This window comes from Pezoporus occidentalis, unplaced genomic scaffold, assembly GCF_034315485.1.
Source record: "Pezoporus occidentalis ecotype Australia unplaced genomic scaffold, CSIRO_AGI_Poc_V1 ctg8, whole genome shotgun sequence".
Classification (NCBI taxonomy): Eukaryota; Metazoa; Chordata; class Aves; order Psittaciformes; family Psittacidae; genus Pezoporus; species Pezoporus occidentalis.
Window position 1 is genome coordinate 2583730 of NW_026916158.1, and position 56941 is coordinate 2640670.

Consider the following 56941-nt stretch of genomic DNA (forward strand, 5'->3'; position numbering starts at 1 on the left):
TCACTGCAGATGTCAGACAACAAGAGTTGTTGTAAAAATAACATCCCACCAATATGAGATACATCATTTTTAACTAAGCTATGAGTGCTGCAGATCAGCAAGACATTCTGTCTGGAAGGGAGGGATTGGATAGTGGCAACCCAGCTCTCCAAACAGGAGGCTGAGGCAGGGAGCCCTGCTGTAGTGCTGGAGCCTGGGTCAGAAGCCAGGCTGCATGCGCCTGCCCTGTCTCCAGGAGCAGTGTGACAGGCCTTGTATTCTGGGGTCTCCAGGCACCTATGTGTGCAAATCAGGTCCCCATGGTGCTGACCTGGAACCCTGTATTTGAGTAACACTGTGGATGAGCAAGAACTGATAAGGGACAGGCAATTTGTGACTTTGCAAATAGAACTCTAGTTTCATTCATTAAAATAAAAAAATAAGAAGTTGCCCTTCTGCTAAGCCTGACTAACACCTTACTCTAGTGCTTTAAGATGGACACAGATGAAACAGATGCCAGAGAGCTTTTTGCTTCCCCTGTAGAGTGACTGCAAACAAGTCAGTGCTGCTGCAGGAGCCTGGGGCCATGAGCTGGGGCAAGTTACTGAGGTCGGGCTGTTCCTATTGCACTGCAGGGGACAGGTCAGGGTCTAGTGCTGAAGGAGGAGTCCCCTCAGCAGGGCCATGAAGTGTCTATGGAGCTCATGCATCTCACAAGCAGTGCCAGCGCAGCGCAGAGCTCAGAACTCTTGGGGATAGCATGACTCAGAGGAGAGAGATTACACAAGGCTGAAAAAAAAACAGAAAGCACAGTATTAATAACTAAGAACTGTACTAAATGACTTGATAAGTGAATTATCCTCTCTACATTACCTGCTGACAGCAGAAGCATCCCTGCCTTCTCTGCAGAGAGTGGATGGATGGGTAAGAACATGGCTTTATTGACTCAGTCCTCCAGTGCTGCTGGTTGCTTGCTCCATGTGGAAACACTTATAAGCAGTGCTCACATAGGCAAGGACTCACTTGGTTCATTGATAAATAGTGGCTGCTTGGGAAATGCAGTGCAGCAGCCATTTGGCTTTGCACTGTGATCCTGCAGAGCAGGGGAAAGCATACATCTGGGCATGAGGAACTCAGCTGCAGGTTGCAATTCACGGTACTCTGTCCGGGGCCAAGCAGCGACCCTGCTTCTGGCAGGAGCCACGGCTTCTCCAGCAGCTGCCTGGTGCTGGGTGCAGGAGGACTCAGGAAGTTTGGGGGGCAGCCACCCCACAGCCAGCTCAGCAGAGTGGCAGCAGCAAATGGGGTGTGTGGAGGGCTGGGGATGGGGCTGGAGTGAACTTGGTCTCACTGCTGGAGCATCCCTGGCCCAGCAGAGTCCAGTGCAGTGTGCAGCCTAAGGCTGAGCAGGATTCTGTGCCACCGGGAGGGCACCAGCCAGCAGTACTGGGATGCTCCTGATGAGCACTGGCATTTTCCCAGCCTGAGCTTAGACCCCTCCCAGGGGCATGTCTCCAAAGAGAAAACGAAATGCTATCCTGGCAGCTCTGCGTGCTGGACTTGCTCCCGGAGGCACAGCCTCCAGGGAGGCCAATGCACCTGCAACATTTGCAGGATGAGAGATGCTTTTCCTCTGTCCCAGGAGAGGAGCTGCTTGCCTAGCCAGGTGACCAAAGCTCAGCGCTCATCAGACATGGGTGCTACAGGTCCTTGAGCCCAGGGGCAGTGTGGCCAGGTGGGATGCAACTGCTGGGCTGCTGCATAAAGTCAGCAACATCCATCAGCCCCTTAGGAGCATCATCTAGCACCAGGTTATTTCTAGGCTATGGTGGTTATTGGGAAGGCATATGGGGCTGTGAGGTGCAGCATGTCTCTCAGCTGGAGGTGCACTCACATTGGCTTGGTAGCAGCACACGCCAGTTGCTCTTTGGGGACTCACTTGCTTTTGACTTCACTTACTTCAAAGCCCGGGCTCCTGTGCGTTTTAGTGATGTTCACACACATCAGGTTTCTAGGCCAAGCAAGAGCTTTCATTCCATGCTGCACTCAGCAGCTCTGCATGAAGGTAGCTTGTGGTTAAGTAAGGTGAGAGGCTGAAAGTGGTTCAATTTTGCAACAATAGCTGAGAACAAAGTACAGATTTTACCATTTAAAACTGGGACAACACAGAGCTGGAAGGGTTCTGTGGGGTTATGTTGTTTTCATTTCCCTTTTAACACCCAGGAGCGTTTTTTGAGTTGAATTAAATATACATTATCCATGGCCTTTGCCTCACGCTGGAACATTCCTATTCACATCTGAATGGCAAAGCCAGGATGGGGCAGCAGCACCTGGGGAGAGAAGGATGCAGAAGGGGAGGAGAGGGACTCCTGTTAGGGTTTGCTTTCCTGGCCAGGGCTTGTCCTGTTCCCTGCTGCCAGCTCCTCTCAGCACTACTATTTTTTAACTCTTCTTTTTCATCCTTCACTTAGCACACCCAGCTCATGTCTGGGCCTCGTGTATGTAGGAGTGACACCAAAACAAACACTCCAAACTGAGCTGGCCTCGTGGCTTTTGTTCTCCTTCTGCCCTGAGCTGCAAGAGCATCTCTTCATCTTGACAGAAAGTATCTTTATGTTACACTGCTAAAAGTCATCATCACCATAATGGTTCTTATGGCAACACAGGAAACTGAGCTCTTAAAAGCTCCTCTTGCTTAATGCATGTCTCGTAGGTGGGCCCTTATGCTTACCTTACCCCTGGGAACACAGGCAAGCCCTGGGGCTGAGCCAACTCCTTTCTTAGCTGCCTCCTCCCCCCCGAACAGGAGAGGACGGCACCTGAGTGGCAAAGCAAGCGCAATCACTGCCATCTCAATCACCCACAGCTACGTTCCTTATACCATATGGTCCATAACAGTCTTGGAATCATTTTCCTCCTCACAGTCTGAGTTTTAAATAACCCCACAGCCTCTTCTTGAAAACCTGCCGAGCTGAAGCTGCTGCAGGTCACGTTGTGCAATTTGCTGTTGCAAGACAAAGAAAACAAGTTCTTTTTCACAATTACCAAACCACTTCATCGAGCAATTTCCCTGCCTCTGCGCTTTGGTTTCAGTTAACAGTATTCCTTGGGGAGGGAAAGTCTAACTGCACTTCCGAGTGACTTACTGCCGGTTCTGCCATTACAGATGATTGAGAAAAGTTGCTTAAGTGTTATAACTGCCAGAAGCAGCTTTTCCATGCCTTGTGCTAGATCCAAACCCTGGTGAAGACACTTTCCAGAGGGGCCCACATAGCCCTGCCTCGGGCACCAGCCCTCCAGCTTTAGGCTGCCTCTCCCTGGGGTTGAGCCCCATCTATTTGTCTCAGCGTGGCTCTTGCTGGGGGCTCTGCCCTTGTGTGTGAAAGCCCTGGTCCTGATGAAACAGCTCTTTCTGGGCGTCCCAGCACAGCCCCAGCTGCTTGGCAGGGGCTCAGCACCAGCCCAGGAGAGGGAATATCACCCCTGCTTTGAGATGGAGGGCAGGAGGGGACTGTCCCCATGGCATACAGCCCTTACAGGGAACCACAAGCCTTTGAATAAGAAGCATCTCCCTGCAGTGGCTACTTGCACCTTGGGGCATCCCCATCACCCAATGCATGGCACAGCAGGAGGAGCACAGCTCCCAACACCGAACAGGACGGACACTGGTGCCAGCAGCAAAGCTTGGCTGCACTGAACCAGGGACACCAGTTTATTCCCCATCACCCCACAGCAGGAGCTGGCACTGGTGCTATTCAGGACAGCGGTGCTCCATAGTGGGCTGCCACCAGCCTGCCACCACCAGCTTTTAGGACCAAGCCACACTGGGATGTGGGGTCTGTGTTTCTGCTGCCGCCTTTCCCGTGCTTCAGGGCTGCCCCACTGGTGCTTCCCCAGGGATGGGGGGCAGCATGGGGACCGAGGCCCAGGCCCCCATTTGAGCTCTTTTGCTGTGCAAAGGCAGCACCCTCATTTTGCAGAGGGCCTTGGCTCGCTGCATCTCAGCTGCCAGCCCCTTGAAGCCCCAGTGGCCCCAAGGAGCCCACTGGGGTGCCCCGGCTCCAGGCTGGCCACAGCTCTGCTCCAACCCCCCCAGACTTCCTGCATTTGTTTCACTCAAGCTATCTGGGGGGAAGTAGAGTGTTGTTATGTCTTCAGCTCAGTATCTATTTAGAGAAGGATAATGCCATTGTGGGGGAAGACAATGAGAATATGAAATGCCTAAAATTCTCTGTCTCTCACTATTTTGACTGATTTTTTTTTTTTAATCATTTTTTTCCCCAATGGGTATTTCCTTGAAAAACTACAGTGAGATGTGATGGACATCAGTGGGGGGGGGGAGGCTAAAGCTTGAGTCAAGCCCACCAAGATGAGGCCAGACTGGTCCCTGCTTTAGCTCTGCTGCAGGCAGGTGAATCCTGCCCACTGCCTGTTCGGGGCAGATCAGAGGAAGGCCAGGTTACAAAGAGAAGGGATGGCCTGTGCAGGAGCAGATCTCCCCAGGAGACCTCAGGGAAAAAGATAGCAGCCACCCCCTCCTGTCACTTTCCCAGCGCAATGTTTAGCTCCTGATTTGCTCGTGGAATCCAGATGAGCACCTGTGATGTCTTAATGTCGTTGTCCCACCAGGGCTGGCTTTAGGCAACTTTTTTTCCCTTGCAGGATGTAACTAATTGGACTTGACATCAGGGAGAGTCATGTTGGGTCCTGAAATAGCTTTCTGCTCAGTATTACTCACAAAGGTACCATGGGGAAGCAGAGGTGTAAGTGTCCAAGGAAATACTTTCACAGGCACCAGGGTGATGTGTGGCCATAGAGGCCACCTGAGCTCGGGTCATGTCTTGAGCCCTGGTAGCCCAAACTGGGGAGCAGAACTAACAGCCATCTATGGCCTGGCTGATGACCCCCAAGTCTGGGTTAGCCCAGAGGTGCAATAAGGATTTACAGACCTTCTGCTGCTGTGCAGCAGGTCCTGGCAATACCCTGTGTCTGCAGCAGTCCTTGCTCTTCTGCCTCGCTCACCCACTGGAGCTTGGAGGGTCTGGTTTCCTTGGTGTTTCTTCAGTAAGAGCAGTGAAAGCCAAGCAGAGGCAGCTGGGTTCAGCTCACTTCAAAGCAGCAGTAATTGAGAGGTCTCTGTGGGGCTGGGCTGGGAGTCCAAAAGGGGAGAAGGCAGATCTTTGGTGGCCTTTCCTAGCAATGGCTGTGTACCTCCTGGCTGCAGCTCCAGCATATCTTGGTGGACCTTAGGGTCTCTTGCACTGCTGTAGCACACTGTATGCTCTACTAGGTCTGCTGAGACCTCACTCCAGCCAGCACTGGAGCCACAGAGGCTTTTTGCAGCAGTCGTATGAGGATAACTGCTGTGCTGGTGCAGGGACTCCCCTCCTTGCCGTGCTGAGCCTTTGCGTTACAAGACAAGCCCGGACATTGCTTAAGAAAGTAAAATTAGATCAGAGCAGCACCAAAGATAAGCAGCTCAGATCTCATCCCACAACTTGCTGGAGGAGTGTGGCAGGCAGGAGGCAGGATGGGACAGTGTCACCTGCAGGGACAGTGGCAGATTGCCCCTGGGGTAGTCCGAGCACACAGACCTGCCCCAGCCCTGGACTGATCAGAGCTGGATGAGCAGAGGTATTGCGGATGCAGGACATGGACATGGGTGTTGCTGCTGCTGCTGAGCCAGGGCAGAGCAGGGCAGGTACCTGTATGTTCCTGCACTGGGGATCCCTCCAGGGAGGTCAGGCTACTTCCCAGCTGAAAGCAGATGGTGGGATGGAGAAGGACCTCCCATGGCCCTGGCTGCTCCTCTGGGTTCTGTGTGTGATGGAGATGCGGCATATACCCTGCCCTCTGCAACTGCATCTTCGACTGGCTCATTTGCCTCCTGGTCACAGTGCCTGTTGCTGCTGGGGCCCTGGCAAGCTGCCCTGGGTTTGGGCTTACCTAGGACCCCAGAGAAGGTGGTGGGCAGGGCATAGACCCCAGAACATGACCCTCCTGCTGGGAAGCCTCCATTTCCTCCTGTGTAGGCAAACGCAGAAGCAGGCTGCAGGGCAAACACAGCCCTGTCCATGTTCCTAAGTCAGCATCACTAGCGGTCAGCTATAATTAGCTATTGCCAATGAATGTTCCTGCCAGTAGCTGCCTTGGACCGACTGCCTTGCACCAGTCTCATCTCCTTGGCCATGGTGGACATGGATGGAGCTGCCCCTGCAGTCCACAATCACAATGTGCACGGGCAGAGAAAGCACAGGTCTCCCTGCTCAGAAACAAGTATTTCCAGACTGCACTCTGCTTTAAGGGGAAGAGGAAATGTCGCACCAAAGCAGGCTGCTCTCAGACGATCTCATTGCTCACCCTGGAGCTGAAGTTAAAATCCCTGCAACAGGCAGAGGGGAATGAGGTTTCCCAATGCCCAGAACGAGGCACTGGGGAAATACCACATCCCTACCTGTCATCCCTATTCTTTGCTGTCCCTGTGGACCTGTTTTAAGCAGCAGAATGAGAAGTCAGTGGTGGGGAAAGCAGGCAGATGCGTTCGCTTTTGGCTCTATTGTTTCATAATTATTAGCAGAGAGATTGAAAATGTAATTATGATAATGAAGCTAAATCACAATCTTCCTACAGGAGCTACCAAGTTATTTGTATCACCTTTTAATCCTAATTCCCTTAACTGTTCCTTGCCCAGAGGAGGAAGAGCCTTCACAGCTTTGGGCTGCCTGCACTGTGTGCCAGCGCAGACAGTTCTTGTTGGCACTTGCTGAAACAGCAGTGACTGGCAGCCCTTACTCAGCATGAAATTGGGATAGGAAAATCGCTGTGACAGACAGCAGTCCTGAGGGTTGGAGCAATCTGGGGACCACAGCAGGAGGGGAGAGCTGGAGGGGAGCATGCAGGGCTGGAAAAGGCAGTGCCCAGCTGCGGGCAGGGCTGGCTGGAAAGGGCAGAGCGATACTGGGCAGATGCTCAGCAGGAGGCAACTACCAGGGTTGGATTCAGGCACCACATCTCCTGTCCCTTGGGGCTGAGGGTGTACCTGCCACCATGATTTCTGGAGCTGGCATGAGCAAGAAGCTCAATGTAGCAGGACTTGAGGGCCATGGCATGCCCAGGCCAGCCTGCCGCAGAGCTCTGCTCTGCTCACAGACCGAGCAGCAATGGCTTCATGCTGTTGCTCTGTTGGTTCCCTCCAGGAACGCTGTCAGCTCTAATTAATGTCACAGTTTAACTTGCTCACGCATCCGAGCAGACTGTGTGCAACTTCACGGTGCCATGGGAAGAGCGATGAGTCCCATCCCAGAGCATCCACTTGCATCCCCTGGGGTCTTCAGAGTACCCACACCAAAGAGCAGGTATTTACAGATCTGGACATGATGACAAGCATATCACCCCTCTATGTGGGATGGCAACAGGATCAGGTGCAAGAGGCAGGCTGCCCAGCTGCCCTTCATTTTGCAGCAGGAGAACATGGGAGAAGCTCTATAAAAACAGCCCTTTTCTGGGGACAGTTTGTGAGGGGAGAGCTCATGTCCTTCCCATGGAGCTGAGGACATGTTCAGGGTGTGGGGACAAATGATGTGTCCCCATATGTACCACCACATCTGGGATGCCTGGGACAGAGATAAAGGACAGTAGCATGAAAGCCCAAACGCCTGCATCAAACAGTCCCTGCCCTTCAGCAGTTCTGTGCTATTTCACCCCAGACTTTGCCCAGCTCCTGCTATGGGACTTGTTTTAAGTACACAGATGGAAGCTGGGCTCTGGCTTACCAAGGCTGAGCACGCAGGGCATCTCCCAGCTTGGGAAAAAGGGGTTTGCAGCCATTCTGCTGCCCCCACCCTTCAGCAGCAGCATGGAGAGCAGTGATCCTGGACGGTCCTGGGCAGCTGCAGCCTGAAGCTCAGCTCCTTGCAGAGCTGCAGTGTTGAGCTGAGGGCAGGACTGGGCCCATGTCCTTCATTATATAACTGTTTCTCCATGTGTTTTTGTAGCTCTCCTGCCAGGCAGAGCCCCCACTGGCAAAGGGGAATGTCATGGTTCTTTGAATGCGTAGCTTTGATTTCACACTGGGCTGTAGCAGCAGCAAATTCCACCTACCCCACCCCCCCAGCAAGCACCCTGCAGGGCATTAACAAAGACGCAGCCCCCTGTTAGCCACTAGCCAGCAAGCTAGAGGTGTCACCTGGCCTGAGGTGGGTGATGGAGCTATGAGAGAAGCATAACCCCAGAGGCCAGGCCAGGTCAGCTCATCCATGGAGCTCTTTGAGCTCTGAGCGGTGCAGATGAACTGGCCTGGCTTGGCCTCCGGGACCCCATGCTGTCCATGCCCTGCCCTGGCTGCCTGCCTGCCCTAGCATTCCTGTCCCTGCACATCATCTCTCTCCAGCTGCTGGGGAAAACAGCCCCTGCTGCTACCAGCGGCTGGGGTGAGGAGGGGGAGCCGCCTTCATGGCACATGAGCTCTGCAGGAGCTGGGGCTGCTTCTGGCCTTGGAAATACAGGGATATTTTCCTCCCAGCTCCAGAAGTGGGAGGTGAGGCACAGCTGGCCGGCACTGCGCGTCGCTTGCAGAACCACAGGTCACCAATGGGATCCTGGTTACCTTCGCCCAAGAAAACCAGGGTCTGTGCAGTGCTGTCACCCACACCCCCTTGGGTGGTTTGAAGGTAGGAAGGAGGCCTGCCCTGTGCCTAATTTGCAGGCTGAAATTTATGGTGTTTCCCCACTAAGTAGTGGGGGATATGGTGTGATGACCAAGAACTAGGAAATGGGGCAGTTGTGGTGTCTTAGGGATGACTAACAGCAGTGGGACAGGTCAGGTGCTCTTCCCCAACACACCGCCAAGGAGGAAGTCCTGACGCCTTCCTGCATGAGTTGCAGCGTATGTGCTGAAGGTGACTTGGAACCGCCCTAGGGGCTGGAGCCATAAGTCAGTACTGGGTATTATTGCCTGTAGACCTCAAAAACAAGAGGGTTTCACCACTGACCTGGTGACATGTGACCAGACCTCACACCTGGAAGCCCAAAGCAGCCCTCAGCAGTTCCTGCAGCATTGCCCCTGGCCCAGCAAACTGGATGTGCCCCATGCAGGGCATGTCTCCAAACTGAACTGCAAATAATTCTGGATCTAAATCAGTCCTGCAGTCTGGGCTAAAAGTCACTCCGTGTCCTGGCTCATTCCACTTGATGACTGGCTAATTTTTCTGGTTGTCAATGATATTTTTTCCTGTTGTGGCTGAGGAATATGTGAGGACAGGAGAAGGGCATGCTAAGATCAAAACAAGAAGCTGCACGTGGGATCCTGCAAACACTTCCACATTTGTGTGTGCCGGCCCCCCTCGCCTCATTACCTATGTCCAAGAGCAAGTCTGTAGTACACCAGCAAATACACAAAGTGAACAAACAGTATTAGCAACAAGTGCTCTCTTCCCCTTAATCTCTTCATATTCTGGAAATCATCATTATTGCCTGGAATAATTACATACTCTGTTTAGCCATGACATGCTCAGTAAATCTCAGGCGCTTGGTGCAGTACCTAAGCTGCCCTGCCAAAGTATCAGTCCTATGTGCCAGATTGAGACCAGAAGCTGAAGCCTGTAGAGTAGGATCATTGCCTTTCCTGGTGTTATATCATTTGTTATGGGTATTTTCTAGACAATTCATCACATGCTGCCTGCTAGATCAGACCTGTGTGAAGCTCAGCATTCAACCATACCATGCTGTAAGGGCTGCCCAAGCCCAGGCAGGACTGTGGCCCACCAAGCCGTGACTGATGTGTCAGTGAGCAGGGCAGTGATTTGCAGCAGTGGCAGATAGCAATGCTTGACATGTAATTCTGCAAACATCTGCTCCCACATCTGACTTCCCCACACAGTCCAAACCTACCAGCAGAGCAATCAGGCTGCCTTTGCTCTCCCTTTGCTAGCCCATCCTTAGGAAGCAGCGGTGGGATGGGGCAGCTGGCTGTCACAGAGCAGTTCCAGGGGCTGCGCTGCTCTTTGTGCAGCCCACACGCCTCAGCTGTGTCAGGGACTGATTCACCATCGCCAGCTGTAAAGCTGACTTAGCACTGATGAATGGAGCCTGATGGATGGGGGACTGTGCATCTCTGCCTACAGCCTGAGCAGGGGACATGCCACGCCTAGGGGAACGCTGCACCTTGTCTGCAGGGAGCAGCTCCAGCACTGAGCAGAGACCACAGAACAGTCTGTCCTCTACCAATGGGAGCAGTGCCTGGGACAAGAATGGCATTGCAGCAGGCAGCAGAGCCTGTGTGTCCCACAAGAAGCCTTTTCCAAAGCCCTGTGCTTCTCCTGGGCTGCCTCCCCATCAGCCAGCAGTAGGCTTTTCAGCTCGGCAAGAAGCTACTTGTTTCAAAAGAAAATCATTAGCAGCTCAGCTCTTCACTCAAACCTATTGCAGAGAAGGTCTTGCTCTCTCCTCCTCTCTTTATTCTGGAAGATGCTCCTTAAACTTGCCATGCAGAAAATATGACCTTTTTTCTCCTCACATGCACATGCTGTCATTTGCAGGCCCATGCATCTTGCTACAGAGGGGCCACGGCAGTTAAGCACACATAATAACCTGGCACTACCACTGCAGGTATCTGTATGTGGTTTTTTTTCCAGTGGCTCTACTACCGAAATATCTCAGGCACAAAAGGATTTGGACCCTACATTTACAGCTAATGATCTGTACAGGAGTCTAAGGAAAATACATAGTAACCCTGCTAATGGCTTCAAGCAGGACTGCTTTAGGCCCTGGCTGTTTCTGGTGCTGCTCAGGAAATGCAGCTCCCGAATGCAACAAAAACCTCTCTTTACTGCTGCAGACACGATGGCTCTTCTGGACAGAGGAAAGGAATTGACTGAGCTAATGCCATTAACCACCTTTAAAGCACACATGGAGGATGTACAGCAAACACTTCCCAGTCATTCAGCAACTGAGGTTAGCTCAAGCCAGCCTGTGAATTCCCCTGGCGTGCCCTGCTCCAAGTACTACCTGCTCGCTCCGCCCCAGGAGACAGCAGGCAGCAGCAGAGCACTCTGGGCATAGACCTAGGGCACTTGTGATCCCCAGGGTCCCCCCTGTAAGCAAGTCAGCCTTGCAGCTCCCACCCTGGGGAAAGCACTGCAGGATAAGGCCTCTCTGGTGTTTCATTTTCCTCTCATCACCTGCCCCTTCTCTCCCCAGAAAAGGCAAAAGGAGCTTTGCCTGAGAAGGAGCAGCAAGATGCACTTTTGCGAGGCATGTCTCAACAGTGACAAATCCAGCAGTGGCCACAGTCACCTGCTGCATCCTGCTGCCCATGCCGAGCGTGACCTGGGCAGGAAGGTGCCTGTTTGGATGGGGAGTCCCCCTCTCACCATTACCCCTTCCCGTGCAAACCACCCCGGCGTGCCACCCTCCTCGGGCTGACTCATGCTGAGGCAATGGTAGAAGCTTCTCCCTGGTGTGGTGGCAGATTTTGCAATCTATTTTAATGGGGTATTTACAAGTTTGGAAGCTGGCTCCTTGCACAAGGAGTGTGGCCTGGCCCTGACAGCTGGTTGGGCTTTTCATTGACATTCCTGCAACTCACCCCATTGCAGCACAGTGGAAAACATTTAGACATCAGAAATGCCTGATTAATTACCCTTTAATTGATACCTCTACTCAGGAACAAATGAAACCGGAACATCCCTACTGCCCCGGGAGCCTGCCACTTACAAACAGATTTACAGCTAAAAATACCGCGGCAGTCCCGTGGCTAATCAACTTCACTGCTTACCCTGGGTGAGGTTATGAAATTGTCTCAGGCTGGCACTGCGAGCTGGGAGAGACCAGCTCCAGCAGCAGGGAACAAATGCAAACTCCGTGAGGGCTGCTCAAGCTGAGCCTACAATCCAGCCAGAGCCCCCGACACGAGGCTTCTCACACGTTCCTGCCCCTGTCATCAAAGGCTGCAGAAAGAAAACCTCATCCCTGTGTCTCATGAAACCTTAAGTCCCCGGTGCCGTTTCCCCAGGGTAAGATTTCCATTTGGCTCAGGAATCATGATCAGTGTTTTCAAGGGCCTTTCTGTGCAGTGAACTCCTGCAGCTACAACACATCCCACGGGATCTTCCTCCTTCCCTCCCTCCACCCTCCCGCATTTCCTTACAGGAATGCACACAGAGGCCAGATCACCACAGTGACCCCAGTTTCTTTTAAATTACTGTCATCTTTATTTTCTTCATGTATGTGCAAACAGAGGAGATCGCAATGGTGGTGTTCTTAAAAATAACAAAATGTATTTGCATACATTTCCCTATGTACAGGTGAACAGCCACAAGTAGAGTCTTCTTTTGCACAGCAAAAGATCTAGAGCACTGAGACCGGGGACAGGACTGGGGCCCCAAAAAAGGTCTAACTTAAGAAACAACAATAATTAAAAAACCAAAACCTTCACAACAGTGCAAACCTCTCGGACACGACAGCACAATGGAGTGACTTTAATGGAGAAAACGGCGGGGGCCCCTCTCGGATGTGAGATTTCTGACTGTAAACAAGGTGCAACACCTCCCTCCCGCCGCCCTCCCCCGGGAAAGCTATTCCAGGAATTTGGCAGATCTTCAAGGGCTGAGCCGGAGGTAAACAGCCCGCGGCAGCCTCCCCTCCTCGGGCCACGGCGGGCTGGGGCCCGGCTCCGGTGTCGCTGCCCGGGATGCGGCGGGACACGGGGGCGCCGCAGGGAGCCCGGAGGGACCGTCAGCGCCCGAGGCGGGGCCCGGCGGGGCCCGGCTATCTCGGCGGGGCCCGGAGGGGACCCAGCGCGCCCGTCGGGGCCGTGCACTGCCGGAAGGACCGGAGGGAACCCAATGCGCCCCGGCGGCGCCGCGCACTCCCGGAATGGCCCGGGGACCCCCGGCGCGGCCGTGCGCTCATCCGGTCTCGGGGTCGCCGGGGGGCGGCTGCTCGGCGCCGTTGCAGGGTGGGGCGGCGCCGTCCGGGCCGTTGCTCTCCAGGGAGGACTCGCTGCCCGTGCTTTCGCCGGAGAGCAGCCGGCGGACGCGGAGGTCGGCGCGCAGCGAGCGCAGGTCGTTCCCCAGGCTGAGCTCGCCCAGGTCGCGGAGGAGCTGGCCCAGCTCCTGGCCCTCTCCGCGGCCGGCGCCGGCGCGCAGCAGCTCGCCCTCGGGCTCGCCCAGCGCCTCCAGGATGTCCTCGCAGTCGCAGTGCATGGCCCGCTCCTCCTGCTCCTCGCCCAGCAGGTCCTCCGTGATGGAGCCCAGCTTGGGCGCGCTGCGGCTCCGCTCCACCGGCGGCTTGTAGCAGCACTGCCCGTTGAGCAGCTTGCGCAGCGGCACCAGCGGGATGCTCTGCTCGCCCACCAGCTGCTGCTGCTGGTGCCGCGCGTCGTCCCGCTTCTTCAGCCGGCGAAACTCGGCCAGCGCTGTGGCCGAGGTCTGGTAGAGCAGCAGGGCCATGGCCTTCGCCTTCTCGGGCTTAGAGACCAGCACGGCGTGGCACCGTAGCATCACCGCCTTGTGCTTCAGCTCGTGGCGGTAGATCCAGGCGAAGACGCGCGGCAGGCGCGGGTCGGCCACGCAATAGGTGACCCGGTGCAGCAGGTAGAGGTGGCCTGGCCGGCGCAGCCCCTTGTCCTCGGCGTGGGCCATGCGGATGCCCTGCGCGCTGATGGTCAGCTTCATCTTGGTGCCCTGCCGGCCCGCTTCGCTCTTGCTCCAGATTTTGCAGACGGCCAGGTCGGTGCAGCCCTCACCCTTGGACTGGATGGTGGTGGCGTTGCCCAGGTAGAGCACAGTGTACGTGGGGTCCTCGCTGGTCACGCGGAATTTCCGCCGCTTGGAGCGGAACATGCTGCCCACACGGTGCAGAGCGCTCTCGGGGCAGGCGCGGGCCAGCGAGGTGAGCGCCGAGTAGTGCACGCTCACCGCGTACCCCTTGGGCTTGCTCTGCCGCCGCGCCTCGCCCGCCACCAGCTCCACCTTGCTCCGCTTCCAGGGCAGCATCGCCCCGCGAAGCCGCGGCTAGGCGCCGCGACGACGGCTCCGGGCGCGGGGGGGCATGCCACGGCGACGGCGACGGCGGCGGCTGGGCTGCCCGCCCGCCTCACATCCTTGCGGGCTGCGGGCCGCCGCGGTCGTAGATATAGGGGGGCGCAGGCGCTCCGCGGGCGCGGAGAGGGGAGGCCCCGCGCACCGAGGGCGGAGCGCCCGCTGCCCGCGGCCCGCCGAGCCGGCGGCGCGCTGCTCGCCGCCCGCCCGCCACCGCCGGTCTGCGCCGCCCGCCGCGGCGCCCCGGTCCCGGCCCCGGCCCCGGCGTGCAGTGGGGCGGGCTGGGGGCGGGCACGGGGCGGTGCCAACCCGGCCCCCTCGTATTCCCTCTCGCAGCGGCCCGCGGAGCGCGGCCCCCAGCGGGAGCCGTGGCCGCTGCGCTGCGGACCTGAGAGGAGGGCCCCGCGGGGTTCTTGCCCGCGGTCAGCGCGATCCCCGCGCCTGCTGTCCGGCTCCGTCCCTACGGGAGCCGTACCCATGGCCAGGCTCCCGAGGCCGGAAGAATGAAAAGAGCTGCGGGGCCCGGGGGGAGGGTGTGTGTGTGTGTGTGTGTGTTGGAACCGGCAGCTCAAAACCTCCCAGAATGATAAAAATCTCAGAGCCACTGTGGGGCCTCACACTCCGGGAGAACCCGAACCCCGGCAGCTTTCCGGGCCAGGGCGTGCAGTGCAGGAGCCCCACTCTTGCAACATAATTTTCCCTTTGATTTGGTTAGTACGGCTCTGAGAGCTGAAGAGCCTGCAGCATTTAAAAGCTATTATGCATGAGTAATGCTTTGCTCTTTATTTACACGCAGCAGCAGCATAACAAGAAGCTGTCTTGCAATTTCTTGCTGGGGTTGTTCGAGTACAGGCACAGACATAATGAGAAAGTTGATCTCTGTGTCACTGCTAGAGCTTCTTATGTATCATGTCCTTTGCCAGAAAGAAGAGACATTCCAAGGTTGTGGAGAACAGCACTTTGTCAGTGTTTGAATAAAAGCTCAACAAAAAGGAAGTGGTACATACGTGTGCAGTGCGATATGTAAAGGCCTGCTTAAATTATTTGACAAATCATTTCTGGAGTTTGGATCAATTAAAATCAACCCGTGTATAGTTATCATTATGGTTATTATCATTGTTATTGTTATAGCATTATGCCATCTAGCAGATTACTTGAGAACTGCAAGTAACTACTTGAGACAGGCGTCAAATTGTTCAAAGCATCTCTCATTTGCTTACATTTCCAAAATTCCCCCTCCCTGGAGGGCAGCGTCATCAGCGCCATCCCCTGAGGCTGCTCGGCCACAGCCGGTACCAGGGGACGCCTGGCCGAATCCACGGTTTCCAGAGGCGGGTGGTGGGTGTGGATCTGCAACACACTGCATTTCCTGTCTTCAGCAGTGCAGCACTTTTGCAGTGTTAGGAAGGCTGTGGCTGGCCCTGAGAAGTGAGTGTGTTGATGCTCTGATTTTCCTATGGGAAAACTGCTGCGTGGGCTGGGCACACAGTAGTCAGTGCACAGGAGTTGTTGCATGGCGGAGGAAGCTGCCTTGGCCCCTCGGTGTAAAGCCTAGCACCCACTGAGATGCCTGCTTGGCCTCTGGAGCACAGTCCCATGGGACTCCACAGGAGTCCAGAGGGGCCGGTGAGGGGCTGAAGTCCACCCCAGCTGGTGGTGCCCAGCAGCAACCGCCCCAGCTGGGGGTCCCTGAGTTCAGCCCTGCCTGGCCTGACATGGGCTGGGGGCAGGGCACCCATCCGGAGACCCTGCGGCACCGCTAGTGTGGAGGGCAGGAAGGAATGTGTGCCATGCTGCAGTCCGTTGCAGGCAGCTCCTGACAGCCTGCAGGACAATCCTCCTGAATACCAGGAGATGGTTTGTACCGTTTATTCACTTCACCTCCAGAAGCATCTGAAGTGCTTTTCCTTTGTCTCCTTTGTCTTGCAAGGTGAAAACTCTGCTGTGCACAGAGAATAAATCCAGCGGGTTATGGTGACATGTGAAACTCACATGAGGCGTGGCACTCCTGCAGTGCCCCCAGAGCTGCCTTCTCCCCTCGGCCTGTCCTGCTGAACCAGTGTGGTGAGAGCCCGCAGTTCATGCCCGTGCTCAGCTCTGCCACCTCCCTGAACAGTGCCTGCGAGCCGCAAGGCCGAGACCATCCCTGGCTGCTGCTCTGAAATGCATGGGCCCGGCAGCCTCTCTGTGCGAGCAGGAATTGCTTTTTTTTCCTCCTTCCGGCTATGGGCAGAGGAGCCCTTCCTGGGTCCGGGGCTGGTGGCTCCACAGGCAGGGATGTGCAAGGGAGGATCCCGCCAGGCCTCCCTGCAGCCCTGCCTCCAGAGGGAGGTTAGTGCTGGGGGGGGCTGGTGCATGGACACTTGTGGTAATGACTCCCACAGAGCTGCTTGCAGAGCAGTGCTGAACTCTGCTGTCCTGATGGAAGTGACCTGGGTTCAGAAATGAAGACCTTCAATTTTCACAGTGTGGTTTGCACGGGCTGCCAATCCCTGTGTCCCTCCAACAGCACTTGGGCACACCTTTCTACAAGCTCCAGTGGTGTGTAAGCTGAGGAGAAACCCTGCCCCCCTTGCCCTCCTCACAACCTCCCCAGTCCCCAAGTCAGCAGTATTTCTGCTTTGCCTTCTTGGGGCAGAGGTTCCCTTATCAGCCCCTTAGAGACCCACTGGGGGCTTCATGTGTTGGTTTGGGAGCAGCAGCATCCTTGGCGTAGCTGCCTCTGGGCCAGCTGAAAGTGCAGCAGCAGGGAAGGTGTCTTAGGGTTACAGCCCTGCTCGAGGATGGAAACTGTCACAGCTCAGTTCCTTGCCATGCTTGCTCACCAGTTGGTGTGCCAGACCATTGCAGCCTTCCTTGCTTCATTAATGGGCCCAGTTATCTTCAGGACCATCTATTTCCTGCTGTGCAGTGGCTGCTTCAGTCCTGGGCATGGAGGATCGATGCATGCTTCAGCAGCAGAAGAGTACATTGCAAGTCGTGGTGGCCTGTGACGGCAATTCCCAAACAAAATGCTGACTCCTCCTCGCCCCACGCTGGCTGAGGGGTAGTGCCACAATGTTTGGATGAAGTCCAGCAGCAGGAAGCTTGGGGCACCTGCCCTAAGCGTAGCGCTGTTCCCGTGACATTGGATGTCTGTGTTTCACTATCAGGAGGAGAGACTGAGGCACAGTAAGAGGGGAGCCAGGGCATGCTGCCTGGTTCCTAGTGAGCACGAGGCTCACTCCTTACCTGCAAGGCCAGCAGCACCTGTGCTATGTAGGACGTTTATACCGGGGTATTATCTGCATGGCCCTGTAGCCCGGGGGAGTCCAGCAGCCTGCTCTCTTTATGCAATACCCCAGCAGCTCTTGAGCATCACCTGCCTGCATGCATGCACTGGGAGGGCTTGTGCAAGGTGTGGGAAAGTCTGTCAGATACCATCTCTCCCCACAGCCCCATGCGGGCAGTGCAGTGGGTGCTGCACTTGGCTCTTGGCAGAACCCCTGTCCCTGCCCTGCTTCATCCCCTCCTCTGCCCCTTGCTGCTCTGCTCAGTGCTGGAGACCATGGTTACACTCCAGAATGAGCCCATGGGCTCTGGGGAGCAAGCTGCCCTGCTGAGGCATAGGCAGGTGGGCAGTTCCCCACTGCCTCTGGTGGAGGAGGATGCTGGGCTGCCCATGCTGGCTGCCCAGGGACAGCATCTGCCCAATGGAAGAGAGTGCAACCTTACTGAGAGTAGCCATGCTTTGTGCCCAGCAGCCAGAACTGGAGCTGATGTGAGTCTCTGCTTGGGGAAGAGTAGAAGGAAAAGATGCTGAGAAAAGTTGATATGACAAGCCCAAAATAATTCATGGGAATGTATTGGTTTTGTCAGCTTATGTAAACCCCCCAGATAGCAATGGAGCTTGTGCAACAGCAGCTGGGGTGACACAGTCAAAGCGAAACATTTCAAACTGGCATTTCAGTATTTTCCAAAGCAAAGTATTTCAGAGACTGTAACTATGCTAAATGTCAACGTTTCGATTCTTTGTTCCGGTCTGGAACAAAGGAAATTCTGAACTGTCAGGATTTTCCATGAAATGGAAAGGTTGAACAGCACCTGGGCCCTGTGGGCCATCAGTGGGGGCAGGCAGGATGCTACATCCTCCAGCCCTGCTGGCCATCATCCAGGTCTCACCAGCACTGGCTGTAGATGGCTGCATGCTGCTGTGGTCTGGGGCAGCGGGAGATGAGCTGGTGGGGTAGGGAACAGGATATCCTGCTCAGGGAGAAGGGTCCTTAACAGCCAGTAATGGATGCCTCATGACACCCCTGCTACCCTCCTGCCCTTCCAAAGCGGATCAGCATCCTATTCTGCCAGCCACCGTGTGCTGGTGGGGTTTCTGGGGTGATGGTGCAGTGGCGTGAGGACTGTGGGGAGTCCATGTGGTGATGCCTTGGATCCCCCTGTGTGCACTGAGAGCGATGCCGGTGCAGCTTAGGGTGCCGCAGCCCAGCGGCAGCGCCAGGGTCGCCAGGGCCATGGCAGTGGTGGCACACCTCCACCACGGTTGTTTTTCAGCTGCTGCAGGCGGCACACCCGCTTCCTGCACAGGCGGCCCCGGCGCTTCCTGTGCCCACAGCTATAATTAGAAGGGCAGCCGGCAGCCAGGGGCACAGAGCCCTCCTCCCGCAGGGGTCACGGCACCTGCGGGGGTGCTTGCTGGGACGGTGGGGCTGTGCCTCTGCCCGTCCTCCCGCCATGCTGCCAGCCAGTGCGTGCAGAGGTGGTGTCAGGGCGGCATCTTTCGCTCGAAGCCCCATACTAGGGACTACCATCATGGGGCCATCCCTGCCTGTGTGGAGGGGAAGATAGAGCAGGCAGCGGTGGGCAGCAGGGTGAGCCTGCCCCGGCAAAGCCAACACAAAGGGAGCTGGAGAAATCCCCTGACAGATCCTGCCCATCACTTTGCACTGTCGAAGATGTAGGCAGCTCTTTCTAATTAATCTTCCCTCACCCTGTCAGGCAGGGAAGTGATTTTTATCTTTAGCAGAGTCTAAAACACTTGCTCGAGGGCTCTAGCAGGATTTGTGCTTTGTCAGGGCTCAGCCTGGGCCACACTTCAGAGCTTCCCCAGGGTGCTGCTCTTTCTAGAGGGGACCAAGGCCTTCACCAGCAGCTTGCAGAGCAGGTTCCCCCTTTTCTTACTGTGCTGGCATGCTTCTGATTAAGGCTGGAAAGAAGGGGGTTCAAGCAGCTGCAGTTGTGCACAGAGCAAACTTGTCTTTGTGTTCTTGCAGGGGTGATTGGGGGGGGTTCGTAATGGGTCTGCTTGTTAGGCTGAGGCTGGCAGTACCACTGAATCAAGCAAGCATTGTGAGCCTACATGAATAATGAATAGCCATCACATGAATATTTCAGAGACACAGCCCTGAGATCTCCCAGAGCTGCCTTAGAGGAAAATGGAGCAAAAGTTGTCCAGAAAGAACAATGTTTCCTTTAGGCAAGAATGCCCTGGTGTAGTTGGCTTTTAGAAAAGAGCTGCTGCTGCTAAATAATCCTCAGGATTTGCATCAAGAACTGGAACAGTGGTTTGGCTTGAAGGCAGAAGAGGTTGGGAGGGAAGCCAGGCCTTTTGACACAAGTCAGTGCTTATAGTGTGCGAGAAGGACAGCAGATTTTACTTCATTTACGCAATGGTTTTGTGAGAAGTCCTGAAGCTATGGCTACCCTCCAAACAGCCAGCAGCGTTGAGCACTCAGTTAACAGTCTTCAATGGAGAAGCAAGAGGTTCGGTGATGCACAGGTGGTGCTTGCTGTCCCAGGACAGCATTGCACTCCATCCTGAGCACTGCTGTCAAAGACCTGAGGCCCAAAGGTGAAAATAGTCTTCACTTTGCAGCTGCTTCATTATATGGAAGTGGGCTGCAAATTAACAGGTTTACTGGACTTCTCAGCAGCATGCCCCTCTCCTCTGTGTTCTCCTTGGCTGTCTGTGCTCTTGGCAGGTACGCACAGGTGCCAAGCTGCCTTTTAATTCTCTTGTGACAGCATTTATCTTGATGTGGCCCTTTTCACTGCGTGCAATTAATCCACACATAAATGTCTTCTAGAAGAAGCAGGTTGTCGTATTTAGGTAAAACCAGAAGAAGCCTGTCTTGCTGAGGTAGGCACAGCAGAGCATTAAGACTGGGATGAGAAACATGGCAGTTAGAAATAGACAGTTAAGACTAGCTGAGGCTCTGATGTCTCTGTCACTGGGATCACCCAGTCTGTACCTCCTTCATCACTTCTCTGCTCTAAGTGATCCTCACTGTGCTGCTGGTATCAGTGTACAGAAATAATTCCTTAGTGTTTATGGAGAGCTCAGAAATGTTTCTGTTGCAAGAATGAGGGAAATCTGGGCATTTCTTCATCAGCTCCCACAGAGGTGGCAGGAGATATCTGCAGTGACTGTCTCTGGAGCGCTTCAGTCTGGAAATGGGGAATGGTGTGGGAAAAAGGGCAACGTGTGGGAAAAATACTCCAATGAAAATGCACACATCTTTGCTCTTCAGGTTACCTTCAAACCTCACTGCCCCAGGATGCACAGAGGGTTGCAGGCCATGAAGCAAGCCTGAGCCTCCTTTTCTCACCACACCAGCACTTCTGCCTGCCTCTGTGTGTCTCTGTTTCCAGTTTATGCCACTGTCTGTGGCTGCCCATGTCCCATGGAGGTGCATCAAGCCCCGCAATCCATACCAGTGGCTGTGTCACCAGCCAAGAACCCTGGCGGTACTGAGGCTGTGCTGCCAGGGCTGTGCTGATGGGATTATTGAACCATTTTGCCCCTGGTTGGACAGCCTGGAAACAGCACTGCGTGTGCCTTGGCTGTGGAGTTAGAAGTGCTGCCAGACCCAAGGCATGGGGAAAGGCCGGACTGGCTGGCTGCTCTGGTTGATGATTATGCAGTGTAGAAGGAAGGTAACTTTTAACTGAAGTACAAAAGAAATACAATAATGAGCGCTTACGTTACTGCTTCAGTGCCCACATAAAGACCTGAAATGGTTTCATTAAAGATGACTTGATTAAAAATGAATTTACTAAATCACTGCATGCTGTCTGCAGCCCACCAGCCTTTCACTGAAGTACCTCATGTAAATGAAAAGGTGAATATTGAGTCCCCTTTCATCTGTCTCATTTGCCTTTAGGAAGCAAAGGAGGGACTGGGCCAGGCTGGCAGTGGTGGCAGAGCCAGGGATGAACATGGCAAGGGTTCAGATGTACGTGGGAAATTCATGCTGTATGGTTGCTGGCTTTGAAAATGAGAAGAAAGGAAGAACTTTGTCTTCTTACTGAGCATTTATCACAGGGAGGCATCACGTATTGCTGAGCATGAGAAAAGACCACTCCTGCCCATAGGGTGTTGCACACTGCCATGCTGCTGGTGGACAATACCTGAAGTTAAGCTTTGCCTGCCTGTGTAGGTAGTACCTGTGTTCCAAGTATTAGCCAGGTTATTCTCCAGTTACAACTGACACACAGTACTGAGTTAGTCAAAAATGTCTGGCCTTAACCCAGCACTGATAAAAGAGAAATGGTTCATAAATCAGTTCACTGTGCATGAAGAGGTCAAGTTGTTTATTAATTTAACCTTCTCTCTCATCTTGACCCAGACTGGCCGCAGTGGCTGCTGCCAAATCCCATTTGATGGTTCCCTGGCTGGGCAAGCAATGTTCTCCATCCTGCAGAAATGCCCAGACTCTGGCCAAATTTTGGCAGCTACCTCATGGCATCTGAGGTACATTGCTACATCTCGACATCCGAGATCCCTCTTTGTCACCACCATTCCTCATATGCAGTGTTTGGTGTGCTGGGGATGGAGATCCTGCGTGGGGCTAGGTGTATTACAAGGTACAGGGACAACCTCGGCCCTGGAGCTTGCCACTTTCCCTGGAGGGACACACAGAACCTCTGCCCCTATTGCCTGCTGCCGGGACAGGGTTTCACATGTCTCACTGCCAGCACTGTTTGCTTCCCAGGGATAGTATCTGTGCCAGGCCAAACTGGTGAATGAAACCGGCCCCTGTAGCCATCGGTGCTGCTGCGGGCTCTGCCAGGGCTCACATCCCTGTGTGTTGTCCCTCTGTCAGGGCTCCTTGCAGTAGTGCAGGGCTCGAGGTGTGGTGTTCAAATGTGCCCCGGGTTTTATTAGTGCTGTGTGTTAATGGTGGGGTGGTGGCTGCTAAGGGAGTGAGAGGGTTGGAGATGGGTGTCAGAGAGGCATGTCTCCGTGCTGAGCAACATGGGGATGGATGGATGGATGGATGGATGGATGGATGGATGGATGGATGGATGGATGGATGGATGGATAGATGGGGATGGGTGGGTTGGTGGGTGGATGGATGGAGAGGCAGGGCAGTGTGGGGATGGTCGGAGGGATGCGCAGGGGTGCTGGTGGAGGGGCGTGCTGCCGGGCAGCGCAGCGTGCGGCCGTGTGCCGGTGGTTGGGATGGACCGGCGCAGCGCCACGTTGAGCAAGGACACCCCGGGGGCCGGTCAGTGGGCGGTGGTGCCGGTGCCGTGGCGCCGCCCGGCGGCTGGCGCAGGGAGCACGGGGCCGTCCCGGAACGCGGCTGCCTGGAACGCTGTTCCGCGGGAGGCGGGGAGCGGCGGAGGAGCCCGGCGGGGACCGGAACTTCCGTCTACCGGCGGCGGCATGGGCAAGAAACGGAGCGTGGGTCTTGGCCGCTCCCTGCAGCGGCAGCGCGGGTTGGAACGCCGCGGCGCCTCCTCATGGGTAGGGCGGGGAGGATGGGGGTCGGGCGCGGCGGGGGACCAGGAGGCCCGGGGCTGACTTCGGCGTCTTGTCCCGGCAGCTACACGCCAGCGAGGTGTGCGGTGAGCGCGGCCCGGACCTGCGGTCGGCTCCCGAGCAGAGCCCGCTGGAGGAGTTCTTGGCCACGGCCGAGCTGGCCGGCACCCGCTTCGTGGCCGGTGAGGAGCCGGGCCGGGTCCTGGGCAGCGGGGGGGTACTTTGGGGCTGGGGCAAAGATCCAGGAGCTGGGAAGGGGAACCCGGGGATGGGGAGTGGGAGCATGGCTGGGGTTGGGGCTGGCAACGGCGTTGTCGGGGTGGGGGATGGGGTCCTGAGCCCGGGCTGAGGGGTGGCGGGCAGGGATGGGGACAGCTGCCTTTGGATAATTGTCTGTCCCTTCCTGCAGAGCGTCTGAACATCCAGATCGTGTCTGCCCAGAGCCGCAACGGCCTGCTCACGGCACAGGAGGCCCAGCACGTCCGGCAGCTGCATGAGGAGAACCAGCAGTTCCTGCGCATCCCGCGGAGGTGAGTCCCGTGGGGCTGGGCCTGGATCCCCTTCTGCTGAGTGGGTTCAGTCGCACAATGCCTGCGAGCATGTGGACAGTGCGCAGCTTTGCCAGTACCCTGTTTTTGGGGAAGCCACTGCCTAACCTGCATGAGCCTGCTGTAACCTGAAGCGCGGGTGCCTGCGTGCCCTGTGGGTGCTGCCAGCACTAGGCTGTCTGTCCTGATTGTGTGGGTTTTCTGTGCAGAGCCTGGCACTTTTGGAGCTGGTGCAACCAGGCCACCTAGTAAACCTTTCCAGAGCTCTGTGTATGCTAGGCAGAGACGTGCATCTTCCATCTTAAATGCTTTGAAAATCTTAGCTTGAAAAAGCAGCTTTTTGAGATCTGGTGTGCGTAGGGTAGTGTCTTAACAGCTAGTGATGTTTAGAAGGAACAAGTTTAAAAGGTGTACTTAAAGCTGCTAAAGCAAATGCACTGCATCTGAGCTCTAACCATCTCAGCATAGCTGAATGTGTGGTGCCTGCATTCTTTATAGATGTTTCCAGCAGTGAAACTGGTGTAACTGTTACTTCTGACCACTCCAAAATATGCTTGTTACAGGCCACGCTGGGATCAGACAACCAGTGCAGAGGCCTTGCAGCAAGCTGAGAGGGAGAGCTTTCTCGAATGGAGGCGACAGCTTGCCCAGTGAGTATGCTGCTTGTGTCTGCCTAAGTAGCTGGCATTTGGAGACACGGGAAGCAGTGGCTTGTACTTATCCTTGCTAGGCCAGTAGTTAATTCATCAGTAGTTCACTGTACTTCTTCAGAAAGGCTGGAAATCCTAGCCACAGTCCAGACATATATTTGTGGTGAGCTCTGCAAAGCTCTTGTGTGTGCATGTTCTTACACTGTTTACAGTTACAATTCTTCAGGGTGGAGTGTGATGTTCTGCTTCTGCCTGTGCAGTGGGGTAGTGGTGAATGTGTCCTCTAAGAGCAACAGTGCTGCCCTTAATAGGGTGCAGTGCTGCCAGCCCGTGCCAGCTTGTGCTGGTCCTGGAGAATTAGACGGTATCTGCTCACACCCTGTGAGCAAACCTACTCTTGTCCTGAGTAGAGTTGTTCAGCTGGTGGTAACAGCAGCTCAAGGGTTGCATAGAGCCATTTCAGGTACCATCCCCAGATTTTCCAGGTGATATTCGATTGAACTGCTGACATTTGGGATACCTTCTCTGTTTTATTATTGTGGCTCTGACATTCCATGGGCAAACTTTTGATGAGTTTTTGTTCTTTCCATAAATTACCACTTCTCCTTTGGCATGATGAGGAGCCATTGTGTTGCTGCTGAACCAGTGTCACTGACTGCAGTTTACCTAGGTGCTAATCTGTTTGCAAACTGGCAGAAATAGTACCTATATATGAGTCTGATTTGACTCCTGAAACTAAACTATGAACTATCCTTGAAACTAAAAGCTTCTGGATATAGGAAAGAACTGGTGGTGTGCTTATTGCCTGACATGGGCCAAATAGGATGTCTTTTCTCTGTTTTACCTTAGCCTTGAGGAAGAAAAAAAGTTAATTCTAACCCCATTTGAACGCAACTTGGAATTTTGGCGTCAGCTTTGGAGAGTCATTGAAAGAAGGTAAAGTATATCTCTCTCTGCTTTTTAAAAGTGATGTTTAATGTGTTTCCCTGAATTAAAGCTTCTGAGTCAAACTTCAGGTGTCTGAGCCCAGGAAGAGCAATTACAGTCAGTAACATTTTTCTATCAGCACTGAAGTGATTTTGTTTTAAAGTGATCACAAAGTGATGTGAAGAAGGGTGGCTGCTTAGTGGCTCATGCTTGCCCTCAGCACTGTGATACTGCAGGCGGTTCGCTGGAGTCTGTGATGGTTCTTCAGATGATGCTGCTCTTGGCCTCTTCTGAGAATGTGTCTTTGAGGTCTTCAGCCAAGTTAACCCTTTCCCCTCTTTGTCAGCCACACAGCTGCAGCCTAACGTCTAGGGACAGGTGGCAAAGGAGATCAACTAAAGTAATGTTAAGAAAGAAGGAGCCTTTTTGTCCTTGGCTTCTTGCCATACAGAAAAATTGCAGCAGTGCACAAAAGGCAAAAGCCTGTCATATCACAGAAGTAGCTTTGTTTGCTCTGCAGACCTATAATACAATAAGAGTGCTATCTGCTTTGTTAATCCAACTGGGGCATTTAATTTCGCTAGTAATTAAGTTTGAGATCATCTCATCTGATTTTCCTAAAATTGAAAAATACTTCACCAGTGAGGTCATGGTAAGCTGGTCCTTTCACAGAGGTGGCTTTGTACTGGGTGCTGCTGGGCCTTTGGCTGGTACAGAGCTGGGTCAGGAGCATCCACTATAGGGTATCGTTATGTGCAGTGTGTATATTGTGTGTTTAGAGGGAGCTGGAATATGTTATTAGTGCCTTTCTGCTCTTGTTGAAGCTTTTTATTTTGTGTAGAGTGAGAATGTTGTCTCAGAATCAAACAAAAGTTTTCCAGTCTTTCACCTTGCCAGATAATTTGATCTGTTGTCAGCCTTTTCTTGTGTTTGCTTCAGATGAGCTCCCAGGAGTGTGACTCAGTAACTTCTCAATATCTCATCTCACTACCATGGTGTCAGCTTTCTCTCATGTTCATCTTGGAATTTCTGTAACTGTTCAGTACCTCTTTGTACCAATGTGGCTTATTAAATTGCTCCCTTGGGAATGTATTGATTTTATGTTTATTTATTTTATTTTTTATATGTAATCAACTGCCTAGTGAGGCTTGAAATTCTTTCGTTCACCCCGTGATGTTCTGAAGCTGTCCTGAGTTAGCAGAAATCACTGTCAAAGAAAATAGAATGAGCATGTGGCAACCAAAATTATCTGCCTGGAGACTTCTAGTGGAAGTGCCTGTAGTTAAACTACTCTTTTTTTCAAAAGGAGGGGAAAAGTTTATATGGCTTTCTTTTATTTTTGCAGTGATATTGTAGTCCAGATAGTAGATGCCAGAAACCCCCTTCTGTTTAGATGCCAAGATCTGGTAAGTAAATCACTTTCTTGAATATTGTCTTCATTTTATTTCTTATAGTTTGTGTGATTTATTTTTAATACATTCATCCACGTTGAAGCTGTTCTTCTGTTGTGCCTAACTGGATGTCTTATTTATTTATGCAAGTATTCTGGCATCAAATTATATTTCTTCAGTGTTTTTTGGTATTTCACATGGAGTGTTCAGGATTTAGAGGGAGTTCTGCAGATACTAAATTGCAGATATTACTTTGCTTCTCATTACTCACTAGATGTGTCCACACTTAAAGGAACTGTCCTATTTAAAAGCATGGTGGAATAAAAATGGGTAAGGATTACTGCTCTGAAATTGGAGAATCAGTAATTATTGAAGTGACAACTTTGTAGTAATTAGAACACTGTGCATCAGTGAGTTAACGAAATTGTTCAAATAATTGATCTCAGGAGTTCCTGCTGTGAGGTGCTGATTAATATCTTGTCATAGCTCTAAGCAGACAAGGTGTTGGCACAGGTGGCCAGAAACAGCCCCTATTGCTGTAGTTCCATGCTCTGATTTGTTCTTGTAAGCTGTCTGCTCAACACCAGCTCCATCTAGCCCAGGGTACAGTAAGCTTAGCTGTCAGCTGGTGTGGAGCTGGATGGTGTAGCTTGCCTTGCTACCCTTATATCACCTTAGGGGGAGGAGGAGTCTAAACCAGAGTACAAACTGATCTTTCTCTTGTTTTCTTCAGGAAAGTTATGTTAAGGAAGTCAGCAATGACAAGGAGAACATGATCCTGATAAACAAAGCAGATTTGCTGAGTGAGGAGCAGCGGGCTGCCTGGGCACAGTTCTTTGAGAAAGAGGGTGTTAAGGTGGTGTTCTGGTCAGCTTTGGCAGAGTGCAAATGGCTGTCTGGAGAAGAAAAGGTACTCTGGGTGACCAGTTCAAACTGGGTGTGTGCTGACTCCCTCTGATAACTTCCTTTGCAGTTATGCTTGTGATATACCTGATTACCTTTCTAGGAAAGTCACAGCCCTTGTCTCAGGGAAGCATTATTCTAAGGACGTGGCTATAAACAGTAATATAATGATTGATTCAGACCAAAAGTGAGTACAGTAAAATAGTGAACAAAATGGTACACCCTTTGGTCACTGTAGTGCTTACGATTTCTCTCTCAAGGTTTATGACTGAATAAGTAATGCTGAACTAAATGTAACTGTTCCTTGAGGTTGCTGCTGAATAGCTACAGAAACATGCCTTGTAGATCTGTTTGCAAACCCTTGACTTGTTGAAAGAACTGGAATCCTTTGCAAGAGGGATGCTGTGAGGAATGTATCTGCACACAGGATCTTTCTCTCCCAGGGAGAGGAGGTGTTTCCTAGAGAGCCTAAAATACTTGATGGCCTTTCTTTGCCCACTGGAACAAACTGTTGCTGCCCCAAGTTAACATGTTATCAATATATGCCACTTTCAGGTTTTGGTTACAGCCATTGCTACTCAGCTGTAGAATATCCCATATCTCTCTCCAAAAATAACTAGTCTGTTCAGCTGGTTTACAGCCCTTGGATAAAATCTTGTTACAGGTTGATTCAAAGTGTTGGTTGTGCTTTCTTTTTCAGAAAGAAAAGTCAAAATACTATTGTTATGAAAAGGTCTTTCTTTTTGAATGTGAACTGTTTGCAATTTTCAGGGAAGAAATATGAAGAGTTAGACTGAAAAAGCTTGAAATCATTTTAATGAAATGTTTAGACCTGAAAAAAAATGACTTTGTGTTCTGACATTTCAGAAAAAAAATGGTATTAATTCCTCTTACTGAGAACATTGGATAATTTAAAAAAACTATTTGCTGTGCTCTGCTGCTGCTGTGTGTATGGGTATTGTGGGTGTGCATGCATTCAGTTGTGCTTCTGGAGAGAAACCCCTAACAACTTCACAATGAAGCTAACAGTCTCTCTTAGCGTACTTTCGTCATTCCACTCAAACAGGCTAATTGTTTTTATGTCTTACTTAAGATCCCTAAAAAAATTCTGTGATTTAAGTAGTGAATTGTCAGTCCTTGGGATCTGGCTGATGGAAACACAATGGACTGCGCTGCAGCGGTTGCAGTCAGCAGCAAGACTTAGCATTGTCTTTGCATTTCACCTGTGAAATACTATTCACATAGGAACTAAATGCTGAAGATGTAGCAGAAGACCTGAGTGATTCTGAGGATGAAGGCTCCATTCAAGAAAAAGGTGAAACAGAACAAGATAGTGCAGAAAGTACATCCCCAAGCAACTCTTTGCAAACTGTAAACCAAGTTCTGGTTAGTGATGATGACAGTAGTGGTGAATATGAGGACTGTGAAGATGATGATGAGGAGGAGGACTGGAAAACCTGTTCTGAAGATGAAGGTGGGGACAAAGTAAATGCTATTGCTCCAGAGAGTATGGAAAGCAGGACTGATGGTGCTGAAGTGCAGCATATAGTGCAGGAGCAGAACAAGAACATCAGGAACTTCAGCCATCTGGTGCAGAGAAATGAGCTGCTGGAGATATTCAAAACCATGCACAATGGACCAAGGGTGAAGGATAGGGAAGTAAATGTTGGGCTGGTGAGTTGGACTTTGTGCTTAAATGGAACTTACTTAATCTAAATTTTAATTCCATATGCCTTCCATGGGAAAAATTCATCCTGTAGCTTGGCTTCCTGTAAGGGTAAAAAGATTAGCAAGCACAAATTACTAAGAGTTTTGTACAAAGTTTAATTCTGAAGTTCTTAAAGCTCAGTGTTCCCCACTGCTTGCCTTACATTTTTTAGTATGTTTTATTAAAGTACTTTTGTGTCAGAGCTCTGCCAGTCTTCTGGCATTGCCCTGCCTGATGTCACTGTTACCATTCCACTTCTTTATTGTCTAGGTGGGTTACCCTAATGTTGGCAAAAGTTCAACCATCAACACAATCCTTGGAAATAAGAAGGTGTCAGTGTCTGCTACACCAGGTCATACAAAACACTTTCAGGTATTGCTAACAAAGAGCATTGAATTTCTTATTACTTCTTTTTTCCCCAGTGGAAGAGAGCTTCATTATGAATTAGTTGCAACCATGTGCACTCACTGAGAACCCTGTTTGCCAACTTGAACTCTGCCAAGCAGAGTAAGTTGGAGAGGGGTGGGCTTGATGTATATGGTTTTGGAATTTTAGTTCTTGCTTCCAAACTCTTGCTACAGTCTGAGAGTTGCTCTTGAAAGCTGCTCTGCAGTGGGAAGTATATCCCATCTCCTGATTTTATTTAGGTAGTTTAGCTCTGTTTTTTTCAACACCACCTCTGAAAAGTGAATGCTCCTCTGCATAGCTTGAGGTCAAGCTTTCAAACTGTCCTCCTTGTTCAGTCATTGCTGTGAGTAAGTGTAGTTATGCTGCTTTTTTTCATATTGATCAAATTTAATTTTGAGGTGGCAACTCCAGTGCTATAATGAGCATTGTGGGATTTGTACTTGTGCAATTTCCTACATGTTTCAAAAGGTCTAAAGGTTTCTGGAGTGCTTTCTTCTCTCCCATCAGATTGGAGAGCTGAAGATCTTGCTGCCCCCATCTGGACACCTTATTTATGAACTTTGGAAGTGCTGCTGTCCTTCACATCAGATTTCTTAAACAGGGGAAGTTCAGGTTGGATATAAGGAAGTTCTTTACTGTGAGGGTGATGAGGCACTGGAAGAGGTTGGCCAGAGAAGTGGTTGTCCTGGGTTCAGCAGTAGCACTAATTTTTCTCCTTCTTGGTAGCTGGTACAGTGCTGGTTTTTTGACTTTCAGCCTGGGAACAGCGCTGATAACACCAATGTTTTTAGTTGCTGCTCGGTAATGTTTACTCTGACCAAGGACTTTCTGAGTCTCATGCTCTGCCAGGGAGGAGGGGAAGCCAGGAGGAAGCAGAGACAGGACACCTGACCCAAACTAGCCAAAGGGGTATTCAATACCACAGCACATCATGCCCAGTATATAAACTGGGGGAGTTACCTGGAAGGCTCAGATCGCTGCTCAGGTTGGGGTGGGTATCGGTCAGTGGGTGGTGAGCGGTTGTACTCTCTTCCCATGTTATTTCCCTTATTATTATTATTGATGGTAGCAGCAGTGGTTTGTGTTATACCTTAGTTACTGGACTGTTCTTATCTCAGCCTGTGGGAGTTACATTCTTTTGATTCTCCTCCCCATCCCTCTGGCAGCTGGGGGAAGAAGGAGGGGGAAGTAAGCAAGCAGCTGTGTGGTTCTGAGTTAACTGGCTGGGCTTAAACCACAAGAGTGGTAGATGCTCTATCCCTGGCAGTGTTCAAGGCTAGGTTGGACAGAGCCTTGGGCGACATGGTTTAGTGTGAGGTTTCCCTGCCCATTGCATGGGGGTTGGAAGTAGATGATCTTAAAGTCCTTTCCAACCCTAATCATTCTATGATTCTATTATTTCCTTAATTCAGTGGCTGCGGCCAGCAGGGCAGATATCTGTGTTAGTAGAATTTCTGCTTATTTGAGTTTGCATCCATGTTTCTTCTGTGCATTTGACTTTTTTGTTACTTTTTCCTCCATGGACACTGACTTGCTTTGGTGAACTAATTGGTTATTTATTGTGTAGACTCTGTATGTGGAACCTGGCCTGTGTCTTTGTGATTGCCCTGGTCTGGTGATGCCATCTTTCATCTCTACCAAGGCAGAAATGATTTGTTCTGGAATTCTGCCTATAGATCAGATGAGGGACCATGTCCCACCTGTTTCTCTAATATCCTTTGTGTGGGTTTGTGAGAGTGTCTGCAAGCGCTGGATCTGGAGTATGCAATTTAGCATGTTCCAGCCCTGCTAGGGGCACACATGCTCATGTGTTGAGGGTGGTGGGGACACACATTGGATAAAACAGCCCTGTGGTGGTGGTGTTTCACCATTTCAAGTTTGTCTTGTCAGACTGACATTGTTGTTCTGGTTTGCAACAAAACCTGAAAGTCATTCTTCATGTATGCTCTTGGAATGACTGGGGCAAGATTGTTTGTGTAGCTGAAAATCAACCAGGTGGTTTCCTTCACTAGCTTATTACGTTTGCCAGCATATCCCACGAAACATTTTAGAAGCAACCTATGGAATAAATATCATAAGGCCAAGGGAAGATGAGGATCCAGATCGAAAGCCAACAGCTGAAGAGCTGCTAACAGCGTATGGATGTGAGTGATGATCCCTTCAAAGCCTATTGCCTATGCTGCACGCATGGTCCTTAGAACTATTTAAAGTTAGGCCCAACTCAGATTTGTTGCACATTGAATGCAAGTCCCCATTAAGACTTGCCCTCCTCTTGGGAAGGACCTTTGGTAACAGCTAATCTTACGTGTTTGTTTCAGTGGTGCTTTGCCAGTTTTGTCAGACAGGTGATGCGATTGTGTTGAGGATGTTGAAGTGCCCTGCCAGCCTAGGCAGTGCGGTGCTCTCATCCTTTTAGATACCTTTTATCAACTCTGTCTTGAATTAGATTTTGAAGAATACAGTGAAGGACTATCTCCCTTGTTTGATTCTCTGAGGCAGTCAATCTTCTCTGGCCTTAAAAACTGAGCTGTAGAGAGATTTCAGGTTAGGATGCTTCTGCAGTACCTCTACAGTCAGCAGGTTCTCTTTTTTTGCCTGCTTTCCTCAACAGAAGCTTCTGTCTAATGGGTTTTGGGGGGGTTTTTTTTTTTTTTTTGGTGAGTTGTTTTTGAGAAAGGATACAAATATGCAGTTAGGCAGCAGAGAACAACATTGCTAATTCTCTGGTTGTACTGACACAGAGTGTACTTTGGATTTGGTTTACAGATATGAGAGGCTTTATGACAGCTCATGGACAGCCAGACCAGCCAAGATCAGCTCGATATGTGTTAAAAGACTATGTCAGTGTAAGTGCTTTCTGCATCTGGGTTTTCTCTCCTCCTAGGAGTTGAATTGAAGGTTTCACTAGAGCCTGAGGAGCACAGTAAAATTAATTCTATTTCTCTGAATAAAATCACCATATATCAAAATATTCTTTAAATTGGGCTATCTTTATGTTTTAAAAGAATAAATGGAACTTTTTGAGCTGCTTAATATTAAAAAGATGATTGCTTAAAAATACGGTGCCAGCTAAATAAATTGTGCCTCTAAAACAGGCAGGAGATATTCAGGAAATCCGTATTGTATAGTTGGACCTGTGTTTGGCACTAAGGACTGTGGTGTTGTAATGCTGCATGCTTCTGCAGCACCTCTTAGCAACTTTTTGTTGGGTATTTCTTAATAGGAGCCTCCAGTACTCCTCAGAGTTTTGCACTATACTGTTTGTAGCTGGACATCGCAGCTGGAAATGGTGCTTTGAAGTAGAGGTGGAATGGTACTTTAACTTAGAAGTTGAGCCAGTTGTTGCCTGGAAGGAGAAATAAAGTGTACCGATAATCAGCTGGTGTGAGTGCCCGGACTTCCAGGGCCCTTCTTGGGTTTGGTGTTGTCTTCTTTCCTCTGTGTATCTCTGAGGTTTTTGTTGTTTTTTTTTTTTTTGTTGTAATAACTGTATCTCATTGCTTTCACAGGGGAAGCTGTTATATTGCCATCCACCTCCTGGCATTGACCCTAATGATTTTCAGCACCAGCATCAAAGGTGCCCAGAGAGCAGAACTGTGCAGGCCAATGGACAGGTGAAGCCTGAGAAGAATACCAAAGCAAAACAAATTGAAAATGTGGTGGATAAAACATTTTTCCACCAGGTAAATTCTGGAGGAGACTTATTCTAGTTCTTGCTGCAGCACTGGCATGCCATAGTTACTGGAAAACATACAGCTTTGAGGATGGAAGGGTGCTGGGTTGAGTTAAAGGTGTGTTATGCTGCATGTAATTTCTACCCAAGACCTCTCTGTTGTTTTTATTATCCCCTAAGTGACTGGGAGTGTCTTGGGTGACTGAAAGATAGCTAATGAGGAACACATAGTTGATCTTTTTTAAAAGGTCAGCAGGGTGACAGCTGTCATCATGGGCCTGACATCGATCTTGAGCAAACGGGAGAGTGTCTGGAAGGAGGCACAAGGAAGGAGGGTGGTGTGACACAGCAACCTAGCAGGAACATAGTTTTGGACTAACAGGTCCTTCAAACTAACTTTCCTTTCTTGAGATGACGCATTTAGGGGATGTGATAAGCTTCTTAAAGACAACTGATTTAGTACTATATGGTTGTTTTGGCTCAAAACCTTAAATTAGATGAAAAGAACACAAACTGATATAATTGAGAAATCTTGAAATGGAAAATGGGATTTATTTTTTTTTTAACTTGTATGTTTTTTGTTAGGTTCCACAGGGATCTGTTTTGCCTGTACACTACAGAAAAAATTGTTAGTGACTTGAAATGTCAAATCCAGAACTGATTAAGTCTACGTACCTGGCAGAGATCATAACAGGGTGTTTCATAGTGAGGAAGATGGGTCATAAATAACATGATCCATTCTGTTTGGTTAGCTGGATATGAGCAGTATTTCTTTCAGCACAGCTAAAGACAGCCAAGCATTTTGAAATAAAGAATTCAGGCTCTCTTCAAAAAAACCCCAGGAGCTGTTTCAAAAACCATGGCCTGAAGAGAATTTTTCGAATTACCATACTCTGGCTGCCCAAAGTGCTGGCGTGAGCTGAGAACCACGACAGTGCTACCCACACTCCAGACTTCAAGCAAGTTATTTTAGTCTCTGGCTTTTCACACACACCAGATTTATTTGCAAAGCCAATTTGTTGTGTGCAAAGCAGAGACTGTGAGACTCAGTCCTGGTGCCATAGCTCATGTCTGTCGGAGCTCAGTGTCTCGTCAATGCTCTTGTGCTTGCAGCGGTAGACACTGAGGACTTGGCACAGTGAGGCATAGCTGCAGACAAAACTGGAGCGTGTTGGCAGGCTTTAACTCAGCTGTGTTGATGTGACCTTTCCTGCAGCTCTGGAGGTGGGGCTGAGCAGGTCTTGATGGGTTTGAGCTTGTCTGTATCTGGTTTTATTAACGTGTCACAGTTCCGTGTGGTTAGGTATCTTCTCATGGTCACTGGTGATTGTCTTCTCTTCCAGGAAAACGTTCGTGCCCTTGTGAAAGGGGTCCGGGCTGCAATGGGATACCGGCCCAGTGGTGGCCTTTTGCCTGTGACTACATCCAATCCTGGGAATGTCGTAGGAAAGCCGTGGAAGAAACATGGAAACAGGAACAAGAAGGAGAAAATCCGCAGGATCACTAAGCACCTGGAGGCTTAGCTGTGCCACTGGTGTCTGGCCTTTCTAGGGCAGGCACTGTGCTGTATACAGGCCTGAACTGAGGCGGGTGAGAAAAGGATAAGTGGGCACTGATAGCTCACCTGCTATGGATTGTCCTGAGCAGGGGATGAGACTGGGCTCTGCTAGTTGAGCTCACCCCTTCTGAGGGCAAAAGAGACCTGGCTGTTAGTGTTATCTGGAAGCCAGCCCAGGTGTTTGCTTGCTGCTGAAACATCCTTTCAATGGGAGCAGATGGAACTGTGTGGGAATGTTTTTTCCTTCCTTAAAGGATGTATTTTGTAAGCAGCTGGGATCAAGGCAAGACCTGTAAAACTGACTAAAATTTTGGAACATTGAATTTCAGTGAGTGATGTTTGTTACACTTTGTGGCACTGTTGCTGATTATTCTTTTGAAGCTTGTTGATTTGACAGAGTACTTCAATCTGGTGAAAAACACAGTAAAGGATCTCTATTGACCTCTTCCTTCTCTGCTATGCAAGCCCTATTCCATGCAATCCGGTACTGAAACCACTCCCTTTTTCCCATCTTAAAGCAGAGCATGGTATACCATGCAAGGAAAATGCTGCTTTTATGTCCTTCACACTGAGCTGGTGTCAGTTGTTTTTCTGTGTGACTTTCTGTTGGTATTTTAAAGCACAAGCTCTGTGTGGCTGGCCAACAATCTGGTGCTAATTTGTCCTTAAATATATTTGAGATTTTTACTTCCTATATGGTGTCATGTTCTGTTGCACTAACCTGGTCACAGAAATGTCGTAACAGTATATTTTAACTGTCTCTGAAACTAATTAGTATTTGACTCTCAAAGGACTGTACTTACTTTGGGTCAGACTTAAGTGAGATTTACTCCTTGGTTACCCTGCTGAGAAAATGTGCACTTGGTGAGTGGTGTTCATTCCTAGTCCAGCACGCAGGGAGTAATAATAGGACTGGAAAGGCTCACAAAGACAAATCGTGCTTTGTTTTGAGGTAGTGGAGCAAGATAACAGATGATGCTGGTCTCTGATACTAAAAAAGGGATTGCTGTCTTGTAATTTTGTACTTTTCAGTCCCTAAGTGTGGATGGAAAGATGAAAGCAACTGCTGAGCAAAGCCACAGCAGATGTGGGATGTGTGACCAAGCTGGTTTTGACTTTGTGACCCTTTGTGTGCTTGTACTGTACAGCCAGTTTGCACTATGCATGTGGAGGGTTGGAAGGAACCTTAAAGCTCATCCAGTTCCAACCCCCCTACTACAGGCAGGGACACCTTCCAATAGACCAGGTTGCTCAAAACCCCAACCTACCTGGCCTTGAACACTGCCAGGGATGGAGCAGCCACAGCTTCTCTGGGCAACCTGTGTCAGTGCCTCAGCACCCTCACACTGAGCTCTCACCTTGGCTTCTGCTTCCCCTGAAGTCCCTACTCAAGCTCTTAATTACATCACTGGAGGGAAGCTATTTCCCTGCCACCTGTACAGCTAAGGCATACTTATACTGAATGAATATGGTCATTGGTGTTTTAAGTCAGTTTACCATGGCAGAAAGTAGATTTGCAGGAGAGACTGTTTAATCTGGTTCTCCTGGGGAAGGTGGTCTTTGCCTTTTTTCCTGAAGAGGTTGTGCCCTACCCAAATAGTCTCTGATCGGGCTTCCCCACCCACCTTGGAGAGACAGTTTCTGCTTTTGTCCCTTACAATACTTTAGGGGCCTGACTGCTCAGAAGTGCCCATTTCTTTTTGTCCTGTCCTGTGGGAAGCTATTACCTGTCAAACTGAAGTTGGGCTATCCTTTATTGAAGTACTAAAATATTTTTTCTGTTCTGCTTTTCTTCTTTCAAAGCATCTCGAATTCTTGGCTCATGTCACATGTACCTGAGTTTTCTTCTTTTGCATTCTCTGCCCCTTCCTGCCAGCTGGGTCTCCATGAATCTTGCTGGATAGGCTGTGTCCTGGTATAGACCCTTACAAATGTAGGGAGTTAACAAATCTCCAGGGCCTGAGATTTGAGACAACTCTGCTTGTTGCTTGCAGAAACCTTTGGCCACAAGACCTGCCAAACCACTTGCAGTGTGTGTGAGTGAATAGAGGATAATGTAAATACAACCGAGCAAATAATGTTTGCTCAGTTTTGTGAATTGTAAGCTGTTCCTTGCTGTGCTGAAGGACTCTTGCCTCAATAGGAGGAGGACCATAAGCAAGAGTTGTGGACCTAAAAGCTTGTTAATATCTTATGCTGCTACTGAGCAGTGGGCAAACAAGGTAATAGGTGAAGACCATGGTTAAATTAATGCTTTCCTCTGGTGGTTTGGTCTGTTGCTGAACAGCATCTGCCTTGCCCTACCCTTGCTGGGAAATGCCAGCTGGGCTGTGTTGACAGCCTAGTGCGGTGCATAAGAGCAGCTGGCAGGCATGAGGCAATGTGAGGACTCTGGTTTTGTGAGGAGCCTGCACAAAGGAGACATTGTGCTGTGCCCCGGCCACCTGTTGAATGAGCTGCTCTGCTACTCCCACTGCTTTCTACAGAAGGCAAGTTCCATTTTTGAGTGCTGTTTACTTAAAAGTGCCTTGTGCATGTGGAGTGGGTGTGCAGGCTGCAACCAGCTCCAGTCTGTTCTTCAGGATCTGCAGCACCTGTGGCACCCCAGCAGTGTGCCTTCCTTATAGGGGGCTTTTCTTTCTAATGCAGATAGTTCTTTTCCTGGCTGATGCAGTTGCCTGCTGCACTGATATCTGCAACAGAATCACAGAGTGGTTTGGGTTGGAAGTCCAACCTGCTTGGCAGCTGCCTGGGGATGGCTGGTGGCAGGTAGCTGTCCTGCATCCTGTATAGCTTCCTGAACCACATCTGCAACACCTTTGGGGGGCTGCTTGCCAGCCAGCCTGACATCCAGGTGGGCACCCTGCCTCACCTCTGTGGTGGCCATGGGCCACACACCTGCCTGCTGCTCTGGGATGCTGGGCCCAGGGAGGACAGGGGGACGTAGAGGATTTTGGCAGCCTGGCTCCAGATGGCATCGCTCTGCCCTGCTGCAGTGTGTACATTAAGACATCCACCCCACACAGTGACAGTCCCTGCTGCTGCAGGCAGATCTAGAGTCCCATTTGGACAGGTCCATCCCAGAGCAATGCACAGGATACTGCCAAGGCACACAGGATGCGCTGTAGAGCATGGAGGCTAGCTTGTCATATCAAGGCATAGGTTCACCATCACAGCATCTCTACATCTCACATGTATGCCAGCCTTGCTTGCAGCCTGTTCATGGCTGCCCCTGAAAAGGCTGGAGCCAGAGTGAGCTCCAGGCTGTCTCGAGCTCACTCAAAGGTCTTTTTACTCTGAACTGTAGCTGATGTGGTCCTGCAGAGAAGCTGCTGTGAAAGGAATGGATTTTGGAGGAGTCCTCTTGGTGGTGGTACAGTGGCCCTTCTCTCTCTTTTTGTCTGCCTACTCATCAGTGGAGTTTTATTACCAGAAAAGGGGCAAGACTGGTACGTTTTCAGAGTTTCTATGCTATTTTCTGATAGTCTTACTTTCTCCCAAGAGCTTTTCCCACTCAGGATGCTGCTGTTGGCTGAAAGAAGGTTTCAGTGCAGGTCATCCTGGTGCAACACTGGCCCCATTTCTGCCCCTGAGGTTCACAAGGCTGGGGCTGGCCTTCACACACAGGACTTGGCATTGCACATCAGAGCTGCTGCCTAGGCCATCCCTCTACTAGAAAATGCGTTTTGCAGTGCCTGTTTGGGGGGAGAGCAGTATTGTTTTACTCTGTCCCTGAAAATGGGAGCATCTCGTGTGAGCAAGTGAAGGGGATGCCAGGATGCACTCACTGACTTCTCTGCTGTGGGGTGCTGTGGCTCTTTAACGCTGCAGCACTAGACGAGAGGCTCTTGCCCGTCACCCCACTACGGAGCACGCTGTCAGGGTCGGGTGCGTCTGGTTTTTTCCTGATGTCTCAGCTCAAAGACCTCTGGGACGATGACTGCAGCACGGGGCTGCCACGCGTGCATCCCTCCAGCTCTGCTGTCGCTGCCTGGTCCAAAACCACGTCGTTCCTTCTCCGGAGGAGGATGAAATCCTGCCCTCCCGCCGTTAGGGGCCGGCCTTTCCAAGGCGCTGGGAGAGCAGCCCTGCAGCTCAGGCGGGGCGGCACAGCTGGGTCCGGTCCCGTTCAGGGACCCCAGAGAGGTGCAGGGCCCCCCCCCACGCACCCTGCCCTGTGCACAGGAACGGGCTGTTCCCAGCCAGCCTGGCAAGAACGCGGTCGGGAGCATCACCCTGCGGGAAGAGCCCGTGCCCGGGTGAGTGAGGCGGGGCTCCAGGCCGGCTCGGGCTGCTTCTGTTGCAGTTGAGCAGCAATCTCGTGGCTGTCCCGAAGCGCCAGTGCTTTAATGTAAGCAGCAAGCCCCACTATTCACAGCTTCTTCCCTGCTGCCGTGAGCCTGGCACCACTGCCTGGCACCAGTAGGTTTCTCTACCTGCATGTCTGTGAGGAGCAGCACTGTGCTCTGTCACCCTCTCCATGCTGGATCTAGTCCAGCTTTTTTCCTGGGGTGGTTTTATTTATTTTTCTTTTTTACATCTTTCTTTTGCAGCAAAAATATTGGGGAAAAGGATCATTGGGCTTCTGGGAGCAGCTCCCCAGGGTGCCCCAGAGTGTACCCTCTCAGAGACACATGCCTGAGGTGCCCAAGACATCCTGGGACATAAAGAGAGGTCATGGTGAGGACGAGAGGAAAAGAAACTGCTCCCGAGTCAGAAGAACTCTGCCCCAGTGTTTTCTCCTGCTGTGGCTGCGGGAAAAGGGCCTGTCCTACGGGTGGTGTCAGGGCAAAAAGACTGCACTTGCTGGGTGGAGCAGGCTTGGGTTGCCTTCCTGGGAATGTCCCACTCCACAGTCCCATGTCACTCCGGAGTCAGCAGCTGAGGCAAAGAAACAGAAACATCATGTCCTGATGGGAAGTTCCGTCAGGCCAGCCAGGCTTTTGCAGCCTGCACACAGCAAAAAGAAGCTGGAATCCTCTGCAGAGCTCCTTTGTGTTGCTGGCACTGATGAACCAGCCTGAGCTTCGCCTAGGGGTTTGCAGGGTTTTAGCAAGACCTGTCTCTGCTTAGTGACTCTCAGCACCAGCTCTGCTTATGGCACCTCAGGGGGATGCTCAGGAACCGTTGCTGTGGGATCCCAGGGAAAAGGGATTCTCCCTCTCTTAATGTACTCCATGTCTCACTTGATCACCACCCCATGTGCTCCTGAGCCCTGTCCTCATGTTGCCTGGGCAGGGAGGGAAGCACGTGAGAAAATGGAGCCCAGTGTCATTCTGCTTTGAGCTTTGCTTGCGTTGCTGTGGAGAAAGGGAGAACCAAACACTTTCTGGTTTCAATTCCCCTTCAATTCAACAGCCAATTCCCCTTTCCCGTACAGGCGGTGCAGATCCTGAGCCCCCGTGGGAGCAGTGCCTGGAAGCAGTGCTGCCCACGGCTCCCTCACACCCAGCTGTGCCACTGCCTGCTCCTTGCTCTTTACAATGGGACCCTGACGACGCAGTGGAGATAACCCAGCCCTGCTGCCCAGCCTTGCTCCATGCTGTGCCCAGGCACCTTCAGATCTGCTGCCCCTCCAAGCCACCCCGAGCACCCTCTCCCCCGACCAAGCAAACAGAAGGTGCTTCCTCAGGGCTGCCGTGGGACAGGTGATAAGCACTGGGGTGCCATCCCGTGCTGCCATGCCGTGTTGTGCCTGGAGCACTGCTGGATGGAGCAGTGACAACTTTCAGCATCTCTTTTCATCCTTGTTCTACTGCAAAGGGATGTGGCAGTCCCCTTTTCCCCCCACTGCATCCCCCACTGCACTCCCTGTAATGGGGGTTGTGGGAGATATGCAGCCTTAAGGCTGGGTTTAAACCCAGCAGTTTCCTCTTTTGGTTGGGCTCCTGTTTTCCCCTGCACCGGGGGTTACAAGCCCTGCCCAGTCATGCTTTGTAAACTCTTGAAGCATGCTGCTCTGCCCAGCAAGGCAGGAGGTAGGGACAGTCCCCACTGTGACTTCCTGCTGGTTGCTGCTGTGCTTCCCGGTCATCCCCATCTGCTTAACACTAGCCAGACACCAGTGAGACAGACACCCATTGGGAAGGTTATAAATGTCTTAAGTGCTGCATGTGGGGGACTGACCCACTGCTCTTGGTCTGCCTGGCAGGTGCCTGCTGCTGTAAAGGAGAGTGCTGCCAATTCCTGTGCTGAGGAGACGAATTTCATACCCTGGGATGATTGTGTGCTTCAAAATGTGTGCGGTGCAGACCAGTGGAAGCTGCAGAAACAGGAGACCACACAAAGGTCAGGAGGGAGCAGTCAGTTTGCATTCACTGTGCCTTGGGCAGCACCTGCAGTGGTGAGGCTGCAGCATGGGGATCCCAGGACCCCACAGCCCACACTGATGGGTTTGTTGAACATAAAGTGCTGCTTTATCTCTAACTTTGTCTGTAACTGTCAAATCCACATGCTGTGCTGTGCCCAGATGCCCCAGGCCCAGGATGCTGGGAAGGGAGCCCTGGGTGGCCTGGACACTCTGATGAGCAAGAGGGTTTAGGATGGGAACTTGGGGACCTGCCTGGTGCTCTCCTGCTCCTCTGTGTTACAGAGCACAGGGGAGGAGAAGAGCTTCCCGCACAGGAGAGCAATGAGGAGGACAAATGGGGCCAGTTTGCTCTCTGCAGCTGAGCTTAGCTCTTTGCCCCAGGATGGGTGGTGGTGGCTTCTACAAGGAGTACATCAGGAAAAGAGCCTTTGGTATAGCCCTGGGCTAATGGTGTCTCCTACAGTCTTTTCCAAGGTGCTGGTGGCTTGTAGCTAACTCTCCTTCCCAATGGCATGCGTCCTGCCCTGGTCTCTGGGCATTGCTCTGGATGAATAAACCAGAGGAAGAAAGAAACAAGAGACCATGTTTTTTTAATGCCATGGTCAAACCTCATCAGGCACTGCTGCCTGGCATGGCCATCACTCCAGGTGAATGGCTGAGCGGGAACCTGCTTTAGGCAGTGGAAAATGCACAGCTCCTTAACAGGGTGAGGCTTAGCAGGGTGAGGATGGGGCCCTGGGGTGGTCAGACCCTGCCTGGTCTGCCTGCAGCAGCAAAAGGAGCCTTTGCAGAGCTCCTGCTGATAAGAAGTGCCTGCATTCATGTTTCCAAGGGTCCGAGTGAACTGCTGAGTGGCGAAGCTCAGAAACCCAGACGCCAGACAATGGAAAGGCTGGAAATATAAAGGAAAGGAAATTCTTCTGCTGTATTGCCTTTCCTATGGCGATAAGATAACCCAAAGTGAAACAAAAGTCCCCGCTGCAGACGGTGGGGTGGGCACCTCAGCTGCTTTCTAAAGCACAGGAGGATGTCGTCATGAGCCAGGATCTCCTGAGCCGGCAGGGCACAGCCAGCATGTGCGCCTGTCGCACAGTGCACAGTGGCAGCAGTGTCTGCAGTTCTCTGCAACAGGGAACCTGGCCTACTCCATCCTATAAGTCCTTCACTTACACACTGATGGGAGAAATCTTACTTTAAATGATCTGGAAGAGCAGAGAAAAGTGAGGCCGCAACATTTCCTAATGATACATAATAGTTGGGTGTATGAACATCCCAGAGCTAGTACTGGAATGTGTTGAAAGGGTCTAGCACTGCTGAGTGGCTGGGGTCAGAGTGACAGCTTATATTACATGCTAGAATGGTGGGGACAGGGACGAGAGTGTGTCCATATGGCAGGGCTGGGAGCAGGATTAGCTCCAGACATAGAGGAGGCTGTTCCTGGGAGCATAACACTGTGTGGGAACTGCCAGGGCAAGGGCTGCAAGTGAATCTGTGCAATGCTGGTGTGTGTACAGAGCCGGGCATCCCCCAAAACATCCAGAGCTACATAGGTAGGATGGAGGTGAGCCTCTGAAAAGGTATCCTGTTCCAAAGAGGGGACGTAACGGGGTGCGTACCATCAGGGCGGCAGAGGGAAGGACAAGTGCCTCTGCTGCATCTCAGAGCACAAGCACAGGGAGCTCTGAAATGAAGCTGGCAGAGAAAAGTTCAGATTACAGCCTGCAGGCTCAGAGGAGGCCTAAATTAACTGTGGAAATCATTGTGTGCTATTTTGGGCAGCAGGGCTTGGATGAATGATGAGAGGAGTTCAGGGAGACGGGCCAGGGCAGCCCCTCAGGCTCAGGAAGCACCCAGGGCTGTGGCCACTGGGAGCGGCAGGGCTCGCTGCAGGAGGTCACCTTATGCCTCCCTGCTCAGAGGTGAGCCTATGCTGCTTTGGGCTGCTTTGGGGTCCTGTCATAGACAGCCCTGTTAACAGGTCCTGTCATTTGGGCTGCTTTGGGGTCCTGTCATAGACAGCCCTGTTAACAGGTCCTGTCATTTGGGCTGCTTTGGAGTCCTGTCATTAACAGCCAAACTTCAGGCAACAGCAGGACAGGTGCTGTGTCCTGCTCCCTTCTGGTCTGGGGTCCCATGATGGGAGCTGTGAGGGGGTGTGATGGTGTTAGTTCAGGGTGCAGGGACCCAACTGAAAGGAGAAGCTGTGCAGGGGGGCCTGGGACTTGGGTACATCACACATTACTGTGGTTTGCAGCTCTGCAGTGGCTGCACTTACTCTTTGCCCTGGGGTGCAGTAGGGGAGATCAGTGGTCCCAGCCCTTTCAGGTCTTGTACTCAGTCCACGTGGATTTTTTCCCCTTTGTTTTCATGCTGATGGCTCTGGAAGGGCGGGGGGCTGAGCTGTAGGCACAGGGAGAAGTGCAGGAGTCAGAACAGCAGCAGCTTTGGTTGGACTGTCATGACACTTGCAGTGCTTCGCTTTGTGCTGCCTAGGGAAGCAGGATCTGGCAGCAGAGCAAAACACAGCACAAAGCACCGTAACACTGGGCAGGTGTTGCACATCTGTGCAGCGTGGTTTGCTATAACCTCTCTGCCAGCTCCCTGTAGCCTTCACTGGCTGCTTCTGCTGGGCTATTTGAGGAGCTACCTCTGCCACCGGTACCTCTGATGGAGATCATCCCACAGCAACCACAGCCATGTGGGGGCATGAAGAGCTCTTCCCAGTGCAGAGCACACTGGAGCGTTCCCAGCACTGCTGCCCAGCCAGTCCTGCTGCAGCCACACATTGTACAAGCAGTCACACGATGAGGCTGGCTGCATGCACCCAGCATGGTCCCTTTGCTGTTACTTGGTGAACCGAGCGGGCCGGGCAGGCTTCCTCCACTTGACATCACTGTGGGCTTGTTCTGGCTGTTCTGATGCCATTACAGTTGTTTTTTGGATCTTCTCCTGCCCTATGGCTTGCAGCAAAGGTGAGCCAAGCACCCACTGCTCCCTGCTGTGCCACAGGGTGTGGTTTGTGGGGTACCTGGAGTCCCTCAGGAGGTTCTTTTGGCCCTCCCAGCCCTGAGGGTCCCCAGGCGGCCTTGCAGCAGTGAAGAATGGAGAGATGGCAGGAGTGATCAGCTCTCCTCCCCTGCTCTGCAGGCAGAGAGGGGCTCATGGGCTGCTTTTGGGCTTCCCAGTGAGATGACATAAGCTCTTCAGGCAGTGATGCTCTTTGCCTCAGGACTGGGAACAATGCATCTCCTGTTTCAACTGCCTACACATCCCAGGGGGACGATGGCCACTGGCCACACTGGGTCTCCTGTGCCATCAAACCATGAAACTGAGTGGCTTTGAAGTGCTCTCTGCACTGCTGTTGGACAGGATCTGAGCAGCCATTGTGCAAAGCAAAACAAACCCTTCCTATCCTGTCAGAGGCTCCGAGGCTGACTCTGCTTCCAGCTGCAGGGCTGAAGAACCCTGCCAGAGCCTGCTGATAACCATCTACCCTTGCAAAAGAGTTCAAGTCCTTGCTCCTGGTGGATGATGTCACCTTATCAGCCCTTGAAGGCTCCTGATAAAGGGATCAATCTAGCTTTAGCTGCATCCCCACCTGCAAACACAATGTAGGGGCACAGCCACAGGGAGCGTGGCTGGGGCCCCTATGCTCTTTTGACCCGGGGAGGGTTGCGGCTGCCCGGATCCTGCCCAGCACAGCACCGGGACCGGGAACAATAGTGGCCAGGGTGGGCGATTACCGAAAATCATGTGCTTACCCCGGCTGCAGCTGTGACAGAGGCAATTCGTCAAAGTCCCATTTTCCCTTCCCTGATAAGATAGGGCTTGTGGAGTACAATAATGCTGTTCTGAGATGCAATTGTGGCTCTTCTACCCGGCACACAGGCAGGGGAGGCTAATTTTGGCCTTGCTGGCAGGCAGGAGGTGAGAGGGTGCTTCTATCTGTGCCAAGGGGCAGAGCAGGTCTTTGAGCCTAGAGAACCAGGACAGCCCAGGGACAGCAAGGTCACGCTGTCTCCTGTGGGCTGGCACACTCCCTGGTGTGTGGGTCCTTCCATGGTCCTGGAAGGTGCCATGGCTGTGGAAGGAGCTGTTGCCACTGGCTTTGTGATATGGAGCCAATACAATGCAGCACATTGCCGCAGTCCCTGCCAGCACCTGGAGGCTCAGCCTGAGGCTGGGGTAGCCCTGATAGCCAGTGGTCCCCCTTACCCTTGCTGGCACCCACTGCATGTACCTGCACCCTCACACCCTCTTCCTTCCCATGCTTTGGACATTGCCCTGCACTGTGATACGAGGACAGTGTTCATGCGCTGCCCAAGGGAAGCTGCCTGTTCTCAGCTGTCTTCACTGTGGCTTGCTGGCCAAGCACAGGCAGGAAGATCTTGGCTACCTTGTGCAAGCCAGTCTCTTTGGAGGCAGCTCCAGTGCCACCACAGTCTCAAGGAAAAAGCAGTAAACAGCACCACTGACAAAGCCAGAGCTAATGAAATCCCCAGCCTCGCTGGGAAACAGACCTTTTCAGTAAGATGTATTATAGTGGTAGGTGCTGGATCTGGCCTTCCTCATGAGGGCAATGAGCAGCACACCCCTCTGGCAGAGCCTAAGTTTCCATTTTGGCATATTGCTTGGATGCATTTTCTTCACAGTTTGAAATCCAAGCATAATACTATCTTCATGAACCACATTCACCAGTCTGATAATGTGACCTGACAAAAGGTCAATGGAAAAGTTAATATAATTTATTGGCTGATTTAAAAAAAAAAAATCTAATCATCCGTTTTTCCTTTTTCCTGACCCCCCACCCGCACCCAGCGCCCTGCTGATATTTTCCAGCCATTCCCAAAACAATAGCCAGGGTGGGAGTGCTCTGAGCGGGTACAGCTTTGGAGGAAGCTTTTCCTGAGGGGCTGGAGCTGCATCTGTCTGCTTAGCTCCCCCTCCCAAGAGCTGTGCTCAGCCTAGCTCACCAGCCTGTCCAGGGACAGGGATGGCACCACGTCAGGTTTGGGCAGACCTAGTGGTTTCAGTATGTTTGCTGGGGGTCTTCTGCTCCACAGGGTGACTTGAGGTTTTGGGTTAGAAGAAAGACGTTAATCTCTGCTGGTTTCATAGGTGTGGACAGGAGGGAAGGAGGGTCCAGCTGCTCCAGCTGCTGGAGTAGTATGGCCAGATGTCTTGGATGAAGCCTTCAGAGGCCCCATGAACATCCTCTCCAAGGACATAGCCCTTTGGGGAGGTTCCCATCACTGCATGCTGTGCTGCCTCACAGGAAAGCTGCAGAAAGCCCCAGTGTGGTGCATAGGCATGTGCACATGGATGCATTCCTTTGCACGTGTGTGTGAGTAGGTGGGATGTGCTGTCACGCAAGCACCCCTCTTCCTTGCACAGTTCCTCAGTTTTCCCAGCTACCAAAAGCATGGTACTGCTTGCTCAGCCCAGGGCAGGGGGCTGAAAGCTGCTTCACCCCATAGCTACTCAGCAACCACTTGTCTCCTCATGCCCTAGAGTCCACACTGTCTTTAGAACCCCAGGAGGTGTCTGAAGCAATCAAGCAGCCAGATGGTTGTCCGGGCATGACCTCTCCTAAGGAGGCAGATGAGCTTGCTTTGTTAGGGTGGAGCTGCAAAAGTAATTAGTAATTTCTTATGCTAATACCTTACAGATGCAAAAGAAAGGCTCCCAGAGGGTAAGGGATGGTGGAAAGGATCCAGTAGTTTCTCCTTCAGCATTAGCTGTTGCTTACATGTGGTAGCTTTGGAGTTCACGCCCTGCTGAGCTGTGGGAAGGAGAGCATGGGGAAGCCTTCTTCTGGCGTGGGCTGGGAGAAAAGAAAGCCTCTAGCTGCCCATTTCTGTCAGGCTGCAGCACTGATGAGCTCTGTCATGGTGGTACCATGGCTGGGCATAAAAAACCCCGGCTCCTGTCAGCTGCAAGTGGCTGTCCTCCCTGCTTTCTTTGCAGCACTGTCTGCAGGCCTGGCTGTTGCTGAGGAAAGGCTGGAGAGATGGAGGGAGCCTGAGCAGTGTGTCTTGCAAAGCAGGGGACAAAGGAAAAGCAGGTAACTTCTGAAGCCTGGAGTTTCAAAAAAGCAAAATGACCCTCAAGCATGTTCTCACCTTGTGTTTTGTAAAGCTATTTCATGGGCATTTGTGTGTACGGCTGGCTGTGGTGTGGGGGCTCCTTGGCTGTGCAGCTCTGCCTGCTGCACACCAGCAAACCCAGCCTCTCCAACTGGGGAAGCTGGGTGCCCATGCTGGGGATGCTCCACTGCCTCTCTTGGTGAGCTCAGGAAGGCCTGGGCTTCATCATAGCTAGTCCTGGGTTTCTTCACATCTTTCACAAGCAGGAGCACTCAGATGCTGCTGTGCCTAACAGCCCAGCATAAGGGTACCCCTAGCCAAATGCCTACAACAGGCATCACTTGTGCAGAGCTGCCTGTCCCTCATCACTCTGCAGTTACCAGATTGTGCTGCTTGTGGTCCCAAGGCTTTCTGCCTGCCCTAGAAACTGCTTTTCAGTGTCTTGTGGGTAAGTTGATCTTCTCTGGCCCTTGCACAAGATGTTTTTTGCCCATCAGCACATTCAGTTCCCGCTCTGTTCCAGCTGGTGCTGGGCCATGCGGGCAGGGCACACTAGCCTCGACGGCAGCAACGCTGCTGGTCTGTGGGGTGAACTGGGAGCCACTAGGGCGGCTGAGGGCATTGCAGAAGCATAGCTTCTCAGACTGTAATAAGCTTGTGGACTTTGCCCTTTTAGTTGAAATAACGGAGATGAAAAAGTTACTAATGAGGATGATTGATGGTGGGCCAAATGAGCAGACAGCATAACCCACTTTGCCTCCTTCCCCAAGGCACTGTGCCAAGGAGACAAGATGCACACAGGTTCTGGCTCCTGTGCTCTCTGAAAGCCAGCACATCCCAGCTTTGCTCTGGAGTGCACAAAGCAGAAGAGAGGCTTCCCAGCCTTCCACTTTGTTGTAACAGCACCGACTGCCTGTCTGCTGGGCGGTTTCCCAGGAGCTGCTGTGAGAACAAGGTTGCATAAGTCACTTCAGCAGTAACCCTTCTTGTTCTGCCCTGGCTCACACTGTTAAAATGGTGTCTTGTCTCCAGGCATGGCAGGGGTTAGGAGCTGTTCCTGGCAGGACAGGGGCAGCTTGGTTTGAGGTCTCTGATGAACCCCTGGAGAAGCTGTGGATGCCAAACACCCCCTATCCTGCCTGTGTTACAGTCCCCAGTGGTAGGCAGTAAAAAGGGGATGTGTGTTTGATACCCTGATGGGAAGGTGTGTGAGCTCACCCTAGGTTTCAGGTCCTTACTGCATGATTGACTGCTCTGGGCCAGCTCCCGTCAGAGATGGTCAGGACATAGGCTGCACAGACCTTCAGCCTGGCCCAGGATGACTTCAAGTCCTGCTGCTTTTCTGCAGTTGATGTTGAAGGACAGAAGGTGAAAATGGGTGTTGTGTATGCTATAAAAATCAAATCAGTTTTTATTTGTTTTAATAGGGGAACTTTGCTATGATAAATATGTCTTAGAAACTGAGAACCTGAACAAAAATGGCTCAAAGAAATCTTTCTAGTGTTATAAATCTAAATCTCCTCATCACAGCACAGCCCTTGTCAGGCTAAGTGTAAGGGGATTGTATCCTCACTTTCTGCCAAGGGTGTCAAAGCAAGCAAATTCACAGATCTTGAAGAATGTGCCAGTGGTATTTCAGCAGCCCTAATGCTCTGCAGCCTGTGAAGTCTGTACAGTAACTGAAAGGAAATATCTTTGTTTTTATTCACTTGGCTTTATTCCTAATTTACTCTTTGATGCCATCAGCCTGGGATAACACATTTTCAGAGATACGCTTTAAATTAAGGAAATGAGTTTGATTAAGTCCTTTAAACATACTTTGAGGGAGAAAAGTATAACAATAGAGGTATTAAAGGCCCTATTTTAAAGCAATTCTAATATGAAATCAAAACATCATGCTGCTAGATGGCAAGGTCCATTAGTGGTGTGTGTGTGTTCTTTAGCTGGAGGGGATATCTCCTTTTCCAGCTAGGAAAGTTGCCAAAGAGCTTGAATCTGTCCTCTGTGCTGGGTGGGCAGTGACAGGCAGGTTCATTTCACTGTCTGCTTACTTGCAGCCAAATAATAAATATACAAGTACTTTCCCTTTGCCAGTTGTACTCTGCTAGGTAAAAGTGATGTTTTCTCAAGAGTCATGCATTTGAGGTTTGGCTATATGTTATTTCTTTAGATAGTTATTTTATTATTTTTTTTTTTTTTAGCAGTCCTGAGGTAGTTTATCTGTAAATAGGTTACCTAGTATTGTGTTTATGCTGTCCATTGGTGTGGGTGGAGGGCTTCCCCATTTACTGGAATACTTCCAGCGAAGTCAATAGATTTGCAGGCATCTGCTGCATCCCTGTGGCAACTTTTTCCCTCTAGCTGGGACAACTGCTACCAAATTCAAATCTCCTTCTTAGTGCAGCAGCCTTTGCTCTGCTGTTAGCACCACCGGTGCTGGTGTGGTGCCCAAGGATCTCAGCCCAACTCCCTGTGTAAGCCATCAGGAGATTGGTGTCCTCAGTGGAGACAATCCATCAGCAAGTTTTTGGGTGTGTGATACATGGCAGCATTCAGAAATAATATGGTGGAGGCATGAAAGTGGGTAAAGACACTCAGATCCCACTTTTTGTTTGGTATGATACAGTCTAGACAAAGACTGACAGCCCTATTAACTGAAAGACTTATTATTTAAAATAGAACGGGTAGGGGGAAAGGGACAAATGCCAACAAAAAGGATGTGCCAAGGAGCTGCACAGTGATTCAGTTATGGCTTTGTGGCAGCAGGGAGCCAGGACAGGAGAGGGGATGGTAACTTCTGGGGAGGGAATAATCTTCAAAGTGCCTGAGAAGCTACCTGGAGACAGGCTTGACCTCCTTTACTCCTTCCCATGGCAGTTGTGGGGCTAGCAAGAGGAGCGGGAAAGCACCGTATTATTTATTCCATCTTCTATAAAAAGTGACTAAGATCTTGTTTGTATAAATGAAGCAATGAATTCCCCTTTCACTCTGACTGTTGCTGAAGGCATGTGACTTACTAGATATGCTTCTGTTGTAATAGAAATAACTAGGCAGGCTATTTTAAACCAAGAAGAACTGCATGTCTGGGGAAAGGGGGGAAAGAGGATTGGGTAGCACAAGAAAAGAGAGGCTTCTTCTGTGACAATCTTGGGCACTTTGTACAATTTGCTCTTTAAGATGTTTCCCAAGCTCTTCTGGCAGAGAAGCGATAACAAATTAACAACTTGGGCTTGTCAAAGCAGTTTAAGGAGCTTTCAAAAGAGACTTTTAAAGACTTGTGGCTTTCAGCTGCATATGAATCATCTTCTTGAAGAGTGAAACTGTAATTTCAGATTCCTAACAACCATTTCGTGGGTCACCATATACCTGTCTGTGTGCTCCTGAGCTCTGGCACTCCACTCAAGAGTTAGACATTCCTGTGCTGATCCCATAGGACACAATGCCTGTGTCTGAGAGCCCAGCACAGCATTGCTGTTGCCTACCTACTGAACTTGAAAATCTCAACTGGCAGAACCTGTGAGGTCAGGGAAAACACATAAGGGGAAGAGGAAGAATGTCGTGTCCACCCACAGCCAATTCCTTCCCCTGTGGCTCAGGGAAGGCATAAAGCCTTACCCACTCCCAGCTCCTTTTCTTGTGGAGCTCTTTTTATTTGCTGAAGAGTGTTTGGGGATTAGAGAGAGTGGGCCAGGGGAACTTCATCGTCTAAGCATAGCAGGGTTCCTTTGCCTTCTTTGCCAGGAAAGTCAAGCAAACAAGCCCAGAAATGTCCCACAGCTGTCCCAGGGGAGGGCTTGTTGGTACAGGCATAGCAGAGGTGTGCTTGCAGCATCTGGCATCGGATGTGGCCAGCTAGGTGCCTGTGCCCTGTGGAGGTGGACCTATAACCTCCTCTGAGCTAAGGCACGTATTTATACAGCCCTACTAGAAAAAGCAGGGTGGAACACGCTAATATAGACACATTAAAGAGACTGAATAAATAAACAGTAGGTTTTGATTTATTTTCTCTGCTACTTGGATATCCTAGTTTTGGCTCAAGATAGATTTTGTACACAAATGTGGTCTCCAGATAGGTTCTTGTCCTGGCTGATTTAGAAATCATGTGCAAAGGAGAAAAACTTTGCAAATATTCTTAAAGCAAAATTATATTTATGCTGTTTACTGCCAAAGCATGTAAAATTCTTGACCCCCATTAGCTAGGTAATATGCAACAGATAACAAAGCTGGTCTCTGCCCTGAAGGATTTACAGTTTAAGATAAGAGATAACAGTGCATACAGTCAGAGAGAAAAAGCACATAAAATGTGATTAGTCAGTCTGAGACTCACCAAATGCCATGCACCTAATGAGCATCATTCAGCACATCTGTGCCTAGCCTGGCAGAGTGCAGGGCTTGGTGGAGCAATGCTGGACATGGAAAACAGCGTACGCCCTTGACACTGGGGAAAAGGTGATGGGAAGGAGCAATTAAGAAATGTCACACGTGAGAAATGTTCTAGTCACAGGAAGTTGTAAATGAGTTAATAACTTTTATTGTGGGACCTACACTCAGTTCAGGTGGAATGTATGTAACTATGAAATCAAAATAGCCATGGGAAGCTTGTTTAAGAAAGGCTGCAGGACTTACTTCTCCTCCTGTCCTCAAGGTCCAAGATGCTTGCCTGCTCCCACATTACTGAGCAAAGTGAGGAATTACACTGGCTGTGAATGGTAGTAACATTTCCAGGAGCAGTGACAGTGCTAGAATGTGTGCTCACCTCCTCCTCTTAACCAGTTCACTAAGGTGAACTAAACACTAAAAACCTGTTGTTTCTCTTCTCTTTTTTTTTTTTTCTTGTTTCTACCAGGTTGAACTACTGAATGTTTTAAAAGCACCAAGCATGATGATTTCTAGGTATACATCTAGCAATAACTTTTGATGCCCTGTGACACATCCCATCTCTAGAGAAGGTGCAGCCAGTGATGCTGCAGGAGAGCAGAGGTTGCCAGGCACTTCCAGTACAAACCAGAGTGACACCAAGAGAGCTGGAAAGCTGCTGAGAAACAGCTTAATGAGACAGATGGAAAGATTGTGCCAACAACAAAATTAATTTCTGGATTAAAAAAGCCTCCATGGTTTGAAGTTTGTGAAGCAATAAACTAATTCAGATTTGCCAGTAGCTGAAAAAGAAAAGCAATTAGGTATGTCCTGGTTTTGGCTGCTTCCATCCTTGTGACAAGCACTGCAGCTACACAAACTCCAGTGACAAGCATTGTGGCTACTTTAATCCCTGAGACAAGCATTGTGGCTACTCAGATCCCAGCAACAAGCACTACACCAACTCAGACCCTGGTGAGGGGTGATGCTACTGAACTAGAGGACTAACCCATGTTGGTATCAGTCACCCCTATGCATGAGAAGTGGACACAAAAGACATCTCACTTAGTGAAGGAGGAAGAAGCAAGTTCATTGCTAGAACAGGAGGAGAAGGCAGAACAAGAGGTAACCTCTCAGTCCATATCCCTGAGTGAGCTGCAAGATATGCAAAACAGTATCAGCCATCATCCAGGTGAGGACATTATCACCTGGCTGCTCTATGCTGTGAGAATGGGGCTAGTAGTTTGGAATTAGAGGATAGGGAAGCCAAGCAGCTAGGACCACTTGCTAGGGAAGGGGGCATTGACAAGGTGATTGGAAGAGGGATAGAAGTCCTCAGCCTCTGGAGGTGACTCCTTTCAAGCATGAAGGAAAGGTATCTTTTCAAGGAAGGTGTTATATGTCACCCAGGCAAGTGGACTGCAGTAGAGAAAATTATTCAGGATCTGCCAATTGGGCTGGCCCTGCCCAGTTAAAAGTTTTATGTACTGCAGAAGAGGAAAAAGATCCTGTAGTACACATAAAGGATATGCTAGGAAAAACAGTCTAGGTTGTTCCTGCCTCAGATAAATGCAAACTCCTTTGTGGGATTGTTTCTGTTCAAGGACCTGGATACACTTGGTGGGTAATGCAGGAGGATGGGGAAATCTGATGTGTGCCTCAAGGGGATTTTATTTTTGGTGACAACAGCCAATGAATTAAACTGTATGATGTTAATAGCTATGTAACACTGTGTATTATTGCTTCTATAGCAAGTATACACCCATCACCTCACTAGGTGCCTCACGGTGCCTGTCTCTACTGCTCCAGATTTGAGGATCTGAACCAGACTCTCTTTTGATCACCACATTAATGAGGAATGAACTTTGATGAAACCAAGCAGGCACAGTGCTGATGGAATCAGAATTGGCTTCAGCATGCAACAGTCCAACACCACACACCATTTCTCCTGCCCTGAAAAATTGTTATGACAGATGGAGCCCAAAGTCATGGACTGAGTGAGCTTGATGGACTTTTATAGGGGTGGTCCATAGACTAAGGGAATGACATCTGTGTATAAGTATCAAAAGACAGGAAAGGTGATGGTGTATTGGAAAGTGTGTGACCTGGCATGATGTAGAGGGTATGGAATAAGGAGTGGCTACTGTCCTGGCTTTGGCTGGGATAGAGTTAATTTTTTTCTTAGTAGTTGGTACAGGGCTGTGTTTGTATTTAGTATAAGAATAACACACCAACATTGTAGTTGTTGCTAAGCAGTGCTTACTCTTAATCAAAGACTCTTACATTCCCCATGCTCTGCCAGTGAGGAGGGGCACAAGAATCCAGGAGGCAGCACAGCCAGGACAGATTACCCAAACTAGCCAAAGGGATATTCCATACCGTAGCATGTCATGTCCAGTATATAAACTGGTGAGAGTTGGCCAGGAACCACCAATCTCTGCTCATGGATGGAATGGGCATTGGTCAGTGGGTGGTGAGCAATTGTATTACACATCACTTGCATTTCTTGAATTTTATTCTCTCTCTCTTTTTCCCTTTATTATTATATTTTATTTTGTTTCAATTATTAAACTGTTCTTGTCTCTGATAAGATAAAAACCTGTGGGTTTTAATTTTTTCTGATTCTCCTCCCCATCCCACCAGGAGGGGAGGAGTGATCGGGCACCTGTGTGGTACTTAGTTGATGGCTGGGTTAAGCCATGTCAAGGTGTTAAGAGAAACCTTCTAATGGGGATAAAGACAATACATTAGAATATATTTTACACATGAATGCAATGGTTTGAAAGATGCAATGAGAAATTAATCTTTAATTGAAAATGACTAAAGGAATTTTGATGAAGAACAAAGAAATGTATGTATTAAAATAAATCTTTTTACTAATAGAGAATAGCAGTATAAAAGTGCCTGTTTAATAGCACTAATAACTTAATAACATGTTTCCTTTGAGTCATATGGTAGGCTCTTTCAACCAGCCAACACTTAATTAAAAAAAAAAAAACATATTTCCTTGGCTTCTCATCACAATCATGTTTCTAGGTTTGTATGGGTGTCTGCTACCTCTGCTTATGTGTTTTGCCTGTGTTTCTCTGTTTTTCTCTTTCCACAATACCCAGGAGATATGGTACCCATTTCAACCTCCCTGCCTTGGTATGACTCTACTGGGGACGCTGCTGCTAAGTTTGCAAGGCTAAAAGCACTTAAAAGCAAAAGTAAGCCTGAGGAAATACTTCAGCATGATCCAGATGGAAACTGGAAGGGTTCTTCACCAATGTGTTATTAGATGACTCAAATGTTGGCAATTTCAATGTCATCAAAGGAGGCTTTTCTGGTTTTAAGATGAAACAAAACACCCTGCTCAAAAGGGGAGGTATAGGCAACAATAAAGACTATGTAGGTGGAAATCTGAAGCTAATATCAATGGGTAGATCAACACTTTGCAAACAGGGGTAATGAATTAGGAAAACTCAGTGAAAATATATGTGCCCAAGCAACAATTTAGGTTGAATGTTAGACAAAACCAATAACAATGCAGTGAAAAAAACCCCAACCTGAAATTATTAGTGATTTTTTTCTGTTCTTCATTTTTCAAATGGACAGACCAATGTCCCCATATTTAATTTTTGTCTAGCGTGTATGACCACAGTGAATGAAACCCACCAGTTAATACACATCTATCTTTAAAACTTGTATACAAAATTATTTTTAAAATTGCCTCAGATCACCAAACCCTTAGTACTCATTTCTTAGCAAATACTGCATCACTGAATTTCCAGAGAATCAGAGGAAGTAACTGCTAAATCATTATATAAAAACCAGTAACTGATGTAGCCCAGGTAAATAGGAACTGAATTCTGGCTTAGGCTGATGCCAGCCTTGGGCAAAAGTGGTAAGCGGGTTGATGAAATGTGCAGTCAACAGAAACTGTGACAGTTTAAGGCTTAACACATTAACAGCAAATAGATGGTTTTAATTATATTTTTATTTTTGAGAGAGAGGAAGGTCTCCATTCTGGTTTGAGTCAGCATTATGCCTAATCTGTGGATGGATGCCAAAAGGGGCAGTTTTGTTTCTCCTTTTCCTCTCATTCCCATAAATAGTGGTCACACGTGTGTCCTGTGAATCAGTTCAACTCACTGGGCCAACAGAAAACTGTGCCTTTTCTTTTCTTTTTATTCCTGGCAGTTTCCTGCTGGATCCCCATGCTGGGCTGAGTCACCCGGAGCTATGGAGTCACAGGAGTTTCTGCAGGAAGCTGAGAGCAAGGCTGCTATGCCACACAGATGTAATCCCTGTTCAGTTGCTGCTAGGGTTGCATGCAATGAGATGTAATGGTCAAAGGCTCCCTTAGTCTGCAGTAGTGGAGAACTATTGGGGAAAAAAATAGTACTATGTGAAAATAAATATTGACCCTATTGTGGTTTACAGATCCCCTAAATGGTTTACAGTGCTCTTCAAACTCTAAACTAATGCATTTGGAAACTTAAACTGTGTCTTGCTTCCAGCTGTATGGTACTTAGTTGCCAGCTGGTTTTAAACCACTATACCTGTCATCCACCTCAAGGTATGTTTTGTGAAGTCATGCACTTCTTGCCTCTACAATACTGATTATAGGTTACCTGAAAGTAGTAAAAATAATTTGTGATCTCATGCCTAGAGAGATGCCCAAGTTGGTGGGACAGTAACAGAGAGGCTATCCAGCACGCTGCTCCAAAGGGATTTTTTGGCTGGGCATTTCCGAGCATGTTCTATATGGTTTCTGAGAGGCACCGAGAGCTGTGCACACCTAAGTCCCAGCCGAACATGCCATGGAGAGCAGTGACATGGGAGAGGAGGCAAATAACAGGCCTGGGGCACGTTCCTTGGACACCACTGCATTTCCAGATAAGCATATCGTTACCAGATGGCAAAGGTGGTTGACAGAAGCAGAGATGGGTTATTAAAAACGGGTGTATATTGGACAGCAGAGCTGTGGAAGTCCTGTTGGGCTGAGAGGAAGAGGAGCCGAGTGACCAGCTGGCTTTGTTAAACTGGGGGAGCTGGGCTGTGTCCCATCCCTGGCATGGCGTTGGTGGATGGTGCCTCCGCTGTGGTGCTCCACAGAGAACACTCCTCTCTTACAGGAAGGTTTCCCTGATCTGATCCCCACCCTCTCCCCACGGTGTAACACACACGGTAGTCATAGACGTAGTACCTTGCTCCTCTGGCCCCTGTGGTTGACTGTCAAGCCTGCCATGGTGGGAATGCCCATGGTGGACTGGGTCAGTTCCTCCAGCAGAGGCTTCGAAGGTCTTGCCCGATCACCCCTGCAGTGCTGCTCACCACAGCACGGCAGCTGAGGTGTGGGGGTAACTCAGGTGTAGGCCCCTGACTCCATGGGGGGGGCTGCCCTGTGGCTTTTAGGGGCGACGTCCAGCCCCGCACTGCCTGCAGGCCACCCCACAGCCGGCACACGGGGAACCTTTGCTCCCACGCTGAAGCGCAACCCAAAGCCCGCTGCCATTCCCGGCTGAGACCCCCGGCGCTGTCCCACCGGCCGGCTCCCCGGGGAGCCCCAGGCCTGTCCCCCTGGGACCCAGTTCCCTGTCGCCAGGCGCCGCTGCCCTACAGACCCCCTGTCCCGTCCCGTCCCGTAACGGGGCACACACAC

The 56941-nt window shown here is 50.6% G+C and overlaps 2 protein-coding genes and 1 long non-coding RNA gene across 3 annotated transcripts; 1 reads left to right on the forward strand and 2 right to left on the reverse strand.

The window, feature by feature from the left end:
• Nucleotides 1-12164: 12164 nt before the first annotated feature.
• Nucleotides 12165-14104, reverse strand: FAM43A (family with sequence similarity 43 member A). The gene has a single exon (XM_062602972.1). It carries the CDS (start codon nt 13971-13973, stop codon nt 12885-12887), a length of 1089 nt encoding a protein of 362 aa, XP_062458956.1. The 5' UTR covers nt 13974-14104; the 3' UTR covers nt 12165-12884.
• An 8519-nt stretch (nt 14105-22623) lies between these two features.
• On the forward strand, nt 22624-34990 carry LSG1 (large 60S subunit nuclear export GTPase 1). Its single transcript, XM_062603385.1, has 14 exons — nt 22624-22761; nt 22841-22958; nt 23186-23306; nt 23888-23974; nt 24824-24910; nt 26247-26307; nt 27026-27202; nt 28441-28869; nt 29174-29275; nt 30879-31031; nt 31341-31455; nt 32078-32157; nt 32821-32994; nt 34328-34990. Exons 1-14 carry the CDS (start codon nt 22681-22683, stop codon nt 34505-34507), a joined length of 1965 nt encoding a protein of 654 aa, XP_062459369.1. The 5' UTR covers nt 22624-22680; the 3' UTR covers nt 34508-34990.
• A 10585-nt stretch (nt 34991-45575) lies between these two features.
• LOC134155700 (uncharacterized) lies at nt 45576-47815 on the reverse strand. Its single transcript, XR_009961683.1, has 2 exons — nt 46975-47815; nt 45576-46634 (listed from the first exon to the last, which is right to left on the reverse strand). It is a non-coding gene; the product is annotated as an uncharacterized LOC134155700 (long non-coding RNA).
• Between the last annotated feature and the right edge of the window lie 9126 nt (nt 47816-56941).

Excerpts from the sequence above, each read along its gene's own strand:
- LSG1 (XM_062603385.1), top strand. The coding sequence starts at position 22,681 with ATGGGCAAGAAACGGAGCGTGGGTCTTGGCCGCTCCCTGCAGCGGCAG. Across the intron at positions 23,307-23,887 it reads TTCCTGCGCATCCCGCGGAG|GCCACGCTGGGATCAGACAA; the intron begins GTGAGTCCCGTG and ends TGCTTGTTACAG. Across the intron at positions 23,975-24,823 it reads TGGAGGCGACAGCTTGCCCA|CCTTGAGGAAGAAAAAAAGT; the intron begins GTGAGTATGCTG and ends GTTTTACCTTAG.
- FAM43A (XM_062602972.1), bottom strand. The coding sequence starts at position 13,973 with ATGCTGCCCTGGAAGCGGAGCAAGGTGGAGCTGGTGGCGGGCGAGGCG.